This window comes from Cryptomeria japonica, chromosome 4 (assembly GCF_030272615.1).
Source record: "Cryptomeria japonica chromosome 4, Sugi_1.0, whole genome shotgun sequence".
Lineage (NCBI taxonomy): Eukaryota > Viridiplantae > Streptophyta > Pinopsida > Cupressales > Cupressaceae > Cryptomeria > Cryptomeria japonica.
The window spans coordinates 291,994,264-292,066,352 of record NC_081408.1 but is presented as its reverse complement, the minus strand read 5'-3'; positions in this window follow the sequence as shown (position 1 = coordinate 292,066,352).

Genomic DNA, 72,089 nt, shown 5'->3' with positions numbered 1-72,089 from the left:
TTTTGCAAGAGAGTTTGGAGAACATGGCTCCAGTGTAAACATAACCTCAAAATATTTTGCTTTATGGTCAAAAGCCTCTAGCAGTAAAAAGCCGATAGTTTTGCAAGGGGTACAACACAAAATAGGGGATTCTATTGTAAGAACCCTAGAAGATACTACTACTTTAGAGGTTGTGGCAATTTCCAAGCATGCAGTATAGTTTTCTCAACTTACAGTAGAGGATTTGGAGCGGAAGCATATAAAGCTAAAGGATATGCATGTTGTCTTAAATATAAAATACAAAGAATTATTTTTTAAGAACATTGCACTAAAGGAGAAAATAAAGAAGATATCAGCTGATTCTTTTGTAGCGCTTAGACCTAAGGTGATTAAGATAAATAAAGAAATACAAAGTGTCAAAGATAAAGCTACAAGCAATTATTTTGAAATTAGGAAAAATTCAATTTCAAGGATTTCAAATAAAATCATTAATAAATTGGATGAAGTTAACACTTCATATTATTTGACATCCAAGCTCTTCAATTAGATTGATGAATTCATTTCATTCTTTCATCTAGTTAGAGCTACATGGTTACCAAGGGGTCAAAGCCTGAAGGAAGTCATGTTGGCAATGAAAAAAGTGGCCCAACCACCTTAGATTGTAGGGGTAACATGGAAGAACTATAATTTATTAAATAAAGAGTTGCCTAACATAGACGGGGAGAGAAAATAATTAATGTGAATTATTGATTCTTTTCAGGGGCTCAAAAAATGACATGTCCCTACAATTTTGATAGATGATAGACATATTAAGAGTTTAGAACAATGGAAATAGGGTTTCCAAGAAGCAATAAATGTCATTCCGACATCCTTGGAAGGTGATCCTGATGAATAATGATAAACAATAAATACCCAATAGATACTGAGAGGGGGGGTGAATTATTATGGACAAAAACTTCTTCAACAACTTAAACTGCAAAGACTGCACTAACTAGTAAACAATATCACCAACCTAAATCAAGGCACTATTGGTAAAACACAATAAGACTATAAAAGTCATAAACTGGTAACATCTAGATCTTCTCAAAACCTAATATCTCATCTTAACTTCACCCATATGCTTAAGCAAGTAATACATCAAAAATACAATGACCATTGGATCAGCTTGCATTACCGCTTAATAGAAAACACTAAAACATTACATGAAAAAGCATCACACATAACACACTAATTTTTCACATGGAAACCCAACTGGGAAAAACCACTGTGGGGATGAATACCCACAAGTTGTTCTTGAACTCTTTTGAAGTTTGCTATGTTAGGAGCCTTGTCTAGTTAAAGACTTTACAATAGGTTCTGCTAGGAACCAATCCTGCTAGGGATCACCTGGTTAAAGGATGGCTAAATACCAAGTTAGAGGTTAAAACCCAGTTAAAGGTTACCTTGTAAGAGGATTTGAATAACTCAATGATTTTGAGTCACCTTGTTAAAGGATTTACAAAAAGCTTGTTAAAGCTACTCGGTAAAGGGATTTTCCATTTGCTGAAATGGTTAGAAGTCAACAGGTAATACATTGATATGATCACAACAATTAATGCAAAGATAGATCCACTTCAGTTCCTTTACATCTACAATCACACTCTACAGATCTCTACTCACTTCTCCGGTCTGGCAAGAATCACTTCACATACATTCATTTGCCAACAACTTCAAATGAAAATCATCATCGACCTTATAGACAACAATTATGTCGGTGGCCAAAACCTAAAACCCTAAGCATCTAGGTTAACAATACAATTGGTCCAATCCTAGCCATTTAAACATATTACATAGGGTAAAACAATCTTGAACAAATCTCAAGACGTTCTGCATCATTCGTTCTTCACTGCTTCTAAAAGTTGATAACCCATCACGTGCTCTCCATTGTTTACTAAGATTTTGTACATTCTCGAGGTAGATAGAATCAATATTCTTCATGCAAGATCCTCAAGGAAATTCTTCATGCGCACAAGGCTAACATGGTAACACAATATAATCTTCATTTCAATGCTAACTCATCACAGGATGTTGTCGGTCGAATCACATAGACTTGGAATGCATCAACCAGAAACCCTAAAGCTGAGACTACCAACCGGTAGTCATATCAAATGAAACCCTAATACAAACTTTGCATATACTAGTTCACACCATCATACCGGTTCACTTTTTGCAAACACTGGTTCATACCATCATACCAGTTCACTTGCCAGTTTGCTTGCTTCAATATACTGGTTCATACTTTAGCATATTGACATCAATGACAACATGCAATCCCATCATGTCATCAAACTTTGCACATATGCCAACAGATCCAAACCAAGGTGATACATTTCCTAACATCGTTGATAAAATTATGGAAGTAGAACAAATGTATCATAGATTTTCCTTGGGAGTTACATTTGTGTCCATTCACAAAACAAAGGAAGCTATGAACAGGTTGCATAGATTGAAGGGTTTTTCCTGGCCAGCAGATGAGATTTGATTTTTTTTCCCTTAGAATAGGCACTGACCATACTTTCTTGAAGTTTGTGGGTCATCTTTATACTCTTATTTCACCTTTTATATTCAATTTTTTAGTCTTTATGTATTAGGAGTAGGAGTAGATTAGAGCCATTTTTCAATGTAAGCAAAAGTGATAAGAAACTAAGGTTCAAGCCAAAAGTTGTAGTATGTTATGCTTTTCCTTGGTATATTTTCATTGAAAGAATTTGTCGTATAGTGTATTGTCAGTTAACATTAAGCTAATATATGGATAACAATGCAATAGGTAAACTCGCCTAGGTCTTGTAGATCCTGAAGAGTAGAAGATTGCGTCTTCCATGCTAAATATTTTTCATTGGCCAAGTCCAATCCTGATTCTATTCATGTGTTAGTGGCTATTTCTCTAGAATTTAGGATCTATTGATTTGGGAACCAACAATACCCATGACAATCTCATTGACTCTATCCATGAAAGAACTTATCTTCCCATCCTCTTCAATATTCAAAGCTTCATATATTACCCTAAAACATTCAATTTTAGCAATCTTCACTGTCCAATCACCTTCATAAATAGTTTCAAGCTTCAACCAGATCTACTTAGCATTCTCTAGTTCTATGACATTCAGTAGCTTTTCATCAGATAGGGTGGTCAACAAAGCTTCTTTTTCTCTTACATCATTTTCAACTCTCTTCTATTCATCAGCAGGTGTCGGTGTACCATAATTAGGATCATGAGCTATATATCCTTTCTCCACTATCTTCCAATCTTCTGTTCTAAGACATCTGAGATGAATCTTCATCCACTCCTTCCATATCTTGTAATTTGTACCATCAAATCTGTGACTCTCCTTCTGGTAAGGATTGAATGCAAAAATAGATGCCGATTCCATTGGATCTCATCAAGCGTTTAAGCTTTTCTAGAGAGGACCTCACTTTGATACCAATTGTTAGAATGGGTTGATGTCAAGAGTAGACTAAGAGGGGGGGGGTGAATCAGTTTACTAACAATAACAACAATTAATTTAATTATAAACCTTAAATAAAAGCACAACTTAATGAAGGATATAAAATGATAGCAAAACACACATAACACCAATATTTGGATGTTGAAAACCAAGAAAAGGAAAATATATGCTGGGAAACTCTACCCACAATCAGATGAATACTTTGCATTAGTATTGTGAATGATTACAAAAGGGTCTACATATGAAGTAGGGCCAACAACCTAGAGCGCACTTCTCATCACAAAGGGAAGTGTAGCATCGTAAAATTGTGGCCCTTTCAATTTTGATAGCATTTTAGGCCCTCACCTTTGCAACTGCACTCCCCTACTCAATTGGGACCCCTCTTTGAATCATTATTTTAAACCTCCTCTTGTTTCAACCTTCATGTCACCTTAAGACCCTATCCAGGCCCCAAATTAGGGCAGGACAGGGGCATGGCGCCCCTGTTCTCCCTCTTAGGGTGGCCCTAAGATGGGTCCATTTGACCCTTGGACCTAATTTTCTTCTCGGGGACTTAAATTCCCCTATGTTGGCCTTCATTGAGATGAAAAATAATCTTTCGAGGCATGTATAAATAGGGATTTAGTCCTCTCATTTGCATTAGTAGAATTTAGATAAGCAAGGATAATAAGTGAAATTCAAGTGAAAGGTCTTCATCAAGCATTCAAGTTTTCAAGCATCCATCAAGTCTTCTTCCTCATGTGTCTTCTTCATTCATCCATTGGAGTAACATTACAACATTTATTTGCAAGAATATGTGTGTATTAGGGTTTTGTCATGTTACATGCTATTTTGTGCAACACTTGTGATTACATTCAAGAACCAAAACAATCATCATCAATAAATTATAGATCTACAAGGTATACATTTCCATCATTTACATTTAAGCATTTTGAATTACTTTCTTTCAAGGTTAATTCCTCAACCAGGGTTTGACTAAGGAAAACCCCTATCCACAAACCTTATTCTCTTTTTGTTTGTGTGTAGATTGTAGGTGCGCCGGTGTAATTATAGGTTTGGGCTTCATTTGCAGAGACAAAAAAACCATTTTCATTTTGCATATTTTTCGGAGGACCGTGTGCACTTTCAACATGGTCTTGATGAATTTTCTCAATATTTGTAGGGCAGATCCGTATCAGTCTAAATACCTCAGTTTCAAAGTTACATCGTGTTCCCAAACTGGTAGCTCCTCATTTCACCCATTTTATCTCTCTTTCCTGCATAGTCAACAAGTCAACTCTTCTACTTACAAAAGATGTGAAATTGCATTGTACCCTAGCAATTCACTTAGTATTCAGATCCTTATTCATTCTAGGGTTGGGATCTAGTGAATTCAACCCCTCTTTTGAATGTAAAGTATCTCGAAGTGAAAATCATCCTAGTGATTTCCTTTCTCTCTCATAGGTGGGGAATCACTAGGGTTCAATTTTCCACTTTACATTTTGGCAAACCTGATGTCTTACACCATTAATTTTGTTCTTCTTGTTTTGAAATTTGAGTGTATGCAATTTAAAATTCCAATTTTCATTTACAAGTTTGATTTTCTTGCAAATTTTAAAAATTTTGAGCTTAATTTCATTAAAACCCTAATTTTTAATTTCAAAATTGAGCTTGTCAATTATTTAATTTGGATAAATTATTTCAGGTCTGGGCACTTTTTCAATTTCATAATTCAAAATTTCATCTTCAAGACAAATTTCACAAAATTAAGTGGTTAACTTCAAAAACCCTAATTTTTAAAATTTTAAAAAATTGAGCTTGTGGATTGTGTAAATTTTTTATTTCCCTCTTCAAATTTTGTTTCTAATTTCAATTCAAATTCAAAATTGTAATCTTAGATCAAATTTTAATTTCAAATTTAAATTTTATAATTAAGTGGTTAATTAATTAAATTTTAAAACTAAGTGGTTAATTAAAAGGAACCTAATTTTTAAATTTAAATTAATTTTGTGCATTTCCCATATTTTCAATTTCCAAATTCCAATCTTAGATCTATTTTCAAATTTAAATTTTAAAATTAAGTGATTAATTAAAAAGACCCTAATTTCTAAATTTAAATTAATTTTGTGTATTTCCCAATTTTTCAATTTCCAGATTTCAATCTTAGATCTATTTTCAAATTTCAATTTTAAAATTAAGTGGTTAATTAAAAAGACCCCAATTTTTAAATTTAAATTAATTTTGTGCATTCTCCATTTTTGCATTTATTATTTCCATCTTAGATCTATTTCAAATTTAATTTTAAAATTAAGAGGTCCTTTATACAAGAGCCTAATTTTAAATTTAATTTTCTTGTGGACAATTTTAATTTCCAATTTTAAAATCAAGAGGTTAAATAATAGAGCCCTAATTTTTAAATTTAAATTAATTCCTTCAATTTCAAATTTTAAAACTAAGAGCTTATGTCCACAAGGCCCTAATTTTAAAAATTCAATCTCTTTTGGATAATTTTAAATTTTAAATTAAGAGGTTATTTTTACATAATCCTAATTTTAAATTTTAATTTTCTGGGAGGTTGCATTATTGCTCGTTATTATTTCAATAAATTTGTTCATTTAATTAAGTAATCATTTTTCCTGGAATTTTGCATTATTCAATTATTTTGCAAGTTTCAAATTTCAAATTCAAATTTCAAATTTCCAATTCAAATTTCATTTTCCCTCCTTTATTCAATTTTCTATGCACGTATGGGGTGAACATTATTATGGTTAAATAACATATGGAGTTCTCATCTTATTTTTCTAATTCAATTTCAAGTTACATTAAAGATGTTCATGATGTTCCCTTTCATGCATATGATGACAATTTAGTTCTCCCTTTCACTCATACCTATGATTTACCCTCTCCCAAAATTGATCTCATTAATGAGGGCACATTGGTGGAAAAGGGGAATATGGACACTTCTTTCAAAGATCTCCCTCCTAATGATGAATCTTTGGAGAATTGTGTTCCTTCTTCTCCTAAAAAGTGTTGGCATTGTGTTGTCATTGATGTCAACCAATATAGAAGGGATGTCGGTATAACAGATATATGTACTGCACTGTCATGGATGCATTCAGGATGAGATATATTTGATATCACCTTATGTTGCAGTGCACCGGTAAGGTAAGGGAGAGAATGGCATTCTGTAGAATGACCTTTGGATTCACCTTTATACAAGTCAGTGTTTGACTTGTGGGGAAAGAATGTATAGGTCACCAGTATGCTATGTAGATGCAGAATAGTAGGACTCCCACTGGATGAAGATGCAGTCACCATGTGAATAGATGACTGACAATGAATGTGCCCACATCGGATCAAATGTGTATGTTTGAAGATATGTTGCACAAACAAGGAAGCCACATGAGTGCATTGTAGGATATAGATGACAAGGATTCAATACCACCAGAAAGTGGAGCTTATCTCCTATTATGCATAGTGTGCATCATAGTTCTATGAGATAAGGAAGAAGAAGTAAAGTGCAGATGTAGAAGAATTTTTTCTATTGAAGATGTGCATAAATGAGGTTAGAAAGAGTGCTGACTGGTTGAGTGTTCCACCAAAAGAGAAGCAAAGTGCAAGATTGAAAGAAAACTAGTTAAGGGTTTAACTAGTAGGGATAGTAACCCAGTAATGGAGCTGGTTGGTGATCCAATTCATACTGACATAGATGTTCAAGAAAAGGTGGATGCCAACATAGTTTCCACATGGAGGTGAAGTGGCAAGCATGCTTAGGTCAGTGTGTTGAGTCAGTGAAGTGTCAGATGGCGAGGTAGATGGTGATAGGTCAACATTTATGTCAACTATGAGATTCACAGGATGAAAAGTAGAGGTTTGTGGCTCGAGGTCAAATGGACAACATAGATCCAACATAGACGATTTGAGCAGATCAAGCAAGGAAAAGGAAACTGCAAAACCATTCTTGGTGATCGACCAAGAAATTCCCTAATAGGTTAAGAGTAGGATGCTAAAAATAGAAGGCCTGATCAGGAAGGTACAACAATCATGGATTTGATTGATGAATTATAGTTCATCAATATAGGCGATTAGATTGGATGAGATCTGATTATATTTGGTTTGTCTTGATGTTGATGAGGAAACCCCAACCACCTAAAATTTGAATTGTCTTTTTGCGAGAAAACTCGTTTATAAATATGCAAGCCAAAATAGATGAAGAGTTTCGCTGAATGAGGGAGTGGTGCTGCATGCTAGGAGAAATTAGTCAAGTGCTCATCAAGAAGAAGAAGAGATTGAGTGTGCGGAAGAACAAGGTTGGAGTGTTCAACCAGCATCAGTGAAGCAATCGACAGTCAACCACTGAGTCTGACAGAGAAGTGTAGAATCAGGAGTGACCATACTGGAAGAGAAGAAGTGGAGACTACAAAGAAGGCATGCATAGAACCGATAGAGTGTAGTACCAGTGGAGAGAAGTAGTGTAGCAGAGAGAAGAGAAAACTGTTAAAGTGTAGAACTAGAAAAGAGTAGAACTGACAAAGAGTAGAACCGGTAGAGAAGGAGAAGAGGCTGAACTAACAAGAATGTAGTAGAGAGGAAGGTTGTAGTAGTGTGAGGGTTAGTAGAGAACCGATAGTGAACTAGATAGAAGATCTAGTAGAGATATTTGAAGAAGAGTTACAAAATCCTTTGTAACAAGAAGATAACTTCGATATCAAAATGTTTTTGTATTCACTGAGTTGGAGCTCAGTGTAGGGGTTGTAGCTCCTCGGGTTGGTGCTCCTTGGGTTGGTGCCGTAAACATTGTAACCAGAGATTCATTGTGAGCCTGGATTGAAGCAATAGTCTCCAGGAGTATTAATCATCGCGGTTTTTCCCATCTTGGGTTTTCCTCATATATGTAGGTGTTATGTGATGTCCCTTTATGTGTGAATGCATTTGTGATTAGTCTCCCCACTAATCGGTAAGTCTGCATTTAGTTAGATCTAATAATCAATATACACACATAAGATAGTTAAAGGGAAAAGATTGAGAACCACTGATTCACCCCCCTCTCAATGGTGCATTGTGTCTAATAATTGGTTTAGAGCCTGTGAACTCACAATACTGGTTCCCACTTTTTGACCAACTTTGACCCTTATATGAATATTTTGAAAAAAACCTTCACTTTCCGACACCTATAACTTTTAAACCGTTAAGAATTTGAAGATGATATAAACTAGTGATTTTTAACATCTTGTTTGTAGATTCTAAATATATTTTTTTCAAATTTGTTTGAATTAAATTTTATTTATTTTTCCATCTCCCTCAAAAACTATTTTTTTATAGCAAAAAATATTTTTTAAGAGTGATGTGTATCCCGAAAAGCATAATTTTTTTTCTATAAATGATAAAAATTTAATTCTTTTGAATTTTGGTTTGTAACATCAATACCCGGGGCATGTAGTTGGTTTGATAGTGATATGTTGAATATATTTCATTTTATTAAGTTTTGAAGTTTGACTAATTATAATTTAGATATGGGTGTACGCTTGAACACATAACTTGTTCTATATATATCAAAATTCAATTTTCTTTTTTTTGTTGGAAAGAAAACATCAATACCTAGTGCATAGATATTTTTCAGAATTTTTTTGAATTAGTTTACTATTTTTCCCAATGCATTAAACAAAGAAGTTCATGTTCAGTGAAAAACCTACATTCATAAGAAATAAAATAAAAATATATTAATGAAATTAAATATATTAATTGTTATACTATTTGGAAATCTTATAATAAGGACTAAATACTTAAAAAAAATAGAAATTTAAATGAATTAATTTGACCCCCCAAAAGCTAATGTAAAATTGGTTTTTTATCAGCATTTGATAGATGCAAAGGAGACTCCATTGCAAGTATGATTTAGAAGTAGAGAGGTTCTATCCAAGAAATTTTGATCGAAGAGCCTTTGATTTAACTCTCTTCAATTAATTACTTAAAATGGGACCTCTTAAAGATTAAATCATTATATTTTTTTAAAAATGTATGATTTCAGCAAAAATCAGGACGTACCAAAAAGTGGGAACCAGCTTTGTGAGTTCACCCCTAAGGTTCCTAGTCAGATGAGCTTTCTCTAGCTTGAGTAGACTCTAGCTTAAGGACACAATGGTTTGTTTAGTGTCAATCTCAGTTGTGGTGTTTAATGGATCTAACTATTCTATTTGGAGTTGTAGAATGGAAGTTCACTTATCCTCTCTAGGGTATGATGTATGGATGTCTATTGTAAATGGCTTCCTTGGTAAATTTAGTCATCCCACTGATTCAGATGGAGAAAGAAGAAACCAGTGCAATAAAGTAGCAATGAAAGATATACTCTGTGGGCTAACGGATGATGTCTCCTCTTAGGTGGACAGATGTAGATCCGCAAAAAACTTGTGGGATAGATTGAAGAAGCTCTATGGAAATGAGCCTACTACTGTAGAACCGGTTTGTGAAGATAGAATGAGAAATGAATCTCATGTATCTGCAGATGATGAAGATAGATCTACTAGTAGTAGTATAATTTATGAAGAAGGAACCCATCTCTTCATGGCTTAAGAACTAGAAGATGAAAGGAACACATCTAACAATGATCATCCAGAGCACTCCGACCGACAAGATGTTTTTGGCAGTGATAGTGAAGGTGAAAAAGAAGATGAAGTAGAAGTTGATATTGAAGGAAAACTTGTAAATGCACTTGAAGAACTCGGTAGAGTGAAAAATGAATACAAGTTATTCAAGAATGCTGCTATAGTGGAGCAGAACTAGTTGATCAAATGCCTTGAAGAATCTGAGAAATGTATCTCTGAGTTGAAGACTAGAGAAGACGACACCAAGGAGTGTCGGTGTAAAGATCTAGCATTTGAGCTAGAGGTAAAAGATAAAGAATATCAACAGCTGGTTGGAGAAATGGAGATTATCGGAAATGACCTTGAGAAATGTCAGGCTGAGCTCAAGGTAAAAATATGGTTTGATGGTAGTAGTCATACCTTGGAAAAAATGTTGAAAAAGCAACAGTGTAATAAGGACACTGAAGGTTTAGGAAGTGGTGCCAGTGAATGCTCCACCAGCAAGAATGTCCCCTAGAATGACATTCTATTTGTCTCCTCAAATGGAGAGAACATGGGACAGACCTTCACTGTCTGGAATAATCCCCAGAATAAGGTTGATCTAACCACAAATGGTGAATACTTGTAGACAAGAATGAAGACCAATTTTGCAAGAAGGAATACTGCAAATCCCAGAGGAAAAGGGAAGATGGGAGAAGACATCTTCATCAAAAGCAGGAAAATGAGAAGACAACAAAGAAGACCTTCTACCAGTAGAAGACAAGGAAGTGGTATTGCCCACAAGACAAAGCAAGTGTGGGAGAAGAAGAGACCAGATGGAAGAGTTGCACAAAATGGAAAACCTAGGATCCATCCCCGAAGAAATAGAAATGGAGATGCTAAACCGGTAAGATCTCCTAATGCATGGCAGAATAAATTTGTAAGTCATAAGCCATCCTTTACTGGTTATTGCTTTGCATGTAATGCTCATGGCCATAGGGCAGAAGAATGTGGAAAGAGATCTAGAAGGAATAATCTAGGATCTCATAAATATCATGCATATGAGCAAAATGTATCCAGGAATAGATACATATATATCCCCTCTCTTGATTATGCAAATAATGTTTGTTATAACTACAATGGAATTGGCCATAGAGAGTTTGAATGTAGGAAGAGGAATTTGTAGTCACATGGAAGCTAGTTTGGAAACTATGCTCAACTTAGAAATGGATCTAGAGCATATGGAAGTTGCAGACCTGCATGGAACCAAAGGAGAAGTGTCCCCATAGGAGCAAGAGGTTCACTAGTTTCGGTTGCTAGTTACAACAACATGACCAAAAGAAGATGATCAAACCAATATAATAAGAGATTCTCCAATCATGAAGTTGGGATGGATGTTGTGTGCTACTATAGAACTACTTCTGATTGTGATGCAAAGTCTAGAAATAAAAGGACCCACTAGTAGAAGAAGGTAAGACCAACTCCTAAGACTGAAAATGGGAAGAAGAATGATACCAAGCAGGTATGGATGAATAAGCAAGATGATGCAACTATGGACCAAAACTATGCATTCAATGTATAGGTGATATGTCCTAAGGCCTAAAGGAGATGCAGAACCTTGGGGGGAGTAACATATTGACTAGATCATTCACCCCCTTAGTAAAGAAGGGCATATGGAAGAAAAAGATGCTATCAGTATGAAGGATGGAAATGAGAAGATATGTGTGTGTAGTGGATGCCTTGGCTACACACCTACAGATTAGTGTTGGATCACTACTGTATGTGTCAATGGATGGAGATTATCAATTGAAATCAGATGCACAGTGACACTAAATGTTAGGAGTTATAGGAAGGTTCTTCAGTAGTGATGATGGACTGGTACAAGAAACTAGTATATGTAGGATGTTTCCCACATGATTATTACATTAGCCTCGGCACCATGGAATGGGAAGTTATGTCTCAGGTGGTGTTGTTAAAAACCTAAATGATATATGTGTTAGGATAACCGGTGACCAACTGAGAGTGGGGGGAGGGGTGAATCGGTTGTTAATAGATTATAACATTTAATCCACTTAATAACCTTTAACAGATCAAGTACAGGTAAAGAAAAAACAAATGCCGGTAGGTATAGATACAGGTAAACAATGCAACTTAACAATCAAACAGATAATCAATGCAAAACAACCATACCATATAACACCATGATTTTTACATGGAAAACTTGGAAAGGGAAGAAACATGGTGGGAAGCCTACCCACTGTCAGATGATACTTCTGCAGAAAGTATGTGTATGTGTTACAATGAGGGTCCTGCACATGCAGAAAAGCACACTACGTAGAGCATACTATGTTGGCATTTTTGTTGTTTATGTTGTGATTGTCATTGATGGACACACACTTGTATTGAGATCCCCTTTATATGTATGAGCTCATACTCAACTAGTATTTGTTCCAATCTGTAATGCCCCGCCAGGAAACCCCTAAGGGTTTAAGTTAAAAACACTCAATTAGAGTGTAAATATTTTTTTTTTAAATAATAATTAAGAGCGTTAATGAAAAGTTACAACATCAAGATAATTTGGAGTTATCTGAAACTTAGATAACATAGCGGAAGGCTAAATGATCCTAAGAGGTTTCCCAACGCGATTACATAACCTTACACCAAACTCAACTTGTGTCAAATGATACATAAATCTGGATGTCCTAATTGTGGGATAATGCATAAGACATGATTATATATATGTTCAATGATATGACATCTTACAATTTTAGGAAGCGTTCATTTACTTTGGGTGGTTAGGAGGCCATCAAGAGGTTATTTTCTCAATGCGCTTTAATTCATAATTTCACTAGGAGGCCTCCCAATAGGTTCAAGCGTTTAATATAACGAAGTTCATTCATTGGGTTGAGGGTATCCATTCACAATTGATATCATCCTTTAATATTAAAAGTAGGGCTAATAAGATGAGATACATTCATTAAGGAATAAACTACAATTAATAGAGTGAGGTCCCTTCATTTGATTTCATGCATAGCCAACTAATGAGTTGTAGTTCTTTTATGGAGAATAAAATGTGAGTAGCCATAGAATTCATTGAAGTTTTAATAATGCTAATAGATGGCTAAATTCATTAAGGTGAGAATGTATTAGGACCACATGAGTTCATCCTTTTAAATTAGAATATAGTTAGCAAGATGGTATTCATCATTACAGGATTAAAATATAAGTTCGTAGTGACGTTCTTCCATTAGGATTAAAATATAATTATCTTATTGCATGTCACTCCTTTTTAATCGCATAAAGTTAATATGAAGAGATACCTTTGGCTATGATTAGGATACATCACTATACAAATATTTCCCCTTTTTAGTTTCATTCTTAGTAATCATAAGAGATCCTTTTATTAAGGTTACAATTATGGATAAATAGTTGAGTTAACTCAATTTCCAAGTTAATTTTGGTAAGGATTATTGTTAAGATTAAAACGTGAAATAACTAAACAAATTCATCCAATGTAGTGGAACATAATTAACATGGCATTGCTCATTTAAGAAGATAAAAGTAAATATCTATATGAGGTTCATCCTTTAAATTTCAACTTAGAATTTTAAAACATTAATTCAAACTTTGTATTCCCATTCACATTCGATCAATTTACATGGTTAATAACAAGTTAATCCAAGGATGTAACCCAGCAAGATTCTATTCACTAATACTACTTTTAATTCACATTTTCAAAATACTTTTCCATAATCTCATTTACAATCTTTCAAGAACCTAATTACTACATTTGTCAAGATGAATAATTTTATGCACTTAGAATTAAATTCATTAGTTTTTCCATCATACACTTATACAAGATAACAACCATCCATGATAATTTAAAGCATGAAACATAGGAAGCTAAAACATCGCATAACACAGATATGATCTCAGAGTTCACCCCTAAAGGGCTACATCTCTGGGTCTGCTCAACTGCAAGACCCCTTTGGCAATTAATATCGTTAGGAATACATAAATTACATGTCTTTTACATCTTTGCCACTTAGGCGGATACAACCAATTTACAAATGACCACTTTGATCCCCAAGTCCTAATTGACTTCCACGTAGAGGCAGAATCAATAGTGCATGCTACAAGGAATTACAAGGTCCATTGCCCAACAGTACCCTATTTAGAGACCTAAGACTTAACAGGTGTCCCAATGACAACATGACAGGGTCCAAACAATTACATCAAGGTTTCGCCATCACTTTAACAAGAAAATACAAATCTTAAACTTATAACTTTCCAACTCGATACATTGTCCAACTTCCATTCATTTTACTAGCATATCGATGAAGTAATAACAAAATATACGAAGATAATTTAGATTCAAATTTCATACTCTCCTATACTCTAGTTTTCATTTCTAAAATTCTTGGGAGATCTTAATCATTCAAATCGAAAGACCATGCTTATTTAAAAAAACAACGTCTTATTAAAATATATTTCATAAAATTAGCACTGGTGTTTTATTTCAAATGTCTTCAAATTACAGACAATATTTGAGCTCTTCTCCAAGGATTACCCTTCCTATTAAAAGAAGTTCCAAATTTAAACGTTTGTTAATACCCATTTAATAAATCCAAGATTAATAAATTTTAATTAATCTACAAATAAAAATAGAATATGCAATCTCCATTATTTGATATATATATATATATATTTGGCACTAAAATCTAAATTTATATAAAAAAAAAATAGATTTTTCTACGAACTTATTACAACTTCTTTATTTCATCCCCCATGACATTTTCTTTCATTTTATATTTGTCAATATTATATATATATATATATATATATATTTTAAAATATATATAAAAAAAAATGAAATAAGTTTTATTTTATTGGGGAAACCCTAGCCTACGGGCCCCACCTCCCATCTCGGGAGTGGGTGGAACCCGCACGCAGGTCCCTACGGCCCACAGCGTGGACGCAGGTTCCTGCGAAGCCACACTGTGGACGCAGGTTCCCTGTGGCCCACAGCGTGGACGCAGGTCCCTGCGAGCCACACTGTGGTCGCAGGTCTCCCTGCGGCCCACAGTGTGGATGTGGGGTTCCCTGTGGCCCACGTTGTGGACGCGGGGTTCCCTGCGAGCCACAACAGCGCCGCGGGGGAGGGGCGGGTTGAGCTTTGGCTCCCCCCCCGAAACCCTAATTTTTTTTATTTTTTTTAATATTTTTTTTTTTTTGGGTTAATATATGACCCGACTTACAGTCGGATTTAATCATTAAAAATCTTCAAAAAAAAAAGAAGAGATATATATATATATAAATAACGAAATCTCCCATTTTTTTTATTTTTTTATTTTTTTTACAGACCCATTCATTTTTCCAGATTTTTCCAAAATCTTCATTATGGGAAGAATATTTCCTCATCAAGTTTAAAACCACAAAATCTATTAACAAACAAGAATTTGATCCAAGAACTACCCATGTTTTCAAAACGAAATCCTACGTTTAAACAACAATCATGGAGGTTTTGGAGCAAGAAATCTTCAAGACAAATTTCGGAGATATACCCACAATTTTAAAAGGAACAAAAATGGTGCATTCAAATCCTACCTCCAAACGCATTCCGAGAAGAGTTTTGATGAAGAGCTCCACCTGCAACTCCAAGCAAGAGAACTCCATTTTCTCCAACATTTTTGTCATCTCCATTTTTTTTCTTTTCCATAAAAATGACCAAAAGAAAAGAACACCCAAAAACATTTTCAAACTAGGTTAAAATGAGAAACCCTAATTTTGACCTAATTTTCAATTTCGAATTTAGGCATTTATTTTTAAAATAAAATAAAATAAATGAAAATCAAAATGGAAGTCATTCCTTTCCATTATTTATTACATCTTATTTGTTTTCCTTATTAAAATTAAAATGCTTCTATTTCTTATTGAGTTTTAAATTTTAATTTCTCAATATTAATTTTAGGCCTACTTCATATTTCGAAACTATTGACCAGGGTAAGGTGTTTTGATTAATTTTATTTTCTAAAAATCAATCTTTTATGCTATATCAACTTTACAAGTAAAAAGGAAATAATTTCTTTTAAATAATAAAATTTACCCTTTTTCTTCCAAAATGCGAAAATGAGTAATTTATTTCTATCTCCCAAATGACTTTAAATCTTTCCTTTCTAAAACGCATAACTCATTAAATTTGTTATTATTAAAATTAACTATTAAATTAACTCGCTATAACATAATATGGTGACCTTTTTAATAAATGATTATTCTCATGAAGGAGATCTATTTATTCTAATTTTCTCAACTACAAATGTGTAAATGAGCACATTAATCCAAGTTAAATACTTTAAGCTTGCTACAATAATGATTAAAGCGATCTCTTTAAATTAACGATTAATCATATAAAAAAAACCACCTATTTTAAATTTTCTACATTACTAATGCATACATCCACACATTAAATTGAATTGAATATTTAGGATAACAAACTCCACTTACCCTGCGCAAGGCACGCAAATCGAGGAAGTCCACCAAATCACATGACACGTAATCCAATGAAAAGAAAGCCCCATGAATCCACACACGATGCTCACCTAACCATGGCTAAGGCAAGACGAGAGTTTAATGACCACCAAATCTGAATTCTAAGGATGAAGGAAGCATACTCAACCTTGCAAATCCCAAAGGAGATGAACCTCGCCCTAAGCGGTGTTGTACCTGAAATCTCCTGCACCCATGAATCACACAAGCATACATATACATATACATATTCAATGAAGGCGTTAGCTCGAGATTTATCACAAGAGTTAGGAAACAATTACATATACACAAGAATCGGTGCAAAAGTACAATAATAGGTATGCACGATTATTTATATTATCTAAACTACACATAGCACCATGGTTAACCTACCATTCAAAAATGCCACATAGGAAGTCAACCAAGGTCAAACGGGTTTTACAAGTCCAACTAGGGTAGGGGCATTACATAATCGGTATGTGGTATACTAGTCTTTAGACTAGTGGTGATTTTGTAGAATGTGTTTCCTGATCTGAAGTGGCATGTCGACCCCAAGCGACTCATAGATCACAAGCGGTATGAGGGAGAAAAGCAGCACAACACATTCTTACCAGTCTTCATTTTTGTCAAACCGGCAACTGGTATTTTTGTATGAACCAGTAATACTCTGTGATGAGTTACCAACTGGCATTTTGTGATGAGTTACCAATCCACCGATTGTTTGACAGTGCCAACACATTGACGGTGTTTTTTGTGTCATGTTACTGAGTATGTCTAGATTCATTGAACCTAGGAAATTGTAATGTAATCCTATTGGAATGACATGAAATCAGATTCCTTTAAAAGGACATCATGTCTAGGGTTTTTAAGTTGCTGCTGAAAGGGTCAATGTTGAGTTAGGGTTTAAGGTGGGAGTCGAGAACGATCTTATCTAAAGAGATCAAGTTGTAACTGTGTGAGAGAGAGAGAGAAGACTGAACTAATTTTGGAATGCATTAGCTGTGAGCAATACTTGATCTAACCAAGCAGTTTGTGCTATTAGATAGATCAAACACTTGTTGATTACTCACATCTTTGACAAGTCTGTAGCCCTTAACCGGGTAGGCCTCAAAGCCTTTGTAAAATCCTCTAACAAGGTGGTTCACACATGTGAATCTAAAATCCTCTAACAATGTAGTCTTTAATTGGAATTATCTCCTAACAAAGATTGAGATTCCTAAAAGGATCTATTCTGGTGAAGAACATTGTAAGACCTTAACCGGTCTGGTTTCTATTCTGTAGATAGTGACTTGTGAGTTCCATCTCACCATGGTTTTTCCCAGTTGGGTTTCCACGTCAAATATCTTGTATTATGGTTGTATTGTTTTTGTGGGTGAATGCTTTATTTGCATTTTGGTTTGCATGTGTGGTAACTGGTTTGACTGTTAGACTGCTTTACTGGTTTATCTTTAGACTGTGTAAGTGTTTTAGTGCAGAAGTTTTTGGCATACTAATTCACCCCCCCTCTTAGTATTCATCAATTGGTATCAGAGCCTACCTTTCTATAAGTTTAACCACTTGGAAAGAGATGTGGGGGAATACACCTTGAGGGAACTTACTCAATGGCTCACTAAGTCTGAGCAAGCCTATGATGATCTTATGGTCAAATACAAGGAATACACCTTGAGGGAAAGTAGTTCTGAGGATGAAGCTAACATGGAAGCCATGATTGCTGAAGTGAATAAGTTGAATGACTCAAACTCCAATCTTAGAAAGGAGTTGGAAGGATTGACTATTCGGTTTAGTCAAGAGCTTGAGAACAGGAGAAAAGCTAAAGATCTGGTAAAGGACAGAGATCATGAGATCTCCAAGTTGAAACAAGAGATTAGTGCATTGACTGCTCGCCTTCATGAGAGTAGAATGGAAAAAGAAGACATGCAAGGAGAACTAAACATTACCATCTCTGAAAATGCATGTCTAATGGAGACAAATACTACTATTTCCAAAGAACTCTTTGAGTCAAAGGAAATACTTGCTAATTTCTGCAAAAGTACTGTCAAGCTAGAGCAAAAGCTTGAGTCATCTAGACCGGCAAAGAATACCAATGGTCTTGGTTTTTCTAGACATGAGGAAGGAGAATCCTCAGGAACAAATGCTGAAGCATCAAAGAAGCAACCAACACTCAAAGGAAAAGGTAAGAAAAAATTCAAACCTGTTTGCTTTAACTGTCTTAAAGAAGGACACACTGCCAATGTATGTAGTAGCAAGGCCTACAATAATTTTCCTTATTTTATCAATAATGTACCTAGATCAAATAAGTTCAATGGTCATTGTTATGCATGCAACAAGTTTGGGCATAGAGCATTTGAATGTAGGTCTATAATGAATAACACTAGAAGATATCCTTAAAGGACCCAAGGAACTGGTCCTGAACCTTTTATGAATCGGAACCACAACCAGTTTAATGTCTTCAATCATCAATCAAGAAGTGGTGGCCATCAAGCGACAACTAGATGGAGAGAAAGTTGTATGATTTGTCATGGTCATGGTCACACTGCTGCAACATGTAGAAGGAAGAATGGAAACATCTACAATGGACCTTGGAGAGCACCTGGACTTGTTTGCTATCACTACAACAAACCGGGTCACATTGCAAGATTTTGCAGAAGCAGAAAAGGTATATCTGATGATATACCGGTCACTTAGGAAGGAGAAATAGATGTTGAAAAATTTCAAGGGGACATGAAGTAAACACGGAGGAAGAAAACAATAATGTCGAAAGAGGAACCGGTTTCTGCACCTACTATGGAAATATCGAAACCAGCAAACTAGGCCTCAAAGGCTTAGGTGGAGAAAATGGTGAAATGCTTTTGAACCCCTGGTTGACACCAGTAAAAGACCTTAACTGGTATGCGATACCTATCACTTGGCAGAAGACCAGAAATGGTAAAAAGGCAAATTAGGGTTTATGCCCTAATAGAGGAGCATTAATGACAGTAGGTGAGAGACATGTATAAATGCATTTTTCAAATCATTTCTCACTATCTGTTTTCGAGCGAAGAAATTTTTTCAAGTGTAGAGTGAAGAAAAGGCGATTTGAGCTTAGATTTCAAGAAATTGGATAACTTTGAAAGAGATTCAAATCCAATTTGCAAGCAGTAGTGGAGAACACAAAGCAGTGATTTGGCATCTGAAGGAAAGTGAAGTGAAGCAGAATCAGGAAGCCCTAAATTCGTATTTGAAAGGTATTTTTTGTGTTCTTGAAATACTCTTCAATGGCTTTCGCATCTCATACCAGTTCAAGTACATCCATTGAGTCAAAAAGTTTCATTCAAAGGAAGTCCATGTATAATGCTTTATCACAAGTTCCAGCTGGAGTCATAGTCGAAGAAGGAATTTCTGATTATATTGATTGCAAAATAGAAGACCTAGGGTCTTTAGCTATTCATACTCAGTTAGGTCTATTTGTGGCAAGGACAAAAAGATCAAACCGGAATTTAGTGTCATAGAGAAGAATAAATTCCACAATGCAATGTATTTTCTAGAAGAAATCATAGAGGATCACATCAGGATCATTTTGAGTAGAGTCCACAGTGACAAGATGTACTTGGAGAGGATGCATGATATCACATCTTAGGCAATTCATGCAATCACCGGTTTCTGCAACACAGGGGAAGTGCCAGCCCTGAGAAAAGTGAGCAAAATGGAAATGACCAAGCTCACCGATTCAATAAGTGATTCACGGGGTATGACAGTCAATCCTATCAAGGATGATCTAGTGAAATATACCTGCATGGTGATAGGATATAGAATGTTTTCAGCTAGTAGGATTAATTTTGTATCTGCTGCAGCGGTAAATACCACTTACCAAATGATAAAAGAGGATGCATCTTTTGACTTATGCATCGGCATGCAGAGGCGATTCCTACTAAATCTTAAGGCAATCAAGCAGGACAACTCACTGAGGTTTAAGTTTGGACAATTGCTGGTAGGGTTGTTTTTCTATTTCCAAGGCTACTTTCCTAGTTTAGGAGATGTCCTATGGTTCCCTGACCAACTGGTAACCAAGTAGATAAAGGAAAGCGTGCAAGCCATTGGAACTGGCTACTCTGAGTTACTGAACAAATATTTTGATGAGTTCAGAAGAAAGATGAGTCAAAGGGTAAGAATCTCAGGTGACATAGTGAAGAAATACGAAGATGACATCTGTTTCACTATTTAGGTGGACAAATGCCTAATGGAGGCTGTTGAGCCTAGAATGGAGGACGTAGAGCCAATGGGCTATGAAGTTATGTTTAACATTATGTAGGAGAAAAAGTGACACTAAGCAAACAGGCCCTAATCTCACTTTCAACCACACACTTGTGGAATACGAAAGAGCCTAGAGGTATCACACAATTGGCTACTTCTTTTTGTGGAAGAGAGAGCCATGGGCTACATATTAGGATTTCTATTCCTTTGTTGTAATTGAAAGATAAAATGATGCAAGTTCAATTCCTAACCCCAAAGTGCAAGTACAAACTAATAACAAGATTGTAGAATTGAACTTAAACAATGGAAAGCTGTAAACACAAGGACAAGACAAGAATGCAAATGCATACCCGGAGTTAAAATCTGAGTGAAAATGTTCAAGACGGGGGCACGGGCACCACTGTCCTGATTCTGCCCCTGAAACTGCTGTTTTGCAACCTAAAAAGCTGTCAAAAATGCTGAAACTATTGTCTGACAGAAGGACCAAGGCGCCCAGCACCCCTATCCCAGGGACCAGGGCACCCAATGCCCCTATCCTGGTAGGACCAGGGTGCCCCACGCCCCTATCGTGGTCTTTTGCTCTGCAATTTGGTGTGAAGTTCAGTCTCCGTTTGCTTCCGTCGGATTTGCAATTTGCGGCGTTGTCCGAATCCCGAAACCTGCACTTATATCTGAAAAGGTACGGTGGGTGGCTATATAGGGTTTTGCCTTATTCAAACCCCCGCTTTGGTGATTTCCACCTCCACGAATAACCAAGTTGTATTGTAAAAGTAGTGTGTGTGCAAACCTTGTGTGTGTGCAAGATCCTAAAATGCAAGTAAGCAAGCTAGAGCAACCTAGAAAGTAAACCCTAATTGCTTGTAATTGACAAAGTAAGTGCTCTACATCAAGATGCAAAGTGATCTAAAGCATGAATACAAATGATATAATGAGGCTTATGCAAAGACAAGGAAACAACATGAAATCATACCCAACCCCAAGGGAGGGGTACAAGCCAATCTTCAGTCGGTGATCCCCTATTACTCTTCAATGTCTTCAAAGCCCTAAATGGATGAATGAAATTGATGAATGCTTGATGGATGGATATTGAATGTTGTTGAAGTCTTCAAAGATCTGCTCTTACGCTGCATAGAAGGTCCTTTAAACCAAAAATTCTGATCCTTTCAAATGAAGAAAGAGAGCTCTTATATATGAAACCCTAGGTCTTAATTTCAACTTTTGGCCGACCTAGAGATTGAATCTCCCACCAATTTCTTAGGGTTAAGCTTTATTTTATGATTGGATCACGCTCCTAAAATTTTGGAAAAAATGTCTGGGACCATGTGCACGCCGGGCGCCATGGTCCTGACAACTTTTCACCAAATTTTCAAGGCCGTCAGATATGATGATTTTAGAGAGAATCCCGAAGTTACAGCTGATTTCGAGATGTTTTGACCCCCGAAATCAAGCCCCCAAGTTCAAAATAGGACCTAATTAGGGTTTTTGATTAAATGATGTATTGGAAGAATAAAATGAAAGGGGCACACTTTAATGAAAGGGCCCAACTTTATGATGTGGAAGATGATGAAATAAGACCTTAGACCTAATTAATTTGATTAATTAAGTGCTAAAGGGGAAATGCAATGCAAAATGGAAAATGCGCCAAGGCGGGTGCTAAACTAGGTGTGAAATTGTACCACCCTAGCAAGTGCATACAATTTATGACGCTACATTTAGCCCCCACTTTAGCGGTCATATGAACACTATGTGCATATGCAAGCTAAAGTACAGAAAAGTAAACATTATTTGAAAAAGGATATATCCATAAGTCTGTCGAACGAAGCCCCCAGCGGTATCTGCAGTACACAGTTAGGAACCACACCCTAGAAAACACACGTTAGATCACAAAATCACGTAATGCTTACTAAGGAAGGTGATGAAAATTCGAGGGTAGCTATATGCCCCCCCCTGTTTCGGTTTGCTAATTTTAGTGAGTTGAAACAGGGTATCATGTTTACCACTTTGAATTGTTAAAGAATATTGATGACAAATGCTCACAAGAAGATTTGAAATGAGATCAAAAACTAATGGAAAATCATTTGGTAAGAAAGAGGACTAAATCTCAATTCCAACACAACAAAGAGTGTGAGGATTTGAGAGTTCTCAAACACAAGATGAAGGATGTAAATGGAAACAAAATGCAAAGAGAAGAAAAGAAAGGAAAAAAGCATGAATACACACATTGGTGATCCATGAGAAGAATAGTGAGAGAGAAAACATGGACTTCTCACCCCTAGATCTTGTCTAGGTGATCCATGGGAAAAGGACATGGAAAACTAGCCCCTAGAGTCTGTCTAGGTGATCCATGAAAGGGAGGAGAGTGAGAAAGTCTAGCCTTATGCTGCTAGTTCCACTCAACCTCGTGCATGTGTGTGTAAGTGAGGTTAGAAGCACCTCATAGGAGTCTATGCCCGAGTATGCTACAACCTGTATATGTATAGTACAAAAGCATGACATCTCGCTCTAAGAGTCTATGCTCTGGTTCCGAGAATGACCCATTGCTCAAAAAGTGTAATGTTTATGTCATAAGTAAAGTAGAACAAGGATACCTACCTTCATCACAAAAGAAGATACCCCAAAAATGCAACAATGTCATAGATCCAAAAAAGAGAGTTTTTTACTCTTTAAGCAAGGATAAGATAGTTGAAAAGGGATATCTTGTAGTATGCGTAAAGGAGATCCTTAGAGGAGAAGAGATCTTTGTACAAAAGACACCTATCCCTGAGAGGAATTGTTTTAGACAAATATAACATCTTCTAGAATAAGACAAAGAAGAGAATAAGAATGCAATACTTCCTTATTTTGTGAGGTGAAAGTGATTCTTAATGAAGGATGATGCTCTTTTTAACCCAATTGGGAGAGTGAATTCATTATGGATGTATTTTACTAAGTGCAAAAGAGGTTGTAGTCAAGGACTTACACCTCTTGTAAGAGAGAATCCTTGAACAAACAACAACAAATGCATACAAGGAATAACATCAAGTAATAAAGTTCACACCATCCACGAAATAGGAAAAAGTGGATCCTTAGATAAAAATAAGAAAAGATCATTGCCTCCCAAGGATAAGGTCAATGAGAAGGACTTACACAATCTTCTAGGGAGAGATTTAGACATGAACAAAATGTACTACATACTCACATGAGTTCATGCAAGCAAGACATTAGTGTATGTAAAATGCTCCTCACAAGAAGTGGGTAGGATAAGAAAGAGAATACACATCTTCTCCCATATCTAGGAAAAGAGGATTCTAAAGAAAAGATGATCAGTATTTCCACATTATTACCCCATAGGAACAAGAGATAACATAGAAAAATTAGGCTATTATGTTGCTTCAAAAATATGATTGCACTTGAAATTGTACCATCATGAATGACAATGAGCCCCCAGTAAATGAGCTACCAATGTCACATAATGATGAGCAACATAATAGCCATTAATGTTATTTAAAGACATGATAGATTGAATGAGGTATTTGAATATGACATGCTGAATGCTCAGCTATAAGTGAGATCAAAAACATGTATAAAGTGATAAAAATTGAAGAAGGAAAGTTACGAGAAATCTTAGAAGAAAGATGAGTGTAATTTATTAGAGCCTTATCCTTGGAGGAAAGGACTTTATGATGAATAGGAGATAAAGATTCATAAGTGGATTTAGAAATTTGAGGGGAGTCATAAAGAGATTTGTTCATCGCCAAGATTTCCTTATGAGGGGAATGAGAGTTGATAGAAGTAGAAGATGCTTTAGTTGAAGTGAGATCATCATCACTACCAAATATAGCATTCACATTGAGAGATGGTCTTTTAGATGCTTTGGTGGGCTTAGAAAGATTATATCCAAGTCCAAATGAATATTCATGCATGTTATGTTCTAAAGGAACTTTAATTCCTTGTTCATTTGCGCCACAACCATTTCCACTATAGCCACTCTTAGCCAAAAATATGAAAACCACGACCATAATGATTAGCCATTTCAGAAAGAAAAGGTGGTTTTTCATAAGACAAAGAATCAAATTCTTCAAAATTAGAGGTGTGAGGAGAAGAAGTTTGAGAAGCGGCCACAAAATTATTGCTCATAGGTTCAGGTAAGACTGATTGATCTCTAGTTTATTCCTTCTTTTTAACTTTAAGCTCTCTAGGAGGAACCCTATACTCACCTACAAAGGTGGGATTGAAATCAAGAGATCCCCAATCGTCTTCTGCGAGAACCTTCTCAGGATCAAAAGCCTTTTCATGTGTAGATTCAAGTTGAGAAGAATCTTCTTCAGGAACTTCAGACTCATCCAAAGAATTTTGATTATCAGAGGGCGATGATTCATCCATAGGTATCTTGTTTAATGAGTCATCACTAGAAGAGGAAGGCTTAGAAGAACTCCCTTTGGAAGTAGATGTTTGCAAACAAGCTTGAAAATTAGTATCACCTATCAAGGTATATGTCTTATTATTATAAATAAATTTAACTTGTCTATGCAATGTAGAGGGGACAGCTTGCATACTGTGAATCCAAGGTCTCCCTAATAACAAATTGTATGTTAGATTTCCCGACATAACATGGATAGGAGTAGGCAAAGTAACAGGTCCCACTGTGATGGGTAAGGTGATAATACCTAATGAAGACTTAGCCACATTATCAAAGCCTTGAATGGGATGAGAGTTAGGCTCAATAAGGGATGTATCCACATTCATCTTATGCAATAGATTAATGCTACACACATTAAGGCCAGAACCATTATTTACCAATGTTCGTCTTATAGTAGTGTCATTTATGATAACCACAATCATCAAGGATCATATTGATGTTGAATTTCACTAGTAGGCAACTCATCTTGAGTAAACACAATTTGAGCTTTAGGATTCATCACAGAGTTAACCAAAGACACTATATTACTAGATGTATTAGGTGGAGGAACATTCAAATCTTTCAAGGCATCTTGTAACATTCCATGATGAGCGAAAGAAGTTTGGATCAAATCCCAAAGGGATATCTTAGCAGGGGTAGCTTTAAGTTGTTCTATGAGATCATAGTCCTTACTAAGCATTTGTGAAATACGAGGAGCTTGAGGAAGAATAGGTTGGGAAGGAGGAAGTGAAGTTGGGATAACTAGAGGAAGATTAGGTTGCCTATTATTTCTTGTGTTATAGGTATGAGCAACCGCATTATAACTCTCTCTAGTCAGTTGCTTAGCATACTCATAAGGGCTCTTAGTAGAATAACTTCCTTGCATAGTAATAATAGGTTTCTTAGGAGTGCAAAAAGAACCACTAAGATAGGCTTATTTAAAGGTTGAGAATTTTGAGAAGGACAAGCACCTTGGATAGTGAAGAGAGGTTTGTTAGGTGTTTCATTCACATGTATCAAATTGATTGAGGATGGTTTAGAGGAATGAACAAAAGTGTTGGAAGAATTATTGATAGTCTTCTCTTGCACTAAAATCTTATCACGGATCAAATCAATTTTAGGAGAGAGACAAGGGATAGGCATTGATGTTCTAGTAGGAAAAGTAATACTAGGAAAGGTCATATCATCCTTTATCATCAAAGGATCTACATGGGGAATAAACTCTCTAGGAGAAGGATCAACATTACTCTCTAAAGTCTCACTTTTGAGAGGGAGATCTTTGAAAGAGATGTTAACCATCTTGCTTTGAACTAGGGTATCCTTATGAGTAGAACCAAGTTGAGGAGAGGGAGATGCTTTATTTTTAGAGGGAGAATAATTGAGATATAAGGAAGGTGAGAAACTATCAAGGGAGTTTTCAATCTTGATTTCATCCCCTTTGGCTAGGGTTCTCTCATGGGGTAGAGAATAATCTACACCTTCTTCTAATGGTTCATCCCAAATAGTGAAGTTGTTGAAAGGAATGTTTGAAGTATTTTCAATTTTGGGAGAGGAGATAACATTGTTTATTAATTCCTCATCCTTAGGAGAGAGAGCATCAATAGATGTGTTAAACTCATCCTCTTTCCTCAAAATATGTTCAATATGATCTTTAGGGGAGAGAGAATTAAGGAAATTGCTTATTATTTCATCTTATTTCTCTAAGGGATGCTTATGGGTGAGACAAACTTTAGGAGAAGGGTAAGCATTTATCATTAATTCATCATCTCTAGTGGGAATTTTGTTGGAAAAGGAAATGCCATCACTAGGGAATGTAGGCATCATGTCATCTTCTTGCACAAAAGGATCCTCATGAAGGGAGTGTTTTTTAGGAGGAACATGAACATATTTCTCCAAAGATTCATGCTTAGGAAGGAGATCTTTGAAAGAAGTGTTCATAACCTTTGTTGCACTAACATGCCCCCATTGGAAGGACCAACTTTAGGAGAAAATAAGTCAATGTCCATCAATATGTTTTCACTTAGAGAGGCATCATGTAGGGAAGGTGAAGTAACATTAAGAAAGGTGTTTATGATATCATTCTCTTCCTCTAGGATAGCTAAATAAGAAGGGCACATTTTAGGAGAATTGTCAAGATCACTCTTAAAGTCTTCATCCTTAGAGCATGGGAGAGTCTCAAAGGGATTGGTAGAAACTCTTTTAGGCACTAAAATGTTGTTATAGATTGGGGGAGGCTCTTTAGGATAAGGAAAAATTGAAACAAGGGAAGCTAACCCATTATCACATCTATGAAATGAATGCACCATGACAACAATTTTCCTTTTTCAAATGATAACACATGCAAAATAGAAGGAAATGTTTAATTTTAACCAATGCAAGAACTTAGAATGTAGATTTAGAAAATGAAATTTATGATTCAAATGAGTTCCTAAATCAGATTTGAAATTATTGATCCCAATTAAGCTATCCACAAGTTCAACAAAATTAGGGTTTTAGCAAAAATTTCCTCTAAATTTTTGAATCTTGCAAGAAATTAAAACTTGTAAATACAAATTTGAATTTGAAATAGCATAAACACTCAAATTTGAAAACATAAATCAGAATTAGAGAAGATTGGAGTTTCACGTCGGGTTCACCAAAATGTGTAGGAGAAAAAGTGACACTAAGCAAACAGGCCCTAATCTCACTTTCAACAACACACTTGTGGAATACGAAAGAGCCTAGAGGTATCACACAATTGGCTACTTATTTTTGTGGAAGAGAGAGCCATGGGCTACCTATTAGTATTTCTATTCCTTTGTTGTAATTGAAAGATAAAATGATGCAAGTTCAATTCCTAACCCCAAAGTGCAAGTACGAACTAATAACAAGATTGCAGAATTGAACATAAACAATGGAAAGCTGTAAACACAAGGACAAGACAAGAATGAAAATGCGTACCCAAAGTTAAAATTTGAGTCAAAATGTTCGGGACGGGGGCACGGGCGCCACTGTCCTGATTCTGCCCCTGAAACTGCTATTTTGCAACCTGAAAAGCTGTCAAAAATGCTGAAACTACTGTTTGACAGAAGGACCAGCGCACCCAGCACCCTTTTCCCAGGGACCAGGGCGCCCAACACACCTATCCTGGTAGGACCAGGGCACCCCATGCCCCTGTCCTAGTCTTTTGCTCTGCAATTTGGTGTGAAGTTTAGTCTCCGTCTGCTTCCGTCGGATCTGCAATTTGCGGCGTCGTCCGAATCCCGAAACCTGCACTTATATCTGAAAAGGTATGGTGGGCGGCTATATAGGGTTTTGCCTTAGTCAAACCCCCACTTTGGTGATTTCCACCTCCACAAATAGCCAATTTGTATTGTAAAAGTAGTGTGTGTGCAGACCTTGTGTGTGTGCAAGATCCTAAAATGCAAGTAAGCAAGCTAGAGCAACCTAGAAAGTAAACCCTAATTCCTTGTAATTGACAAAGTAAGTGCTCTACATCAAGATGCAAAGTGATCTAAAGCATGAATACAAATGATATAATGAGGCTTATGCAAAGACATGAAAACAACATGAAATCATACCCAACCCCAAGGGAGGGGTACAAGCCAATCTTCAGTTGGTGATCCCCTATTGCTCTTCAATGTCTTCAAAGCCCTAAATGGATGAATGAAATTGATGAATGCTTGATGGATGGATATTGAATGTTGTTGAAGTCTTCAAAGATCTGCTCTTTCGCTACATAGAAGGTCCTTTAAACCAAAAATTTTGATCCTTTCAAATGAAGAAAGAGAGCTCTTATATATGAAACCCTAGGTCTTAATTTCAACTTTTGGCCGACCTAGAGATTTAATCTCCTACCAATTTCTTGGGGTTAAGCTTTATTTTATGATTGGATCGCGCTCCTAAAATTTTAGGAAAAATGTCTGGGACCATGTGCACGCCGGGCACCATGGTCCTGACAACGTTTCACCAAATTTTCAGGGCCGTCAGATATGATGATTTTAGAGAGAATCCCGAAGTTATAGCTGATTTCGAGATGTTTTGACCCCCGAAATCAAGCCCCCAAGTTCAAAATAGGACCTAATTAGGGTTTTTGATTAAATGATGTATTGGAAGAATAAAATGAAAGGGGCACACTTTAATGAAAGTGCCCAACTTTATGATGTGGAAGATGATGAAATAAGACCTTAGACCTAATTAATTTGATTAATTAAGTGCTAAAGGGGAAATGCAATGCAAAATGGAAAATGCGCCATGGCGGGTGCTAAAATAGGTGTGAAATTGTACCACCCTAGCAAGTGCGTACAATTTATGACGCTACAAACATGTTGGAAGGGTATGCCTCAACCCTTATTGCCTCGCCTCTTGATCCAAAGGCTAAGAGGACCAGAACCTACTTGGAGAGGATTGCACCAGTTGAAGAACCATCGGTGAAGAAGGGAAAAGAATCAGCAGCTAAGAAGGCTAAGGCAGTGCCTGTAGCATCAGCACCAGCTACCACTGCAACTCCAAGAGTGACCAAGAGGTCACCGGCAAAGAAGAAACCAGAGGTAACACCGACAAAAGTCTTCAAAAGAAAGAGGAAGACTAAGGCAAATGAACTAGACTCTGAAGAAACCGAGTTTGATGAATAGCCAAAGAAGGCAAGATAGACAAAGAAGATGAAGAAGAATGAACCGGCAACATCCACACCGGCAAATATAGACATATCCTCTTACAAACCTTTGACACATTGTCAAAGAACAGTAAAAAATATTAGGAGAAAGCTACTTCATGATTTAATAGACTATTATGATGAATTTAATAGTAAGGAAAAAGATGAAGTACTACAGGAAATCATTCTTTATTTATGTAAAAATGACCCGTCACCATCAGAGATTAAATCTCAGACATAGGATTCATTATTTAAAGCATTAGACAATAAATGGTGCATTGCCATTGAAAAGGAACAGGAGATTAGGGATAAAGTCTTTGCACAGTACTTCCCCGAACTCTCTAATTCAGAATTATTTGATGCCCTAGATCAAAATAAAGGTCTCTTCTTTACAAGGAGAAGAAGACTCTGGTTGTTGGAGGGGAGAGTTGATGATGTTGAAAAAGATACACATCAGGATATGGCTCATGCTATCAGCTCTCACAAAGCATGAATGGCCATCCTCCAAGCGGAAAAGGAACCGGTTATTTCCAAACCAGATGAGGTCTTCGATGAGGAAGGAAACCTAGTTGAAGAACCAATTGATACCATTGATGTCGATGCCCTGGATGTAGATGATGTCACTTAGGACATACCTTTTGAGGGAAATAAACAAGGGCAATAGGCTGATCAGGGTGGTAAACAAGCTAAGGACACATAGCAAGTGGCAAAGGAACAGGAAGAGAAAAAGAAGAAGGATGAAGATGAGAAATAGAAGAAAGAGGAAGAGAAGAGAAAAAAGGAAGAGGAGAAATGAAAAGATGAAGAAAAGAAGAAGCAAGAAGATGATAGGAAAAAGAAAGAAGAAGAGGCTAAGGAAGAAAAGAGAAAGAAGGAAGAAGAGGAGAAGAAAAAGAAGGAAGAGGAAGAGAAGAAGAAGAAGGAAGCAGAAGAGAAGAAGAAGAAGGAAGAAGAAGAACAAAAGAAGAAAGAAGAGGAAGCACAGAAGAAGAAGGAAGAAGAAGCAAAGAAGAAGGTAGAAGTAGAGCAGAAGCAAAAAGAAGAAGAAGACAAGAAGAAGATGGAAGAGGAAGAGAAGAAAAAGAGAGAAGAGAAAGAGAAGGAAGAGAAGGAGAGGAAAAAGAAGGAAGAAGCAGACAAGACAATCGAAGCAATGAAGAGCACGCAGATGGAGACTCCTAAGGCAACCAGTAGCCAAGCCAAACTGGTTGCTATCTTGAGCCCTATTGATCTCCAATCTACAAGTGAGTCTGAGCTTATGTAGAGCATCAAGGTTGCCCAAGAGTGCCTTGAAGGCATTCGTAGAAAAAGAGAACAAGATATTATTCACGCGGCTGTAGACACACTTACCGGTTTAATCCGTGGTACTAATCTTCCTGACACTGAATCATCACTAGTACAACTCAAACTTCTATGTACTATAGTGGATGATCAGGTGCAAAGTCCAGAAGAAGCAGTAGAGGCCAATGTAAAGAAAGAGCACCAAAAGGCTCTTAATGTCTCTCTAGTGAGGAAGTTGAATGAGCTTAGAACTGAACTGCTAAAAGGCCAAAAGGACATAAGGAATGCCTTGGATGAGGGAAACTTACTACTTAGCAAAATCTATCAACCTCATCTATTCTATGAGGATGTGCTAGCCAAGAAGCAATAGCTTCAAATGGACTTACAGTCCTACTTGGGCACATTCAAGACTCCTTATTATTCCTTTGCAGCATATGGGCAAACCTTTCACCGGTTCCAGGTCCAGTCAGCCAAGATAGAGCAAGAGATCAGTTCATGGTCTATTGATTTGTAGGAGCTTCAACTGGTATTACTACCATGACTACAAATTCTTCAGAAGTGTTATTTGAACCTGGATGCCCTGACAGTCACATAGGAACTGAGCACAATAGATGCCATGGAGGAACATGTATCCCAAATGCAGACAGAGAAGGAAGTGGCAACCTCCCTACTTGAGTCCTAGTCCCTATCCATGAAACAATTTTTGTAGGACTATAAATCAGTTTTTGACAAGTATTATTCATTATTGTCATAAAATCTTTTATATATATATGGAAATAGGGTTTTTCAATGGTACTTTGTCATTGTTGGCAAAGGGGGAGAAGTATATTTGGTTTTTGGTTTTTAAATTTTGATCTTCTGTCATATGGGGGAGAAGTATATCAGGGGGAGAAGTATTTGTTTTGAAATTTTGATATATGTTGTAATATATGTTATATGCCCTAATAATTATGCTCTATATGCAAAATTGCTATAAACGGTGTTGATTAAGGGATAGTGTATATGCTTAGGGGGAGCAATTTTGTTACTGGCAAGTTTTTGTTGTAAAACACTTAGATGTCAAAATTTTATTTTCCTAAGTGTTGCCATCAATGCCAAAGGGGGAGATTGTTGGCATTTTTGTTGTTTATGTTGTGATTGTCATTGATGGACACACACTTGTATTGAGATCCCCTTTATATGTATGAGCTCATGCTTAACCGGTATTTTTTCCAACCAGTATGTGGTATACTAGTCTTTATGTAGCTAGGAAATCGGAAATCATCAAAGCAAATAGATATTAAACTAGTTCAATCACAAAACCAGATTGCAATGACAAATCCTAATTACATCCAATAGAGATATGAAAACAAGACATTCAAGATTGAAAATTAAGAAAACCAAATGCAGATGTCTCCTTCATGTGGCTCCATTGTCCTTCTTTCTCCTTCAAATAGATTTGTTTGTGGATCTCACCTCCAAGTGCATACAAATGAGATGAAAGCAAGTAGACAAGATAGTAGCACAAGAATACTCGAAGTGTGATTGATTCATTAAAGTGATTACCCTTGATTGAAGAAATTCATCCAATTTATAGATAAATTGGAGAAAAGACAAGATTAGCATGAAATTGATATTAGAGGCAATTGAGTTCAAAATGGGAAAATCGAGTGGAAAGAAGAAGGTTATGACACCTTCTATGTCATAAATTATGACATATTGCCAATGTAAAGGTTAGAAGACTAGAGGCTTATGACATCTTGCTATGCCAAAAGTATGCCGCATGAGAAATTCATGCTTCCACCAAAGCACAAAAATAGGGAGAACTAGAGAAAAATTAATTAGGTGGAAATTGATTTTGACAAATTAGAAAATAGGTGGAAATTAGGAATTTAGGAAAATTAGGAAAATTAGGAAATTAGAAAATTAGAAATGATGAAATTAGGAATTTAGTGAATTAATTAATAATTTCTCATTTATTAATTAATTCACAAAGAGGGAATTTAGAAATTGATGAAAAATTAGGAAATTAGCTAAATCAATTAATAATTTGTCATTTATTAATTAATTCACAAAAAGAGGAATAATTAGTTAGCCAATTAAATTGAACATTTAATTGTGACACAAAGACCTAGGATAAATAAATAAATTATTTAACCTAGAGGGAGAAAATGGAAAAAAAATGACAAACAAGGTTAAATGAAAAAATCATAAAACCCTAGAAGATAAATTAGAAATGCAAGGACGACAATTAGGTCTTGATGTAAGATTGACTTGATGTTGATTCGATCATGATTTTGAATTGACAAAGGACCAATGCTAACAAACAATTTTGATTGATAAATGCACCAATTTACAAGGAATAATGACAAATTGATCCAAATTAACACGATTGAGAAGGACGACGATCAATGACAAATTGATCGCAAAAATGACAAGATTGAAAATGATAACACAAAACAACAAGATTGAAAATGATAACGATCGATGACAAATTGATCGCAAAATGAAAAGATTGACAAGAGGACAAAACCCTAATTAGGATTGATGATGTCCAAAATGATGACAAATTAGCATGCACATAGATGCGACAGGATAATATTGACCAAAATCATGATTGAAGATTGTTGTGGACAAGACCAATTTTGAAAGCAAGATAAATGAAGAATGCAGAAGAAAGACTCGATGCTCACAAATGATAAAGACCAAGTGCGTGACATAGAAGAAATGTTAATGCGACGCAAAAACCTTAAAATAAGGCAATGCGTAAATGTTAAAGTATGCTTCCGCAAGCGTTGACCATTTTTAGGTGTCTACATTTTGCCCCTCTTTGAGACAATGTGATTTTAAGCGTTGTTTCAAAGAACAATAATGAAAATGCCCCAGACGTTGACAATGACATATGCATGCCCCCTCAAGGAATTGGTCGGAAACATGCAGAAAAGAGGCCAATTGATCGATAAAAATGATAGGATCGAACAGACCATGAATCAAAGATCAGATGCACAAAGGACAAACAAAAGAAGACACAAAAGACCATGACCAACATAAGATGGATAGGGTGCACCTCCATCTATGCACTGAAAAAGATCTATAAATGAGGCAAAGAGAGTGAAAATTGCCCATTTGCACTAGCCAAAGAGGAGAATTTGTTGCTCTGGAAAAGGACACTTGCAGAGAGATGACGAACATTCCAAGGGCAGATCACCTTGGAGAACGTGTATGCACGTACAAACAATCAGATGATGTGGGAGCAGTGGTATGTATCTCAAAAAGCCATGTTTTCAATGTGATGAATTTGACTTGCTTGCGGGACATTGCGGGGCGCACAGGGGATGCAGAAAGGGACTCCTACGCTTGTGTAGGGCGAATCCTACACTTGTGTAGGGTCTTTTACACTTGTGTAGGGGGACACAGGTGCAGGTTATGTGACATAGGTGTAGGTTATGTGACACAGGCGCAGGACTCATCACACAAGCGCAATTGTGCTCTGGGAACTCAATTTAGGTCAAAAACAACATGTAAATGATCCAGAAATTGGGGATAAGGGTAGGATAGGTTAGAATAGATGAAAAACACCCTGTTGTGGACATGAAAATGAGGAAATGCAACCCGTAGGGGCAAACCCTAAAACTGATAAAATGTGCCCCAATTGTGATGCAGAGTCGACAGTATCCATTGATCACGCAGGAGAACCGACCAGACTGCTTCATGTTACAACATAGACTCAGAAGCACTGACAGAGATACATTAGTAGGACTTGGGATATACTATGTCACATTCATGCCCAAGATTAGGGCAAACACAGGACTGCTTACCACATTGGCAGAGCGATGGCATTCAGAGACCTCCGCATTCCATCTGGCGACTGGAGAGGCGACGGTGACACTGGAGGATGTATGGTGTATCTTCCACATTCTGATTCATGGAGAGGTGGTAGAGTATGACCTAGTGACAAGGAGAGATGCATTATGCAGATTATTTGAGTGCGACATAGATGGTCTGGATATTGTAGAGAGGAAGATTGGCTGGGAGACCATGGCATTAGAGTATGATCGATGATATGTGCTGATAGCCGTGGTCATAGCATGCCTACTAGCAGGAGACAGATGAGGACATGGATTCCCTATTGGATGGGGAAGAGTGCTAGAGCGAATGGTGAAAGAGGGTACGGTGTATGCATGGGGACCATGTGTACTTGCTATGCTATATTTTCAGCTGCATCAGATAGCATATCAGGGAGTTCAGACTTTGAGCTGTGGGGTTACACTGCTACAGGTATGGGCATTTGAGCACATAGCCATATGTCGACCGATTGCAAAGAGACAGGTATTACCACATTGACCATATGTGTACTACTATGGGGGAGCACTGAGACAGGGTCCTTTTGGATACATATTGTATTGGCGACATGAGCTAGACAGATTGAGAGAGTTCACATGGAGGCCATATCGTGATTGCCCTTGATAGTTAGATGATAGTGAGGAGCTACCGTATTGTAGATAGGAGAGGTACCTGATTGGGCGACCAATGAATTGCCAGAGAGTGATTGAGATGTGCCTGCCAGAGAGAGTTAGACGACAATTTGGAGAGAGGCAGGATGTACCTAGGAGGACTGCACACTTTGCCCGATCTCACAGAGAGATGAGTCAATGGGGGAGTATGATTCAGCCACACATAGCATATGCTAACTTCACCTAGCTATAGAAAAGATAGTGGGATTGGAGATTAGATGTAGTGGACACCAGGATGACAAAGGAGTATGAGAGATGGTTTGCACGATGGCAGCCAGTGCCATTGACAGATCCGGACATTCCAGTACTGAGGAGACAGGAGGACTTCCCACTCATAGGAGAGGAGGAGGGAGATGATGAGGATGAGGAGGATGAGGATGGTGATGAGGATGAGGGGGATGATGAGGATGGAGATGAGGATGGGGATGATGAGGATGAGCCAGATTCAGGCAAGCAGGAGGCATTGCAGGATATACCCATAGAGCCGGAGACAGCTAGCATAGAGGAGATGGAGATGTGCAGGGCTACCATAGTGAGTCAGCATGATCACATTATGACTTTAAAGAGAGAGCATGAGCAATTCAGAGCAGAGATAGCTAGACTTACAGCGGCTCAAGATACAACAATAGCTTAGGCATAGCGAGAAGAATAGAGAGTCACTGAGTATATTGGGTCGATTCAGGATGCCAGTGCACGGGAGATGGCACAGATGCTGGTAGAGACTAGAGAGGAGATACGCCATTGGAGGACACTATATAAGAGTGCAGTTCCACCAGAGCAAAGAGTAGCTGCATATCGGGCACGATCAAGGACAGAGAGCAGGGCACGCTCTAGAAGGTCATTGAGCAACATGGGGGTGAGTGGACCTATGAGACCACCATAGCCAGGACCAGGAGGGACATCATCCTTGAGACACGGCAGGGATGAGGAGGACAGAGGGAGCACCCAGTGATAGAGGCACGTACTCCTTAGGATAGAGACAAATGTAATGTGACATTATGTAGTTAGCCTGTGGGCCATACTTAGGACAGACAGTCCAATTTTGTACTCCGATATTATTGTGACATATGATATGATATGCATCGATATGATGGGATGCAATATGTTATGACATATGTTATTTTCCATGTATGGATGACTTATGCACTATTTATTGTGGAACATGTATGGATGACTTATGCACTATTGATGTATTATTGTGGAACATGTATGGATGTATTTTTTTATGTGTTTTTGATACATTTAGAATATGAAATGGATAAAATGCTTGATATGATGTTTGATGTAATGCAAATGTACTAACCAAATGGATGCAGGATGCAGCATATGTTTTTGGAGAAATTGGAGCACTAGACCGAACTGACTATCTGAACAGATGGAAGAAATGTTAGTAAGAATAAAATGAGACAGAGGACAGTTAGAGACGAAGAAAAACTTGCTTTCAGTATTGCACTTTGTAGGTGAGAACCTTTATTTTAATGTAGCAAAATGGATGTGCAGCATCATGGCATGGAAGGCCAGAGCTAAAATGCAACCCTTTTTACAAAAGACAGACACATCACAGACAAACAACAATCACAACCAAAAAGAAAAGGACCATGATCCATCCCAGTCACTCTAAATCACTCAGTGACATAGGAACATGATCGAAGCCAAAGATAAATCAGTAAAAAGATAAGATGCACAAATTCCAACAAATCAAACTAACATCTTGATCTTCATTGTCAAAAGTTGAAAGTGTTGATAGGACTATCATGCTGTCTGCTTTTAGGGCATGCGGTACCCCATCTAAGATAGGACACAGTCTAGTTTCGAGTATACCACACCCTATATAAGACCCATGATAGTAGAGACAAGGACAAATGATATTGATGGTAACGTTCGATTGATATGACAATTGTGATCAGTTTGAATGTCTGGTTTGATTGAAAAAGTTCATCTATTTATGCATGATTTCAGTAAAGGACAGTGTGTGATTGCGAGTCATTGGATGTATACTCGGTGATCTGTCTTATGCACCAAGAGGATATTTATTGCAAAATGCGTGTTTTTGGATTTTAATGTTTTGAAAAAAAAAATTGTGTTCATTTTTTCTTCAGGACTTTATTTGACTTTTTAGGGATTTTTTCAGGACATTATATGATTTTTTTTGGAGATTTTTTTTTCAGGATATTTTTCAATTTTTTTTTGGATTTTTTCAGGACATTTTTCAATTTTTTTAGAGATTTTTTTAGGACATTTTTCAATTTTTTTTGGAAGTTCCAGTGATTGATCATGACAAGTGGAACGCACCCAATGCACATTTGAAAGACATATGCACAAGAAACCGGAGTATGCGAGACAATGATGTTGACCAATCTTAGGGTTGGAACAGAACATTGGGTCAAGACAAAGATAGACATGATAAACCGGCCGAGAGAAAGTATAGCTAGAGGTCATGATAGATGACGGAGCAATGATCTCGTTACACATGGTGCCTGATTGCCAGGTTTTCACCATGGTACTTGCCCAACGCGCCTGTTTGCCAGGTTTTCACTAGAGGGCGAATCATTTTTCTTTGCTTTTTCTTTTTTTTTTTTTGTCTTTTGTTTTTTTGTTTTTTTTTCACTTTTTTTTGTATTTTTTTTTCTTTTTTGATTTTTTTTTTTTGTATTTTTTTTAGGATCATACTTGAAGAAGTGCTGATAGAAAATTATGCCCAGTACTTGCGAAGGTGCATGCTGTTTATAGGATTAGACAAAGGTTCACCTTCTGGAGTGGCAAGCTGATATGCCCCCGAGCCATAGGCGACAGTCACTATGAAAGGCCCAACCCAATTAGGTTCAAACTTACCTTTGATGATATCAGTAGACTGTGCATTCTTAGGGTTTGCCTTTAAAACCAGATCTCCCTCTTCAAAGTGTCACCCTTTGACCTTCTTATTATAAGAGCAATGGAGACGGTTTTGATATGCTTGCAAATGTGTCAGGGTTGTCTGATGTTTCTCATCTAACATCTCAAGCTGATGCAACTGAGAGACTTTGTGCATCTCATCATCAATCAGATGTTGTAGGGATACACGCAAGGAAGGAATCTCCACTTCCAAGGGTAAAATGGCTTCCACACCATACACCAAGGAATAAGGTGTTGCTCTAGTAGGTGTGCGGATAGCAGTGCGATAGGCCCATAGTGCTGGATTCAACTGTACATGCCAATCTCGACCAGTGTCATTGACAACCTTTTTCAGGATCTTGATAATGGTTTTATTTGATGCTTTGGCTTGACCATTACCCTATGGATAGTATGGACTGGAGAAATGGTGTTGGATATGAAACTTTTCACAGAGTTCCTTAACATCTTTATTCTTGAAGGGATGACCATTATCTGTGACTATGGCAAGGGGAACCCCATACCGGCATATGATATAATTCAATAGGAATTTTGAAATTTGTACACCAGTGATATAGGTCATGGGGATAGCCTCGATCCATTTTGTAAAATACTTTATGGCTGTAATGATGAACTTGTGTCCATTTGTAGATGTTGGGTGAATCTTGCCAATAAGATCCAATCCCCATTGAGAAAAGGGCCACGGAGATATGACAGAATGAAGCTCTTGGGCTGGTGCATGAATATAGTTTCCATGGATCTGGCATTTGTAGCACTTCTTAACAAAATCGTGAACATCCTTTTTTAGAGTGGGCCAATAATACCCAACACGAATCAACTTTTTGGCTAAGCTCAAACCATTGAAATGGCCCCCACATATACCATCGTGAACCTCGTGTAAAGCCGTTTGTGCTTCGTCAAAATCCAAACACCTGAGGAGGGTATGGTCAAAGGAACGATGGTAAAGGGTGTCGGCAATGATGACATATTTGGCCGTCTGTCAGATGAAGGCTCAACGTTGGTTAGCGAAAAGGTTAGGTGGTAAGGTTTGGGATTTCAAATATTGATATACATCATTGTACCATGGGTAGTTGGGACCAACAAGAATGCACATCACACCTGCTGTCAGAATGTCAAAAGAAGGAACAAGCAACTGTTCGACCAAAAATTCACATTTATCCATATTGTGGGGCATATTTAACATGGAAGCGATCATAGCCATTGCATCTGTCAACTTGTTTTGCATTCTTGGAACTTGACTGAAATGGATAGCTGTGAATTTTGTCTTGAAGAAATCTACCATATGCTTATAGGGAATAAGCTTTTCATCTTTTGTGTCGTAGTCATCATTCACTTGTCGGATGACTAATTGAGAATCTCCATAGACTTGTAAATGCGTGATATGCCCGTGAACCGCTACTCGGAGTCCTGTGACCAGTGCTTCATACTCGGCAATGTTATTGGTACAATGAAAAGTTATCTTGTAGGACTTGGGAATAGCATCACCTTGAGGGGTGACAAACAAGATGCCGGCTCTAGACCCGAACTTGGTATGGGATCCATCAGAGTATAACTTCCATTCATTAGAAGATGTGAGAACAAAGACTGATTCATCTAGAAAATCGGTCAACATTGGATGATCATCATAAATAGGAGCCTCTGCAAGCTGATCTGCTATGACTTTTCCTTTTATCACCTTTCACTCCATATACTCAATATCAAATTTACTGAGGATCATAACCCACTTTGCTAGGTGACTCGTCAAAGCTGCTCTACTAAGCAAGTATTTTAAGGGATCAATTTTTGCAACCAACAATGTCTGGTGATTTAACATATAATGTCGAAGCTTTTGTGTTGCAAATACCACTGCTAAGCATGCCTGTTCAATAGTTGAATAATTCAGCTCATAACCTACTAGTGTCCGGCTGATATAATAAATAGCTCACTCTTTACCGTTCTCATCCTATTGGGCCAAGAGAACTCCTAATGCCGTTTCAGTTGCAGAAATATACAATATGAATGGCTTTCCTTCTATAGGAGGCATTAGAATAGGTGGCAATAGCAAATAGTCTTTGAGAGCTTGAAAGGCTGATTGTCATTGCTCAGTCCATTTATAAGTGACACCCTTATGCAATAGATGCTGGAATGGATGACATTTATTGGCCAACTGAGCTATGAAGTGGCGGATTGACTGGAGCTTTCCTTGCAGACTGCGTAGTTGACGGAGATTAGAAGGAGGAGGCATATCCATTATTGCTTTAACCTTGGCAGGGTTGACTTCAATGCCTCTGTGAGAAACAATGTACCCTAGTAATTTGCCAGTTGTGACACCAAAGACACACTTCTTTGGATTGAGTCTGAGCTTGTAAGTCTCCATTCAGTCAAAGATTGGGCCCAGGATGGCTAAATGACTATCTCTTGTGACAGATTTGCATAATAAGTCATCAACATAGTCCTCCATCAAAGTATGCATGAAATCTTGAAAAATTGTCGTCATCGCTCTTTGATATGTTGCGCCTGCATTTTTAAGACTAAAGGGCATCACATTCTAGCAATAAGTACCCCAAGCACATGTGAATGCAGTCTTATGTTGGTCTTTAGGAGCAATGCGAATTTGGTTATAGCCGGAGAAACCATCCATCAATGAGAGCATCTCATATCTAGCAGTCATGTCAACTATGATGTCGATATTTGGCAATGGAAAATCATCTTTAGGGCATGCTTTATTGAGATTCCTAAAATCTGTGCAGATTCTGATGCCCCCAGTTACTTTGCTAACTGGTACCAAGTTTGAAATCCAGTCTGCATAATCAATGGGTCTGATAAAGCCCACATCCAGTAGTTTCTTCAGTTCGACCTTGACCAAAAGAGCCACCTGGGGATGCATCTTTGTGAGTTTTTGTTTGACAGGCTTGGCATTTGCTTTTAATGGCAAGTGATGAAGGACTAGTTCTGGATCAAAGCTAGGCATATCTGCATAGGACCATGCAAAATTGATCTTCTTCTCAAGAAAGAAATTGACAAAGTCTATCTTTTCCTATTTTTATAGAGAAGCAGCAAAATGAATGACCTTAGGGTTGTCAGGTGTACCCAAATTGATTTCTTCAGTCATTTCCACAAGCAATGTTGATTTATCCTGACTTGATAGGGGTATGTCCACTCTTCCACCTTTGGGTGTCTCAGAGAGGTTTTCACCCGTAGGTACGTCTTTTATTTTTACTTTTTCATGATCAAAGAGTGCCTTACGATTTTCACTCAAAGACCTATTCTTTTGATTTTTTACTTTTTCTTTTCTTTTTTCATTTTGATGACTGGAAGATGGAGTTGACTCCCCAAAATATGCTATGGAATCTAGGTCAATAGCAAATCCTGCCTTATGATCACCTTGTGATATGCCTTCCCATAGTCCAAGGAACTCTGCAATTGCTTCATCATTTTGAAAACAGTCCAATGTGAGTGGTTCTTGTTGGTCACGTTGGATAAGCTGGGGATAGACGAGGGGCATGTCATCATCGTTTGTAAGGAGAGAGAGGACTAAGATGGTAAAGATGTAAACATCTGTAGTATCACTGTCTGAACTATTTGTATCTGATTCGGAGCTTGGATTCCAGAATGACTCTATCCAAGCATTAGGACATGTTTTAGGAAGAGGAGTTATTTCATGTTTGTCTTCCATAGGCAAATTATCAGGGTCAAGGAAAATATTGTCAAGGGCATAGGAGCTAGAAGAAAAAGAACTCCACTCCCATTCATTGGAATTAGTTTCAGGTCGGGTATCCTCAAGTGTTATTTCATCATCAGAGTCATGCCCTTTTCCACACGTGGTTACTTTGGTAGATGAGGATCCAATTCGCAATGGTACAAAACCTAAGCCTAAAGTTGGAGGTTGCCTCTTGGGTATAACAGGTTCTAGCCTTCCATTGTTGTTCAAGCCTAAGCCACTACAACCATCATATCCTTTCTTTTGTAGCATAGTAAATCCTTTGCCATATCATTCCACTGGCAACCTGATAGGTGGGGTCTCAGTTGGGTCCTTATAAAGCCAATCTATGACTTCATCATCTAAAGTTTCTTTGTCAAGTTCACCCCATCTTGTAAATGTAGTGGGAGGCTGATATTGAATAACCACCTTAGGTTCTTTTTGCAACAAATGCGGTTTGCCATATGATTTTGGAGATATTGGTAAATTCCCAATGAGGAATGTTTGATCCATTGAATATTCTCCGCATCCTTGGTCCTGTATCCTCAATTTTCCTTTGACAACATCTAACAATTCATTAAGATCCACATAACTATGTGATTTGGCCTCTCTATTAACTTGGACTTGCTGCTGAGGGGTATCCTTTAGAGTAGCAGAAAATTGAAATGGATTAGGATCTCTTGGAATTGTTATCTCAGTTCTGTTGTAAGGATATTTTAAACATTGATGATAGGTGGATGGAACTGCTTTCATTGCATGGATCCATGGATAGCCAAGAATCATATTGTAAGGGAGATCGAGGTCTAGGACCTGCAGGAAAGTGTTTTCTATCATTGGACCGACTCTAATAGGCAATGTAATTATCCCTTTGGATGGGCACTCAGCATCATCATATGCTTTGATTGTTATTGTTTTGGAAGCATCAATGTCATTTTCTGTATATCCAAGGCCAATGACCACTCTCAAGGTACAAATATTAAGACCCCCTCCGCCATCTATCAAGACTCATCAGATTTTGCAATTATGGACAAAGACTTCAAGGTGTAAAGGATCATTATGAGGGAGATTATCAGGTGAGATATCATTATCAGAAAATGCGACATTTTGGGAAACAGCTAGATGTCCAATTCGGGCTTGAAACTGGTCAACATCAATGTCTATCGGGACAATGGACTCAATTAAAGCTTTATCTAGGACTACACGATGCATGGGGGACATTTTCAAGAGCTCAAGGATTGATATTTGTGCAGGTGTCTTTCTAGATGATCCAAGAGATTATACTGCCTTGCAGGAGTTCATTTGGGAGGAGCTACAGGAGCTCCTTTCAGGACTATTTTGGATTGACGAGTGGTGATGGCGCAAGAAGGATCTTGTCCCTTTATTCTTAGGGTAGAAACATACTCATTTGACGTGTGAAAACAATTGATGATATTATTATAACCAGGACTTGCATAATTTGCTGTTTGGGTAGAGTTTGAAGAAGACGCTTTACCCTTGTCATGATCAAGCAAAGGAGTTTTGAAAATATTATGATCAGTGTTAGAGGTTGCATGGGTTGGATCTACCTCAATTACTCCTTGCTCTAACAAGTCTTGAATCAGATGTTTCAATTGGAAATATGATGCAATTTTATGTCCTTTTGACCGATGGTATTCACAATAGGCATTATCATTCCACCAATGTGGCTTTACCACTGGTTCTGCCTTGATATCTGGTAGTTTGATAAATTTTTCTTGTATTAATTGTTTCATTACTAATTCAATAGGCTCTCCCAATGGCGTAAACTATCGAGGAGGCCCATCCCTCGATTGGAAAGGTTTGCGTTGTTGATTTTGTTGCTAGCCTTGTTGTTGATTATATTGTTGAGTGTATTGTTGAGTATGCTATTGGTATTGCAGCTGTTGAGTAACATTGCTCACTAGTGTTTGATTTTGTTCCATAGTTGACATATTAGGCACACTCAATTTCTTGATTGTGAATGAGGGTTGATTTGCATTCACTGCTCTTGCATCAACAACTCCATCATTAGTGACATTCTTGTTCTTATACCAAAATCTATTTCTGTCCCCTGAATTGGTCATGTTGTCATTGTCTTTGTTAAGCTTAATGATTCCCTTGGCTACAAGAGCAATTTCAATGTTCATCCCTTTCTTAATGAGTTTCTGTATAGTACTGGGACTTTTCAATTTTAGTTCGTACATCATTTATGGGACCAAATTTTGGATAAATAGATTCACTTGTTGTTCTTTAGGTATATCTAGGGAAGAACGACTATACAAGCTTCACCATCATTGCAAGAAAGTCACTAATGGTTCACCTTGCTTTTGCTTGGTGTTGCATAGATCTCACATGGTCACGTCACTGTTGATGTTGAATACAAAGTGAGATATAAACTTTTGAGCCAATTAAGACCAAGTCTTTATATTTCCTGGCAGATGCGAATACCAATCCATGGCTTGTCCAGTGAGACTTCATGCAAAAAAGTGCATTAAATATGTTTCCTCATAACTCACTTCAGTACATGCCGTGAAAAATGCTCAAATGTGATCTTTTGGATTGCCATTCCCTTTATATTTCTCAAAATTAGGTGCCTCAAAATTTTTAGGGAACGGAGGCATGTATAAGCTCTTGTCAAATGGATTAGGACATAAATCTTGATCTGTATACAACTTCTTTGTTCCTTTCGTTTCTAATGCATCAACTTGTTGTTGCAACTTCTCAAGCTATTGTGCAATTGTATTAGATTTTGGAGGTCCATCATTAATCTCAGTGGGTACTCTTTGTCGATACATCGTGTTTCCGATCGGTTGTTGATGCTCCGAAATGGCTATTTTTGGTGTCTCTAGAATATAATGTTCTTGGTACATCTCTTGTTGTTGTGGTTGTGCCATGCCTTGATATTGACCTTGTTGCTGTGCTTCTTGTAGTCTAGGGTGATATTGCAATTGAGGGTATTGTTGGTATTGCACAGGCACCAATTGCGGTTGTGAAGTATGATAGCTTGTTTGCCTTGGCACATATTGAGGTACATGTTGTTGTTGATGCTGACGAATCAGAATTTGTTGACTTTGTGCCAATTGTTGTCGCGGTGTAAATCCCATCATTTGCAAAAAACTTTGTTTGGGTGGTTTTTGTTGTTTCTCCTTACGATGAGGTATGGCACTTGCATTAACTTGCTATGTTCTTTGTCCAATCCACTATGATGGTTGCAAGTTTGCATTAACTTGTAATGGTGCAGAGGGCACTGCAATGTGTTGTCAAATGTGGTATTGTTGTTGTTGTACATTGCTTGTTTGCACATTCAATTGTACCTTTTGTGTATTACTCAATTGTGGCAACAATTGTTGTTGGTGCAAACCACTATCCGTAGTTCTTTGTGTCGCCATTATCGAAGGATCTGTCGCAATAGTGTTTGGCAAATATATTGAACTGAATGGGACATAATAACTTTGTTGCACCGTGGAATTGCTTTGGACATTAGTGATATCAGGCATTCCAGTCATGAAGCTTTCTTGCATCTTAGATTTTGATCCAATTTTATGCATGTAAGGAACCACTTCTTGTTGAGGGATAGTTGTCAATATTTGCGTGGTCTTCATTTGATCTTGTGTTACAGGTGTTGTGTTGAATAATGGATTATTTATTGTCTCAAATGGTGACTTTTGAGGAATAGTCACTGTCAATGCCTTTGAAGCACATTTACTCATCAAGGTAGGCTGAGTTTCTAGTTGCACATTTTCTTCATTTGGATGCGGAGAGAAACTTAACAACTCACCGCCTTGTTGTTTTTGCACATTGACTTGCTCACTTGGGGAGGTCACATTACTCATCATGTTAAGATATTTCTGTGGGAACATTTTAAAGACCTTGTTCAAAAACTTATCCATCTTTTTTGTCAACTTTGGATCTTGAAGGAACATGTCAACATCATCAGAAGCATCAGAATCTGATGAGGAATCTGGTTGGACATTTGGATTCATTTCTTGTTGAATGCCTTGATCTGAACCAAATCCTTGTGAAAGAGTTTGTTCTTCATATAATGTTTGAGTTTGAATGTCATGTTGCAGGTGTGGTTGATTCCAACCAAAAGGTGTACTTCCTCTTGGTGTTGGTGGAACACTCCCATGTCCTAGTTTCATGGGTACAAATACTGGTTCATATAATGGAGGTGGTCCAAGTTGAACCATTCCATATGGTGGCAATCATGTGTTTGATGAACCTTCAATTTGTACTGTTTGACTAGTTTGAAACTGTGAATTTGATATGTTGTCAATGGGTTGATACGTTGGTTCACCCATCTTTTTAGATTTTGATCTTTTTTCAATAGGCATGTCACTTATGCAAATGCAATATTTTTGGAATTTTTCAAGGACAATATATGATATGCAACTAAATGCAAACTAAATAAATGAGAATGCAATCTATGGCAAGAATGCAACCTATTGTTTTTGTTGTTTTTCAAGATTTTGAAAAACTTTTTGGAATGCAAATCTAAAAGAGACCCTTAGGAAATTGAAATGATGTCTAGACCTCAAAGGACAAAAGGGACCAAGTGACAAAAGGACAAAATGACAATGTCTCCCCTATATGCTTGGATACTAAGCAAGGTTTGACCAAATGACAATAATGACAAAAAGAGAAAAGGTTTGGTAAGATCTAGACCTCCTAATAATAACTTAGGGTTTATCAAAGATTTGGATTACTCAAGTATGACAAAACCTAGTTTTGACACTATATGCAAAGGAACAATTGATATGAAAATGATCCTAATATGATATGATAATGACCTAAGCTTAATGAAGAGACCTAAGGTAGTATGCAAATGTATGACAATGTCAACCTACGGCAAAACCTAAGGTTGGTTATGAAATGGTATTACTCTAATGTAAGAAGACACATGCAAATGGATGACACTTATTGATATGCAAAGGAGTATGACCTAGGTGAAACCTAACCTTGGTAGTTGACAATGAATTTGCAAAATGCAAACGTAAGATGAACCTAAATCTAAGTGACATGAATGTTAAGACAAGATTTTGAAAAATGTTTGACAACCATGTTTGAAGGTGTTTCAAAATTTGTTGGATGAAATACTCTTGTGTTTAACCTTGTTTTGAATCAATTTGTCTTGTTTTTGAAATGATATGCAATTCAACTTTTGACAAACAAAGAAGACAAGATATTTCAACTTAGACTCAAGACAATCATGCTCATTCACACATTTCTTATGGATGGCAAGGACATTAGGTACTTGAGAGGTAGACTTGTTATGGGATTCAAGGAGAATACATAGATGCTTGACCCCATGGGCTCCCCTCCACGGCACTCACTTCTCAGGGCAGCCAAGCATCAGTCCCCATGGAAATCTCCCCATGGCGAACTTAGTATCTCTTCCAAGTATCCGAACTTGTCCTTCTCAAGAAACTAGAAGGATTTTTGGCCTCTAAATACAAGGTGTTTAGTCAGGATTTTTGTTAAGCATTACTCCTTGATGTCATGCAAGCATGATTGAGACATTAAGCCCACCAAGATACCAAACAAATGTAGTTGCACAAGCATGATTTAGACCGTGAGGTCCTACTTAGATGTTGATATGAGAAAGAGTTCAAGGGTCATCACTTCCCAAGTAACTGCAATTCCCACGTAACCCTTCCTTCAAAGCTTTTGCTCATCAGGTATTTATTTATAGTGAGTTAGAATGCCAAGGTATTCTAGCTGTACTCACTTTGGGTCATTCCCTTCTCACGATTGTCACTTTCTTGCAAAAGCAAATGGTCGGGAAGGTAGGCCCTCTAAAGGTGACACACAATCAAAAACATGAGCATGGTATTGAAGATCTGGATTTCTGATCACCCTAAGAAGGATGAGAGCATACTCTCCTACTCCAATGTCAAACTCAACAATCAAAGAAAACATACATTCATTCCATCCTATTTAGAAATCACTAGGTGCCTAAATATTAATTGCAAACACAAAGTTTAGTTGGAGAACAAGGCAACCTGCAAAACCCAAGTCAGAAGTTTGATATGATTAGTCTTTGACTATCAAACCTACACAAAAACGTGTTAGTAGTTTCATTTGTTATCTTTGCCATGCGTATGCCAAGGTTCTACATAGGGAATCAGTACCAAAAAACCAAAAAGCAGAAACAACATGCCAAACAAAACAATTTGCAAGTAAAAACACACTGCCTTTTACCTCTATTTCTATCCCTACATAGACACAGAAGTCTTGACACAGGCGCAAAAGTCTTGACACAGGCGCAGAATGTCCTTGACATAGGCACAAAAGTTCCCAGAAAGCCCTGCATTACCCTATTTCTTGGGTTTTTAACCTACAAATCAACTCAAAAGCACTCAAAAGCATGATTAGGGGGTTAGTTCACGTCGGGTTCACCAATTAATGTAGCTAGGAAATCAAAAATCATCAAAGAAAATAGATATTAAACTAGTTGAATCACAAAACCAGATTACAATGACAAATCCTAATTACATCCAATAGAGATATGAAAACAAGACATTCAAGATTGAGAATTAAGCAAACCAAATGCAGATGTCTCCTTCATGTGGCTCCGTTGTCCTTCTTTCTCCTTCAAATAGCTTTGTTTGTGGATCTCACCTCCAAGTGCATACACATGAGATGAAAGCAAGTAGACAAGATAGTAGCGCAAGAATACTCGAAGCGTGATTGATTCGTCAAAGTGATTACCCTTGATTGAAGAAATTCATCCAATTTATAGATAAATTGGAGAAAAGACAAGATTAGCATGAAATTGATATTTGAGGCAATTGATTTCAAAATGGGAAAATTGAGTGGAAAGAAGAAGGTTATGACACCTTCTATGTCATGAATTATGACATATTGCCAATGCAAAGGTTAGAAGACTAGAGGCTTATGACATCTTGCTATGCCAAAAGTATGACACGTGAGAAATTCATGCTTCCACCAAAGCACAAAAATAGGGAGAACTAGAAAAAAATTAATTAGGTGGAAATTGATTTTGACAAATTAGAAAATAGGTGGAAATTAGGAATTTAGGAAAATTAGGAAAATTAGGAAATTAGAAAATTAGAAATGATGAAATTAGAAATTTAGTGAATTAATTAATAATTTCTCATTTATTAATTAATTCACAAAGAGGGAATTTAGAAATTGATGAAAAATTAGGAAATTAGGTAAATCAATTAATAATTTGTCATTTATTAATTAATTCACAAAAAGAGGAATAATTAGTTAGCCAATTAAATTAAACATTTAATTGTGACATGAAGACCTAGGATAAATAAATAAATTATTTAACCTAGAGGGAGAAAATGGAGAAAAAATGACAAACAAGGTTAAATGAATAAATCATAAAACCCTAGAAGATAAATTAGAAATGCAAGGACGACAATTAGGTCTTGATGTAAGATTGACTTGATGTTGATTCGATCATGATTTTGAATTGACAAAGGACCAATGCTGAAAAACAATTTTGATTGATAAATGCACCAATTTACGAGGAATAATGACAAATTGATCCAAATTAACACGATTGAGAAGGACGACGATCGATGACAAATTGATCGCAAAAATGACAAGATTGAAAATATTAACGATTGATGACAAATCGATCACAAAATGACAAGATTGACAAGAGGACAAAACCCTAATTAGGATTGACGATGTCCAAAATGATGACAAATTAGCACACACATAGATGCGATAGGATAATATTGACCAAAATCATGACTGAAGATTGTTGTCGACAAGACCAATTTTGAAAGCGAGATAAATGAAGAATGCAGAAGAAAGACTTGATGCTCACAAATGATAAAGACCAAGTGCGTGACATAGGAGAAATGTTAATGCGATGCAAAAACCCTAAAATAAGGCAATGCGTAAATGTTAAAGTACGATTCCGCAAGCGTTGACTATTTTGAGGTGTCTACACTTTACACTAGTGGTGATTTTGTAGAATGTGTTTCCCGGTCTGAAGTGACATGTTGACCCCAAGTGGTTCATAGATCACAAGCGGTATGAGGGAGAAAAGCAGCACAACACATTCTTACCAGTCTTCATTTTTGTCAAACCGGCAATCGGTATTTTTGTATGAACCGGTAATACTCTGTGATGAGTTACCAATCGACATTTTGTGTTGAGTTACCAATCCACCGATTGTTTGACGGTGCCAACACATTGACAGTGCTCTTTGTGTCGTGTTACTGAGTATGTCTAGATTCATTGAACCTAGGAAATTGTAATGTAATCCTATTGGATCGACATGAAATCAGATTCCTTTAAAAGGACATCATGTCTAGGGTTTTTAAGTTGTTGCTAAAAGGGTTAATGTTGAGCTAGGGTTTAAGGTGGGAGTCGAGAATGATCTTATCTGAAGAGATCAAGTTGTAACTATGAGAGAGAGAGAGAAGACCGAAGTAATGCTAGAATGCATTAGCTATGAGCAATATTGGATCTAACCAAGCAGTTTGTGCTATTAGATAGATCAAACACTTGTTGATTACTCACATCTTTGACAAGTCTGTAGCCCTTAACCGGGTAGGCCTCAAAGCCTTTGTAAAATCCTCTAACAAGGTGGTTCACACATGTGAATCTAAAATCCTCTAACAAGGTAGTCTTTAATAGGACTTATCTCCTAACAAAGATTGAGATTCCTAACAGGATCTGTTCTGGTGAAGAACATTGTAAGACCTTAATCGGTCTGACCTTAACTGGTTTGGTTTCTATTCTGCAGATAGTGACTTGTGAGTTCCATCTCACCATGGTTTTTCCCAGTTGGGTTTCCACATCAAATATCTTGTGTTATGGTTGTATTGTTTTTTTGGGTGAATGCTTTATTCGCATTTTGGTTTGCATGTTTGGTAACCAGTTTGACTGTTAGACTGCTTTACTGGTTTATCTTTAGATTGTGTAAGTGTTTTAGTGCATAAGTTTTTGGCATACTAATTCACCCCCCCCTCTTAGTATTCATCATATTGCTCATTACAAAATGAGTCTCACTGACTACAAAGGTTAAAACCACCTCAAGATAAATGGACAAGAATCTAGAATAATGAATTGCTAGAGATAGCATCTACCATGCCTGATTACTATCCTGGTTAAGCTCAATACTAGAGGCTTTGACCTCTTCCTTAATACCAATTCTATCCTCAATGATTGACCTAATCCTCTGCGTGAATGATATTACAATATTCGTACATTGCATTCCACTCCCATGATCTACAATGAGATATTACATCATTTTATATAAACCCTAAGGCCTAAACCAATTATGTCTGCCACCTAAAATATATTACAATAAGATCATTACAAAAATCCATATTACAATGATATGCCATGTCGACTTAAGAGCAAAACAACAATAACCAATCCATAAAACATCCTGAAACATCCCTATAACATGTAGAGTACACGTTAACATGATACCGGTCCATAACCTAGATAGGCACCAAACCTATTCTGGGTCCACCACGCCAAAGCAATATCTTCAAGAAGTTAAAGAATGATCAAAGAACATATTTAGCATACCGAACTCCATGTAGAAGCTGCACCAACACTAATTATGGATCCTGTCAAGATTCCTCAATGAGAGCTCTACTAGTAAAGCCTTAAGCCAGTGTTGGTAAGGGTTTACCAGAGCATCCAATTACCAATTCAATACCAACTAACCAAGACATGCTCCAGAAGCACGTAACACATAAATCCAAACATACTTCATTGATCCAAACATGCCAAAAGTGTCCAACAGATTGTTAACCAACCATAATAGCTAGTGTTGACATCAATGACAAAACATCAATGCAACATATAATCAATTCATCCATAATTCCAACAATCTCCCCCTTTGGCATTGATGGCAACACTAGATGTGAAAAACATCTAAGTACCGAGAAACTCCGAACAAGTCTCCCCCTGTGGAAGACAATGAACAATCTCCTAAATATCAATAACTCTTCCCCTAATGTATACAACTCCTTTTCTATTTTTCACATTAGTATCTCTCCCCCTTTGACGTCAATGCCATAAATCTAAAAAAAATATCAAAGCAATAATGTAAACCTCTAAATCTAAAAGTTAACTACTCCCCCTGAGTAGTTGCACCACTCATCAATGTTGGAATGAAAATGGTCTCAGATAATGCATGTTGGACTGATGACAAGATACATCAATCAAGTCTCTGCTAGAGGGATAGAAACCCCTAACCTGTCTCTTAAATACAAAAATGATTCCTTAGCTAGTGGTTTAGTGAATATATCTACAATCTAGTCTTTAATGTTCACATAAACCAATTTGACTTCCTTTCCTTCTACCTTGTCCTTCAAAAAGTTATACTTTATTGATATATGCTTACTCTTAGAGTGAAATACCAGATTCTTAGACATGTCAATAGCTGCAGAGTTATCACAGTAGATAACTACTGGTTCACTACAATTCACCTGGATATCCTTCAACATTTTCTTCATCCACAAGACTTGAGTGCAATTAGTTGCTGCTACAACATACTCAACTTTTGCAGTAGATAAGGAAATGCATGACTATTTTTTGTTGATCCATGAAACCAATATCTTTCCAAGAAAGAAAGCTCCACCAGAAGTAATCTTCCTATCATCATTATCTCTTTCCCAATTTGAGTTAGTATATGCACATAAAGTGAAATCATCATTTTTAGAATACCATAAATCATATTCTATTGTTCCTTGCAAAATAAGAATATCCTTCTTACTGCACATTCATGATTTTCTTTAGGACTATTGATATCTTGAAATAATACTTACTTCATTCATAGTATCTGGTCTAGTATGAGTTAGATATAATAGACCACCAATCATAGATTTATACCTTCTTGGATTTACCGGTGTAGAAGTATCCTTGATAGATAATTTCTCACTTGTCACCATAGGAATACTTACTGGTTTGGAATTATCCATACCAAACTTCTTCAACAATTCCCTTAGATACTTAGTTTGACAAATAAAAATGCCTTTGTCAATTTGAGTAATCTGTAAACCTAAAAAAAAATTCATCTCATGAATCATGGACATTTCAAATTCATTCTTCATATTGTTAGCAAATTCTATGCACATTTTATCTTCTTAAAAAATGATATCATCAAAAAATACTTCAATAATCAAAATATCATCATCAATGATCTTATAATATAAGTTACTATTAGCACTACCTTTAGTAAAACCAAGCTTCAAAAGATATGTATCCAACCTTGCATACCAAGCTCTAGGAGCATGTTTCAAACTATATAAAGCTTTCCTCAATCTACAAACCATATCTTTATCATCTGTTAGTGAAAATCCATCAAGTTGCTCAATGTATCCTTCTTCTGTTAGATACTTGGTTAGTCCCAAAGGCACTGAGAGGGGGGGAGGGGGGCCGAATCAGTGTCTTACCAAAGAATGAAATATTTAAACTTATTTACAATTTTATAGCCCAAAATAATATACTGGTAAGCAAATAATAATGTAGTAAAGAGAAACAAAAGAATGAGCATCAATGCACACCATAACAAAGATATTTTTGGTGAGGAAACTCAACAAGGGAAAAACCTTGGTGGGATTTGTGACCCACAATATTTACTCACTGGCCAATATAAATAAATATTACTCAGTACAATAGGGGCCTGCACATGCAGGAAGGCCAACTGCCTAGAGCTCACTACTCAACAACAAAATGGAGTCCCACTAACTACAATTGGATGGTTAAATCCAATAGCAATGTACTACTTCAAAATAGCATCTACAATGCTAGATTCAGTACCGGTTGAAGCTCTGTCTGATACTTCTACCAAAACCTTCCTTTTCTCTGCTCTTATTCTTATTCGCTCTCGAGATAAATACATCAAATTGCATATACAATTATTCAGTATCATACATACATTTAATTACCTATTATGCATACAACTACTTCACATATTCCTACTCACAAAATGACCTACAAGATCTCATACATATACAAATCCTTACAATACATCATGTTGGCTATACAAATATAATATTACATTACAATACATTTCACATAAACAATATTATTTCCAAGTCAGCTTGGACTGTCGGTACAATCTGCTGCCGGTGTAGATGGATGCTAGTGTGAATAAACCTTATAGTGACTATCGGTGCCAGTAGGTGAAGTCTATTGCTGATAGAACCTTTGAATCCTATTACTAGTTGGTTGCCATGAATGACAACATCAACCATTCTCATATGAGTGTATAATGCCAACAATCTCCCCCTTTGGTATTGATGGCAACACTCATGAGAAAAATGAAAAGTCATATTCAAAATTTGAAGTCCAAAAACTAAGCATTCTCCCCTTGAGCAAGAGATCTCCTTCTATATATTTTTCTCATTACACCACTCCCCCTCTGAAATCAATGACAAAGGATGTCAAAAGTATCAAAAATTGAAAATTTACCTAGAAACATGTAGCCGGTTATGTACAATCTGAAAAATGTCCGCTAAAGCCAAGTTAAGACCTTGCAAAAACTTTGTACTATCAGAAATTACTATCTTTGTCTGCTAGATCATCCCAGTGAGATAATGCATCTATTGCTCTAGTGATTTGTCCCCTTGAATAGTTGCCTTAGATAGCTCATTCCATTGTGTTAACAAATTATCCAATCTAGGACCAAGTTTGTTCTTTAACTCTTGGGTTTTCATCTTCAACCTTGCTTTCTCTCTTTCCAATTTCTCAATCTTCTCTTCAAAAATAGCCATCTCTTGATCCAGACATGATGTGATTTCTGAAGAACCAATCATATTGTCAGCATGTTATCAATCTCTTTCTATGTTTTCCTTTTTTGCTCATCAATACCTTCTATTAGAAGGTGAGCTTTGCAGGCTTCCCTGTACATTTCCTTGTATTCCAGAATGGTGGAATTCAGTGCCAGTAACAGTGAATCAATCTGTCTTGTACAATCCTTTATTATTTTGTCAAAGAATTTATCCTTCTCCTTATTAAATTTTTTCTAGATGGTCTCCTCATTTATCTTATCTACAGTTTGAATGTTAGAAGAAATGAATTTGGACAATGTGTCCAATTTACCTATAGACCCAACAATGTGATCAACCTTGCATTTTGGTGCAATCATCTGCAAAATTGGTAAAGAATCATCAATAGCCTTAAATGCTAAGGCAATGCACTCTATTATCTTCTTTATGGAATCTAATAATACATCAGTAACATTTGTCGATCTGTAATCCAAGGAGAAGTATTGGGAGGACTACTAGGTTCTACAATAGTTTTCTTCTCTTCTCTAGATACCTGTTCAGTTACCTTAACCTCTTCTTTATCCACTTTCTCTTCCTTATTTTCACTTTTATTCTAACGTATTCTCTACCAGTTTAGATTGTGTCTATTCTTTTTTTTTTTCTTCTTCGACCGGTATCTCAATATTCTACTGAGTGTCAACAGTCTTGACTGGTGATTCAGGTTTCTCAATATTTATAGCTTCAGATTTCTTCTCCTCTACATTTTTTTTGTCCAATACAATATTGATGTCCTAAGTGTCAACATTCATTGTGAATAGAATGTCTGACTCATGGTCAACATCATCTTCTTTCACTTCCTCTGATTTCTCTTCTTTAGGCTCATTTTCCATTTCTCCCGATGCCTCTGATACTACCAGTGGGTTGTCCTATGTTGGTGGCGGTAAGTTGTCCTTAACTTTGATGTCAGGTACACTACCAACCTTACTCTTACCCTTATCTACTTCCTATTATGCTTTAGTAAATAATTTATCAATTTTCTGTCTATCTTTCTCTTCCCTTTTCTCCTTCTCAACAAAGAATATATCCCACTTATCAGCTATTTCATCTGCAATCTCTTTTACTCTACCAGCCATAAGACTAACTTGTCAGTGACCACTCACAAAAATAGTCTTGTTAGCTTCAGATATCAAATCATCATTTTCTTGCTTAGACTTAAGAGGATGAACCACTAATAGTGCCTCAACCTTCAGTTTCTTATCTAATTCCATAATGGATATTCTCTTTTCTTTGGATCTCAAGTATAGATCATTAGGAAGAACATCTATAACCTCAATAAGAACCTTCATATATATATCTAGATATAAAATAATGCATTCCTGAATAGTATCCTTATCTAAATGTTTAGAAGAATGATAAAAATTATTAACATTACTAAGATTTCCTTCTTGAGCTATTTCATTTATCAATTCTTCTAGTGAAAGAGTATCAGGTACCTTTTGTTCTAGTTGCTTCTTTGGTGTGACTTTCTTCTTCTGACCACTAGACTCTCTCACAGCATGTTGTTTCTTTCTAAGTGTTCTTGATTTCTTCAAAGATGGAGCAGGTGTCGATGAGGGTTTTCTTTTCTTCCTATCCACCCTTTTGAATTTGGTAGTATTGTCATTGTCAGAATCAGATGAGGTAGCCACAAGAGAAATATGTGCTACTGGTTGTTGTTCTGATTTTCTTTCTTGTTCAGCAACACCTCTCATCAGATCAAGTTTCAACAATCCCTTTTTAACAACTTCAACAAGCTTTGAAGTATCTTTTATTACTTTCTCTTTTCTTCCTCTTCTTCTACATAGTAACATCACTCTCTATAGTTTCAACATTACCAAAGATATTTTTTGTCGGTTTGGGTGGAGCATCTAGGAGTATCTTGGCATAAGATTCGAAGATGTGTGAGTCCACTTCATAACCCATCTCTATTATCCAAACAGTTCTATGTCTAACTGCCTCCATCCATACTTCATCTCTTTTAATAACAAATCATATATGTTTCTCATATTTATCACCAAATTTGCTTTGAGGGATCCTTTCCCTTTGCCTCATTTTAGTTTGAAAGTCCTTGAAGTATTCTTTTACTTGTTTGTAACTATTTGAACCTATGTCAGCAATTGCCTCCTTAATCTGTTTTCCAATAGAAATATCATAGGCAAAGTCCTTGTGTCCAATACCGGGAATCTCCTTTGAGAAATATAGCATTAAGCATAGAATCAAATTCCCAAACTTGAATGTTCCCTTCTTATCACCTTTAATTTTATCCAAATTCTCTAACAGTTCATCTTTCAACCATTCATAGATGTCAATTTTAGCATTATTCATAATCATCTCATAGGCACTATGAATGCATAAACTTGAAACACAATTTAGCCTATTAGTATGAGAAAATTTGTATCCAATAACCATACTTGCATATTTAACATTGTTATCAGTTATATTGCTAACCCTAAGTGATCTCTTATATGATGTTGCATCAGTTAAGTTCATAACTTCTTTGTTTGGAATTTTCTTTTTCTTCTTAGGCCTAGTGCCGGTAGAAGGTAAACTAGTAATAGCCTTAATTGCTTCCTTAGTGATCTTGAAAACTGAATCTAACCACCAAAATTCACCGTGAACTCTACTAAGAACATAACAAACAATCTAATCTAAAAATTCAGGCATGTGAAGGATGTTAATGAACCCTAAATATTCAACAACCTTGTGTTCCGGTTTGACTACACCCTGTTTGTCAGTGATAACATTCATGGACATGTTCTTTAAATCCTCATACCCTAATCTTCAATGTTATAGTGAATGTATGCCGTAGGGTCTTGAACAAATGCAACTTGTTTTGGAATTTTTGAAAATGCACCAATGGAGTCATCCAACTTTGCTATCTTAGGGATTATCTTAAAGACTAGTCTAGGATGCTTGAAGTTTTCCACAATAGTAGGGTTTGCAATGAATTTAGGAATGAAAGATTAAGAAGCCATGTTGTAAGATATATACCTTTTATTGTCGAATGCAAGTGAAACCCTTGGATTGATGAATACTAAGAGGGGGGGGTGAATTAGTATACAAAAAATTACTGAACTCAAACACTTAAATAGTTTAGTAGTAAATCGGTATAACAATTTTACTAACAAACTGGTTAACACAAATGCAAACCGCACAGCAAATAACGCATTCATCCTTAGAAGCACAATCACCATAACACAAGATATTTTGACGTGGAAACCCAAATGGGAAAAACCACGGTGAGATGAAACTCACAAGTAACTATCTATAGAATAGTAACCAGACCGGTTAAGTTCATACAATATTCTTCACCAGAACAGATCCTGTTAGGAATCTCAATCTCTGTTAGGAGATAAGTCCAATTAAAGACTACCTTGTGAGAGGATTTCAGATCCATAGTTGTGAACCACCTTGTTAGAGGATTTACAAAGGCTTTTCTGGGCCTACCCGGTTAAGGGTTTCAGTCTTGTCAAAGATGTGAGTAATTAACAAGTGAATGATCTAGCAAATAGCATAGTCAGCTTGATTAGATCCATGATAGATCATTGCTAATGCATTTTAGCATTACTTCAGTCTTCAGTAAATCCACACTCTGTTACTGCACATAGACTTGATCTTCTCTCTTAAGATCGCACATACAAAAACTCATCAACCACAAAATAACCCTAACCAACTCTCTCATCTAAAACCCTAGACATGATGTCCTTAAAAAGGAATCTGATTTCATGTCGGTCCAATAGGATTACATTGCAAGTTCCTAGGTTCATTGCATCTAGACACATTTGGTAACATGACACAAAATCACCATCAAAGTGTCGGCGGATGGTAACTCATCACAAAAATACCGGTGGGTAACTCATGACAGAATATTACCAATTCATACAACTTTACTAATTACCGGTTGGAAACTCATCACAAAGTAATACCAGTTCAAATATTAAACCGATTACCAGTTGATAAAAATGAAGACTGGGAAAATGATAACTACCGCTTTAGTTCCTTTGTTCTGCTTGAGATCCTTGAACCGCTTGAGCTCTTCATACCGCTTGGGTCTTCATACCACTTGAGATCGGTAAACACTTTCTGCAAAACAACGATAGTCTAAAGACTATAATACATAATACTGGTTTGGAACAAATACCGGTTGAGCATAACTTATACATACAAAAAGTGATCTCAAGGCAAGTGTGTGTCCATCAATGACAATCATAAAATTATTATAAAAAATGCCAACAATCTCCCCCTTTGGCATTGATGGCAACAATTAGGAAAATTTTTGACATCTAAGTGTTTTACAAAAAAATTATGCCATAATCAAAATTACTCCCCCTAAGCATATACACTATCCCTTTTGCATAAAATACAATGTATACTACTCCCTTACAGAGATAAACATGAAAGTATACATAACATGTAGCAAAATTTTAAATACAGAATACTACTCCCCCTTTGCCAACAATGAAAAAGTAAAGCTAAATAACCCCTGTTCATATTATCAAAAATAATAAGTATTTATGACAATAAAGAGTGAAACTTATCAAAAACTGATTTAAAGTCCTGCATAAATGTCTTCATGGATAAGGACCATGATTCAAGCAATGAGGTAGCAACCTCACTTTCTGTTTGCATCAGGGATACCTATTCTTCCATAGCGTCCAAGGTACTCATCTCTTGACTGAGCGTTAAGGCATCCACATTGAGATAGCATTTCTGAAGTATTTGCAGTCTTGGTAGTAGAACCAGTTGAAGTTCCTGCAAATCTTGTGTTCGGTTGCTGGTCTCTAATCCTATTCTTGCAGGCTGGAGTTGAAATCGGTGAATGGTTTTCCCATATGTGGTGAAGGAATCATAGGGCGTCTTGAAGGTGCTTATGTATGCCTGCAAGTCAGATTGCAGTTTGTCTTTTTGAGAAAGAACATCATCATAGAATAGATGGGGTTGGCATATCTTACTGAGCGTAGATTCCCCTCATCTAGAGAATATCTTATGTCTTTCTGTACTTTCTATAGTTCGGACTGGAGCTCATTTAATTTCTTCACCAAGGCAGTGTTTAGAGAATTTTAATGCTTCTTTTGTGCATTGGCTTCAACAACATCTTCCAGGCATTGCACCTAGTCTTCTACAACTATGCATAAGAGTTTTAGTTGAGCTAGAGAGGAATCAGTACTTGGGAGATTGGTACCAGGAATCAAACTAGTAAGAGTTTCCACCGTAGTTTGAATAACATCTTCCTCTTTTTTCCTCCTTAGCACTTCCAGTCACTCCTTGGCAAGCTTAATGCTTTGCAGTAGCTCTGATTCATTTGCAGATTGGAGGTCAATGGGACTGGTAATGTCAGCCAGTTTAGCTTGACTACCGATTGCCTTTGGGGTCTCCACTTGTGCACTCTTTGCCACTTCCTCCTTGTCCTTGACTTTTTTCTTTTCTTCTTTTGCCTTCTTTTTCTCCTCTTCTTCTTTCTTTCTTTTCTCTTCTTCCTTCTTCCTATCTTCTTCTTTCTGCTTCTCTTCTTCTTTATCCTTCTTCTCCTCTTCTTGCTTCCTCTTATCCTCTTCTTTTCTCTTCTCCTCTTCCTGTTTCTTTTCTTCTTCTTTCCATTTCTCTTCTTCTTTCTTCTCCTCTTCCCGTTTCTTCTTCTCCTCTTCTTTTCTCTTATTCTCTTCCTCTTTGCTCTTTCTCTCCTCTTGTTTCTTTTTCTCATTCTCCGCTTGCTCTCTGTCAGCCTTTTCTTTGTCCTGTTTCTCCTTGTCCATTGTTTCTTTACCAGTTTTTTCCTTTGGTGCATCAAGAGTGACATTTTCACTATCCAAGGCATCAACATCAATAGGGTCCATTTGATCAGTGACCTATTCTCCTTCACTGTTATACACCTCATCTGGTTGTCTAGTTTCTGGTTCTTGCTCAGCCTTCTTGTTGGCTTCGGACACTAGGTGCAACCTCAGAGTAGCTTTGGCATGAGAGTGGGTATCTTTTACCACTTTAGGAACTTTTCCTTCCAATAGCAAGAGTCTTCTTCTTCTCATGAAGAAGAGGCCTTTATATTTTTCCATAACTTCATAAAGTTTTGAATTAGAAACATCAGGAAAATATTGAGCAAATATTTCATCTCTTATTTCCTGTTCCTTTTCTATGGCAATGCATCATTTGTTGTCTAAAGAATTGTATAAAGAATTTGGTGTTATAGATTTAATTTCTGATGGCAACCAATCATTAATACATAAATATTGAATAACTTCCTATTCTACTTCCTCTTTCTCATTGTCATTGAAATCATCAAAATAATCTACTAAATCACTCAACACTTTTCTCCTAATATTTTTAATTGTCCTTTGACAATGTGTTAATGGTTTGTAAGAGGAAATATCAATATTGACTGGTGCTGATGATGTCGGTTCATTGCTGGTTGTCTTTGTCTTCTTCCTTGTTTGCCTAGTCTTCTTAGGCTATTCTTTAGATTCTGTTTAATCTGAGTCTGGTGTGTTGCCTTTTGTCTTCCTCTTCCTCTCAAATACCTTGGCTGGTGCAACTTTTGGTTTCTTCTTTTCCAGTGACCGCTTGGTCACTTTAGGACTTGTTGAAGTAACTGGTGCTGATATAGATTGCACTACCTTTCCCTTCTTTAATGAAGGTTCTTCAACCAGTGTAACCCTTTCCAAATAGGTGTCATTTCTCTTCTTCTTAGGATCAAGTGGTGAGGCAAGTAGGGTAGAATCATACCCATCTAGCATATCATACATTACCTCATATCCCATAGATTCCACCTTTTCTTTTCTAGGCTCCACCACCTCCATTATACACTCATCTACTTTGATGGTGAAGTAGATGTCCTCTTCATACTTCTTGACAATATCACCAGATATTCTCACCCTTTGGCTTATCTTGCATCTGAACTCATCAAAGTACTTGTTCAGGACTTCAAGATAACCGGTTCCAATCGCTTGAAGACTCTTCAATTTTCTTGGTAATCAGTTGGTCAGCAGACCACTGAATATCATCAACTCCTGGGAAATAGCCTTGGAAGTAGAAGAACAATCTGACCAATAGTTGTCCAAATTTAAATTTCAAGGCATTGTCCTATTTAATTGACTTCAGGTTCACTAGAAGTTGCCTTTGCATACAAGTGCATAAATCAATGAGGCATCTTCCATGATCATCTTGTAGGCAACATTTACCGCTGCAGTAGAGACAAAGTTAATTCTGCTAGCATAGAATGTCCGGTAACCTATCACCATGCAGGCATATTTGACCAAATCGTCCTTGATGGTATTGATGGTCATTCCCTATTGGTCTCTTATAGAACCGATGAGCTTGGTCATTTCTCTCTTGATGACCTTCCTTAGGGCTATCACTTCTCCAACGATACAGAAACCGGTGATGACATGAATCACTTCCAGTGTGATGTCATGTGTTTCCTCTAAATACATTTTGTCACCATGCACTCTGCTTAGAATGATGCAGATGTGATCATATGTAAATTCTTCAAGGAAATAGACCACATTGTGAAGCTTCTTCTTTCCAAGATGTTGTATTCTGGTTTGATCTTTTTGTGCTTCCTACAGAATAAGCTTAACTAAGAATGGATCACTAGAGATCCTAGGTCTTCAATTTTATAATTAATATAAACTGAAATACCTTCCTCAACTATAACACCAGTGGGTATTTGGGATAGGGCATTATATTTTGCCTTTCGTTGGATGAAATCCACTGAATCAACGGGTGCACTAGAACTAGAGTATGATGCAGAAGCCATGATAAACAAAGAAACTTGAAAAATACCTTGATAAGTCAATTTTTAGGGCTTGCAAATGCCACTTTGCCACACACTACTTCAGTTGTTGGATCAACGCTTTGTGTTCTTCACTTGACCAATTGATATTATCTTCTAATTCTTCTTCAAGGTTTTTGAAATCTCTTTAAATCGCAAGACAATTCATGTTTTGTCACTCTACACTTGAAAACTTCTTCACTCGCAAATTGATAAGTGAAAATGACTTGAAAATTCCTTTTAAATGAATTCTTCACCTACCATAATAAATGCTCCACCATTAGGGCACAAACCCTAATTTTCCTTTTACCGTTTCTGGTCTTCTGTCAATTGATAGGTATCTCATACTAGTTAAGGTCTTTTACTAGTGTAAACCGGGGGTTCGAAACATTTCACCGATTTGTTTCCCCCTAAGCTTTTCCGTAGCTTAGTCTGCCGGTTCAAAGATTTTCACATTAGGTGCAGAAACCGGTTCTTCTTGAGACACTTCTTTTGGCTTCTTCTTCTAGGTTTTCTTCATATCCACTTGAACAATTTCCACATCAATCTTTCCTTCTGGAGTGATCGGTATATCATCTGATATATTCTTTCTCATTCTGCAGAATCTTACTGTATGACCTGGTTTGTTGCAATGATAACAAACCAATCCAGGTGCTCTCCAAGGTCCTTTATTCATGTTTCCATTCTTCCTTCTGCATGTTGCAGCAGTGTGACCATTATCATGATAGATTAAATAGGTTGCTCTCCATCCGGTTGCCCCTTGATAGCCATCACTTCCTGACTGATGATTATAGGTACTACACCGATTTGGATTCCAGTTCTAGAGGGTTCAAGAAAAACTCCTTGACTCCTTTGAGGATACCTTCCGGTGTTGTGCATGACAGACCTGCATTCAAATGCTCTATGCCCAAACTTGTTGCATGCATTACAATTTCCATTGAATCTATTGGATCTAGGCTTATTGTTTATAAAGTAAGGAAAGTTATTGTAAGCCTTATTTCTACATACATTAGCAGTATGTCCTTCCTTGAGATAATTGAAGCAAACAGTTTTGAACTTTTTCTTACCTTTATCCTTTGATGTTGGTTGCTTCTTTGATGCTACATGTTTTGCTCCAGAGGTCTCACCTTCCTCATATTCAGAGAAACCAAGTCCATTAGTATTCTTTACTGGTTTAGCTAATTCAAGCTTTTTCTCTAGCTTAATAGTGCTCTTATTTAATTTGGCAAGTATTTCCTTTGACTCAGTGAGCTCTTTGGAAATAGTAGCATTGAATTCCTTCAAAGTTGCATTCTCAAAAATAGCCATGTTTAGTTCACCTTTCATTTCCTCTTTGTCCACTTTACTCTCTTGGAGATGAGCGGTAATTGCACTAATTTCTTGCTTCAGCTTGGAGATCTCATGATCTTTGTCTTTTACCAGATCTTCAGCTTTTCTCTGGTTCTCAAGCTCTTGACACATCCTGATAGTCAGTCCTTCAAGTTCCCTTCTTAGGTTAGCATTAGACTCATTCAATTTTTCAACTTCTTCAACTAGGGCTTCCATGTCTGCTTCATTAGAGGAGCTATTTTCAGTAAGTTCCATCAGTTTCTCAACATCCTCTCTTCTTTTTGCCATAGAGGCCTTATACATGACTTTGAGTTAATCATAGGCTTTCTCAGTCTGAGTGAACCGATGAGTAAGTTCCCTCATAGTGTATTCCCCCATATCTCTTTCCATGTGGTTAAACTTATAAAAGGCTAGCTTTGATACCAATTGATGAATACTAAGAGGGGGGGTGAATTAGTATACCAAAAATTACTGAACTCAAACACTTAAACAGTTTAGCAGTAAACCGCTATAATAGTTTTACTAACAAACCGGTTAACACAAATGCAAACCAAATAGCAAATAAGGCATTCACCCACAGAAGCACAATCACCATAACACAAGAGATTTTGACATGGAAACCCAAATGGGAAAAACCACGGTGAGATGACTCACAAGTAACTATCTACAGAATAGTAACCAGATCGGTTAAGGTCAGACCAGTTAAGGTCAGACCATTTAAGGTCATACAATGTTCTTCACCAGAACAGATCCTGTTAGGAATCTCAATCTCTATTAGGAGATAAGTCCGATTAAAGAATACCTGGTGAGAGGATTTCAGATCCAAAGTTGTGAACCACCTTGTTAGAGGATTTACAAAGGCTTTTCTAGGCCTACCCGGTTAAGGGTTTTAGTCTTGTCAAAGATGTGAGTAATCAACAAGTGAATGATCTAGCAAATAGCATAGTCAGCTTGATTAGATCCATGATAGATCATTGCTAATGCATTTTAACATTACTTCAGTCTTTAGTAAATCCACACTCTGTTACTGCACACAGACTTGATCTTCTCTCTTAAGATCGCACATACAAAAACTCATCAACCACCAAATAACCCTAACCAACTCTCTCATCTAAAACCCTAGACATGATGTCCTTAAAAAGGAATCTGATTTCATGTCGGTCCAATAGGATTACATTGCAAGTTCCTAGGTTCATTACATCTAGACACATTTGGTAACACAACAAAAAATCACCATCAAAGTATCAGTGGATGGTAACTCATCACAGAGTATTATCAGTTCATACAACTTTACCGATTACCGATTGGAAACTCATCACAGAGTAATACTGGTTCAAATATTAAACCGATTACCAGTTGACAAAAATGAAGACTGGGAAAATGATAACTGCTGCTTTAGTTCCTTCATTCCGCTTGAGATCCTCAAACCGCTTGAGGTCTTCATACCGCTTGAGATCGTTAAACACTTTCTACAAAACACCGATAGTCTAAAGACTATAATACATAATACCAGTTTCGAACAAATACTAGTTGAGCATAACTTATACATACAAAAGGTGATCTCAAGGCAAGTGTGTGTCCATCAATGATAATCACAACATTATTATAAAAAATGCCAACATGGATGCTCTGAAAAAACGGTTTCTTCACTTCTTGAATGCTGGTGCTCAATCATCGAATGCTTGAATTCTTTGGTAAGTCAAATGAGGAATTCAAGTGCTTTATAACCAAAAAGTTAACTTACAACCGCATTAAATTCTTCTTTGGTGAAGTGAGTACTCAACTTATGTGTCGGTAAAGAAGAAATATGACTTCTTACCACCAACCTAGGGTAAATGCATGATCTTCAATTATTTTCCTTACCTCTAAGGATTATTCCTTAGTTAGATGAGGAATCTCCTACCGGTGCAGGATTACTCTGTTCTGTCGGTGCAAAGCCTGATTCAGCATTCCTCTGATCTCTCTTCTTGATCCATTGTTTAGTGAATTATTTCTTGATTTCATTTACCTATTCTTTTCCTTTGTCATCAGATCCTTTGTTGTTTGTCGGTACACTCTTTCTTCTACAAAAGTTTGCAATATGCCCAATCTTGTTACATGCATAACAGGTTACATTGTTTCTTTGAATAGATTTTCCATAACCTTGACTAGTTTGAGCTCTACATTGATTAGATAGATGTCCAAATCTACCACAAATATAGAATTTCATATTCATTCTACAATTGTCCGAGTAATGACCATTTTTATTATATTTGGAACATTGACCGATGGGTAAGTTTGTATTTTGATTATTCCTAAATCTGCACTGATTTTCTCTATGACCAAATTTGTTGCAATTAAAATATTTCCATTGAATTTATAAGCATTAGGTTTCCTTACCAGTTTGATGTGATCATGATTGTTTTCAGTTATAGAACTTTCTCCATGTTCAAATCCAAGTCCAACTATTTCTCCATCATGTTTTTGACTTTTCAGCATATAATCAAGCTTGTCTGAACTCTTCTTGAATTTGTCTTTGTATTCATTTGCAGTGACCAACTCACTTTCCAAAGCACTAACTTGTCCCATAAGTTCCTCTTTGTCATGTTGCATGTGAATCAAATCTATTTTAAGCATATCATTTTCATAACTAAGCCTTAGAGATTCATCTGATCTTTCATTGACTCTTCTGGCCAAATCTTCCTCATTCCTTTTTCTATCTTCAATATCCTTACATAGTCTCATGGTTAAATCTTACATCTCATTCCTCATGTTATTGTTCTCTTATCTCAGTTTCTCTGCAATATCTTTGACAGTTTCCTTTTCTTCATCATCTTCATTTTGTAGTTGCACATGTAATTCTTTTCTCTTATTCTTTGCTATGACCAGGTTTTCTTCAAAGTGCTTTGATGAATTCCTGAGCAGTTCTGAGTTCATCTTCCAGTTTAATATTCTTTAATTTTTCTGCATCAAAATCTTCAAGAGCTCCTTCCAACTGTTGTCTCAAAATTTCCATCGACACTGGTTTCAGAATCTTCCTCAAGTTATTAGGCTTCTGCAAATAGAGGATAAGGCTCTAATACCAATTGTTAGATATTTGGTTAGTCTCGAAGACACTGAGAAGGGGGGGGGAGGTGAATCAATGTCTTACTAGTGAATGAAAGATTTAAACTTATTTGCAATTTTACAACCCAAACTAATATACCGGTAAGCAAATAATAATGCAATAAAGAGAAACAAAATAATGAGCATCAATGCACACCATAATAAATATTTTTGGCAAGGAAACCTGGTAAGGGAAAAGCCTCGATGCGATTTGTGACCCACAATATTTACTCACTGGCCAATATGAATAAATATTACTTAGCACAATAGGAACCTACACATACAGGAAGGTCAACAACCTAGAGCTCACTACTCAACAACAAAATGGAGTCCCACTAACTTCAATTAGATGGTTAAATCCAATAACAATGTACTACTTCAAAATAACATCTGCAATGTTAGATTTAGTACCGGTTTAACCTCTGTTTGATACCTTTGCCAAAAGCTTTCTTCACTTTTCTCTACTTCTTATTTTCTCTAAAGATAAATACATCAAAGTGCATATACAATTATCTAGTATTATACATACATTTCATTACCTCCTTCACATACAACTACTTCACATATTCCTACTCACAAAATGACCTACAAGATCTCATACATATATGAGTCTTTACAATACATCATGTCAGCTATACAAATATAATATTACATTACAATACATTTCACATAAACAATATTATTTCCAAGTCGGTTTGGACTGCCAATATAATTTGTTGCCGGTGTAGATGGATGCCGGTGTCAATGAACCTTATAGTGATTGTCGGTGTTGGTAGGTGAAGTTTGTTGCTGGTAGAACCTTTCAACCCTGTTACCATTTTGTGGCCATCAATGACAACATCAACCATTCTCATCTGAGTGTATAATGCCAATATATTATTCAAGTTCACCATTCAAAAATGCACTTTTAACATCCATTTGATAAACCTTATAGTTCTTATAAGTTGTATAGGAAAGAAATAGTCTAATAGCTTCAATTCTAGCTATAGGTGCAAATGTCTCACCATAATCAATTCCTTCCACTTGAGAATATCCTTTACAAACCAATGTATCCTTGTTTCTTATAACTTGACCATCCTCATTCAGTTATTCCTAAAAACCCATTTAGTTCCAATAACATTCTTATTTTTAGGTCGGGGAACTAAAGTCCAAGTTTCATTCTTCTCTATCTGATCTAATTCATCTTCCATAGCCTTTAACCAATGGTTATCCTTACAAGCTTCAATAACAATTGCCAGTTCAACTTGAGAAATAAGACATACCTCTTCATTTTCCAATCTTCTTCTTGTCATAAATCCCTTGTTCCTATCTCCAATGATTTGGTCTTCAGAATGATTTATTCTTACATACCTTGGTGTGTTCTGAACTTCAAGTTCATTGCTCTGATCATCAGTCATAGCTAAATTTTTTGATTGTGCCAGTGTAACTGTCTCAGTTTTAGTGTCCTGTACTGGTTGAGGCATTGTCAGTTTAGTTATGATCATCTCCACTACTAGTTCCCTATCATATGATATAGAATGATTTCTTTATTGCTCATCCACTTTCACATTAGCACTCTCCACAATTTTCTATAATCTTTTGTTATAACATATATATGCTTTCCTTTGAATTGAATAACTAATAAATATCCCTTCATCACATCTAGGATCAAACTTTCCAATTGAATCTTCTCTTTTCATATAGCATTTAGTTCCAAAAATTATGAAATACTTAATAGTAGGTGTATGTCCAAACCATAGTTCATAAGGGGTCTTACCGGTTTCACCTTTGATGTGAACTCTATTGAATGTGTAGATTGTTGTACTCACTGCTTCTCTCTAGAAGGTATGAGGAAATTTGGCTTCCATCATCATAGATCTTGTTGCATCCAAAATGGTTTTGTTCTTTCTTTCCACTACTCCATTTTGCTGAGGAGTCCTAGGTGTAGATAACTGTCTCTTGATTCCATTTGTTTCACAGTAACTGTTAAATTCATGAGAAGTGAACTCACCACCATGATCTGATCTTAAACATTTGATTTTCCATCTAGTTTCAGTCTCTACTTTTTCTTTAAAGATCTTGAATTTCTCAAAATCTTCAGATTTTTCCCTAAGAAAAGTCACCAACATCATTGTAGAATACTCATCAATAAACAACATGAAATACCTATCACCTTGAAATCTTCTAGTCCTTGATGGACCACATAAGTTAGTGTGAATCAAGTTAAGAACATCATTAGATTTATCTTGTATTCTCTTAAAATAACTTCTAACTTGCTTTCCCAATTGACATTCCTTATATATTGGATTATAAGGCTTCATAATCTTAGGTATATCTCTAGCTTCCTTATTTGATTTGATCTTAACAATGCAATCAAAATTAACATGACACAACCTCTTATGCCATAACCAACTCTTATCAATATGAGCAATCAAACATATCTTATTACCAGTATTCAATTGAAAGATATTACCTCTAGTCTAAGTACCAGTTGCAATCTCCAAGCCAGTCTTGTTAATGAGTTTGCATTTTCTATCTTTAAACTGAATTTGGAAACCCTTGTCCACCAATTGTCCAACACTCAAAAGATTATGCTTTAAACCTTCTACATAATAGATAGTATAAGTGTTATGCTTACCATCCAGAGAAATAATACCTCTACCTCTGATCATACATGCTTTGTCATCTCCAAATTTGACTTGACCGCCATTGTATTCTTGTAGGGATATAAATTTTCTCTTATCTCTAGTCATATGATGTGAGCATCCACTATCAATTGTCCATTCATCCTTATCTTCAACTTTTTCTCCCAGGGCCTTTTCTTCATTTTTGATAGTTGGTTCCAATTCATCTTTCTTTAAGGCATAGAACACCCATTCCTTTCCATTGCCGGATCCACTAGTAGAATCTTTTGTTGGTTCATCTCCAAAGTCATCAGTTACTCCTTCTCCATCTTCTATGTAGCATTGTTTACTTTTCTTGAATCTATATCTATTCTTGTTAGGCTTAAAAGATTTGTTAACTCTTTCCTCAAACCTTGCATTCATTTCAAGACATCTAGATGCAAAATGGCCAATCTTATTACATGCAAAACATTTAAAAGGTGCTTTTCCTTAATAGTTACTTCATGTCGGACCTTTAGGTACTCTTTTAGCAAATAAGGCTTCAAGTTGCTTATATTATTCATCCTCTTTCCTCATGTCTTCCAATTATTTTGCATATAGAACTTTTCAATCACTTTTGCCAGTAGATGATGATGATGATGCATGAAAAGCGGGTTCAAACTATAAAGCTCTAGGAGATCCAAATTCTTTAAGCTCAAAAGTAGATAATTTCCCAATCAGAATGTCTCTGTTAACTGAAGTGTTTGCCATTGTTCTCAACTCATTAATTGTAGTTTCCTTCATCTTGTAAGCCAGTGGAAGAGCTCTCAAGACTTTGGAAACTATTTCATCTTCACTCAAAAATCCTCCACAACATTGAATTTCCATAACAATCTCATTTACTCTTTCCATAAACACAACAATTCTTTCATTATCCTCCCTCTTCAAGTTTTCACATCTTACCTTGTAGCCATCAAGTTTAGCAATTTTGAAAGTAGGATCACCTTCATTCAAAGTTTGCAATCTGTCCCACATAACCTTTTTTGATGCTTTTCCATTCAATCCCATAATCTGTTGATCAGTAAGTGCACACAAGAAGGCTTCTCTAGCTCTGCAATTATTTTCAATATTCTTATCCAAGTCTGCAGGAGCATGATTGCCAGATACCAGATTATAAGGTGTGTATCCTTTCTTGATGATCTCCCAAATATCTTTGCCAAGACATCTAATATGAGTCTCCATTCAAATTTTCCATATCCCATAATTTGTTCCATCAAGCTTAGGGATTTCTCTTCTGAAAATAGTTGCCAGTGGATTAGAAGTGTTAGCTTCCATAGGATCTACCTCAAGCGGTTAAGCTTCTGCAAAAGAGGACCAATTCTCTGATACCAATTGTTAGGATAATTGATGAACAACTGAGAGTGGGGGGCGGCAAATCAGTTGTTAACACATTATAACATTTAATCCACTTAATAACCTTTAAACAAATCAAGTACCGGTAAAGCAGAAATAGATGCCGGTAGGAATAGATACTGGTAAACAATGAAACTTAACAATCAAATAGATAATAAATGCAAATCAACCATAACATATAACACCATGATTTATATGTGGAAAATCCAAAAAGGGAAAAACCATGGTGGGAAGCATACCCACAGTCAGATGATACTTCCGCAAAAAGTATGTGTTAGAATGAGGGGCCTACACATGCAGAAAGGTACACTGCCTAGAATGTACAACTCATTACAAAAATAATATCACTAACTACAAAGGTTAAAACCACCTCTAGATAAATGGACAACAATCCAGAATAATGAACTACCAGAGATAGCATCTACCATGCCTGATTATAGTCTCACTTAAGCTCAATACCCGAGGCTTTTGGCCTCTTCCTTAATCCCAATTTGATCCTCCATGATTGACCTAATCCTTTGCCTAAATGATATTACAATATTCACACATTACATTCCACTCCCATGATCTACAAGGAGATCTTACATCATTTTATTCAAACGCTAAGGCCTAAACCAATAAGTTTGGCCACCTAAAAGATATTATAATAAGATCATTACATAAATCCATATTACAATGATATGCCATGTTGACTTAAGACCAAAATAATAATAACCAATCCATAAAATATCCTGAAACATATCATTAACATGTAGAGTATAGGTTAACATGATACCGGTCCATAACCTAGATAGACACTAGACCTATTATGGGTCCACCATGCCAAAGAAATGTCTTCAAGCAGTTGAAGCATGATTAGAGAACATCTTCAACATCCTGAAATCCATGTAGAAGCTACACCAACACCAATTATGTATCCTATCAAGATTCCTCAGTGAGAGCTCTGCCAGTAAATCCTTGAGCTAGTGCTGGTAAGGGTTTACTAGAGAATCTGATTACCAAGTCAATACCAACTGACCAAGACATGCTCCAAAAGCATGTAACACA